General features: G+C 36.9%; 1 protein-coding gene across 2 annotated transcripts; it reads right to left on the bottom strand.

Moving 5' to 3' along the window:
* Positions 1-41,215: 41,215 nt before the first annotated feature.
* LOC124170612 lies at positions 41,216-71,718 on the bottom strand. Of its 2 annotated transcripts, none has more exons than XM_046549439.1 (8): positions 71,294-71,718; positions 69,750-69,997; positions 61,303-61,613; positions 60,476-60,593; positions 53,496-53,630; positions 50,869-51,117; positions 47,648-47,811; positions 41,216-46,550 (listed from the first exon to the last, which is right to left on the bottom strand). In XM_046549439.1, the coding sequence occupies exons 1-8, from the start codon at positions 71,436-71,438 to the stop codon at positions 46,421-46,423; spliced, it is 1,500 nt and encodes a 499-aa protein (XP_046405395.1). In that variant the 5' UTR covers positions 71,439-71,718; the 3' UTR covers positions 41,216-46,420. The 2 variants fall into 2 exon arrangements, with proteins under 2 accessions (XP_046405395.1, XP_046405396.1); XM_046549440.1 differs by having other exon boundaries at positions 71,303-71,718.
* Between the last annotated feature and the right edge of the window lie 371 nt (positions 71,719-72,089).

The following is a 72,089-nucleotide window of genomic DNA, read 5'->3' as shown; positions in this document are numbered from 1 at the left end:
AGTGGTGGCTTGCGAAGTATCTCTTAGATGTGGATTTAACGTACACACATTTTATTGGAGTTTAAACTAAATGACGCATGATTTCTGCACCGTGTAAGGTGTCAATTTAAAAGTATTATAACCTTGCCTAAGTCGAGCTTGTTAAAATTGGTGGGAGTGTTACACGATAGTAAATGTGCAATAATTGCATTTAATATCAATTAACCCTAATCCAGACAAGCGTAGTTTTATTCATCCTGCTATATTACGAATAACACTAGAGCCAGCATGCATAGAAAACTGAAGATTTTCAAAAAGACGCCACCCTGCATCAATGAATTCTCCTGCTCAACATAAAATTGGGAGCTAATACCAATATGTTTAGAAATAATTTTCAGCAAAAAATGTTTAAGCTTCAGATCGATCAAACTGCAACAAGAGAAGACTCCCTACCTCTTATTTGCTCCCGGGTCAGTGGGCGGCAGAGCTAAGCTTTACAACACCGATTCTCCAAAATACTTATATTCACCAACACAGGAAAGAAAAACTGATTTCCAACCGTTTTGAACCTCATTTGAATCTGATCTGAATCGTTAAAATCTGATTTGACTCTGTCTTGACACTGATTTCCACTGGTTTCCAGCGGACAGGAAATGGAAGGAAGTGATTTGAATCTCATTTCCATTGTAACTGGTTTCCAGCTGTCATCCACACGGACTGTATTGACACTGAATTGAATGTCATTTGAAACTCTTTTCCTTATTTATTGGCTTGAAAGTGTTTTCCACAAGTGCTTTCCAACAGAGTTGAATAGGGAACTTGCATACATTTCAGAAACAGTTGTGAGCTCCAAAATCATGTAGAAATACATGTTTGCGTTTCACAGTGAAAAGGTTTTATTACTTTTTGATGTCGTTAGCGATATTTTATTCATTAAAGTTCAAGAGAATTTTCAAATACGAGTGGGACTCGAAAACGCCCGATGATTGGCTAGCGGCAAATTGACGTCATAGTTCAGTACGAGGAAGCAGCATAGGCATTTGGACACAAGCGACGGCTTGGTTGTGAGGCATTTCTTTCCAGTACAGTGAGTCCTCGTTTAAAGTTCCTGAAAAATGTGACGATAAACGAAATGACGTTAATCGAAACATATATCCCATAAGAAACAATGTTAAAAGTGAATATCGGCTTCTATACGCGAAAAAAATTTAGCGTATCATATCTGGGGCATTTTTTACGATGGGAATTCGATATGGTGGTCGCCGGGCAACATCGTCGCAATTAAAGGATCCAACCGATGTGCATCTGAACATTGGCGAAAGCGTATACTCATGTGAAATGTGTATTCTTTTGGCAGTCCGGTAGAGAGTCTTACGGTGAACTTATTTCCACCTCGAAGCTGTCGATGATACTTTCAACTTAAAAATACCTTGCCTGGAGGGCGACAGGAAGCTCTGAGGAAGCCAGACTATTGATGTTTCAATTTAGTAGCTATAATATAGACGAACTTCCAACACAATCTACCATCTTGTAACTCGAAACCACTTCCTATTCTGCAGAAAGAATCGGTCAATCGCATTTCGATTAATATAATAAATACAACGTCTTCAGGTGTTAATAAGTTACTTTTGTAATTAGAAGGCCTTCCTAAAGTAACATTAAAATTTTAATATTTTCCAAACAGAGTCTTTAATACATTTTGGGAGCTTTTCTCACGATATATCTGAAACCTACTCTAAAGGCGAGCTCATCGTCATTGCGATCGGTTGTCACTTAAAAATTCCGTATCGGAAATCCTAGAGGGATGACCTTCGACGATGACCATGATCACCTGCACTCTCACTATCACTGGAACCCGTGGTGAAAATATCATCCCAATCCAATTTCTATTTGGTTTTAACTGGGAAAGAGCAACATAGAACTGCACCTTCTTTGGACAACTTTGGGTTTGACTTTCCCTCAAACATCCCATTTCCCCTGTGGTGCACATCAGTCCTATCTTTATACGTGATAGCCTAACAACCTTATAAATGGATCCTTGGTTTATCCTGACAACCAACTAAATGGAAATTGCTGATCCACACGTCTTCCTCTATCTCCACAGTTTCCAAATCAAGGGCCGCGGAACATTCCTCATTGTGACTCAACTTTTTCTGAAAAGCAAGCCGGCGTAGAATAAAATCAAAGAATGCTGCGATTCATTTTTTGTGACCACCTCTGGATTCCATTCTTTTTCCATCTACAACTTCCTTTATCTTTGGGACAAGACGATGTTTAAATATTTTCATTAATTTATAACAAAATATAAGTTCTAAAGATACCCAAAAGCCATTTTATTAATCCGCTCTGACGAGTGTAAATTAATGTGGAAGATGAATGCTGTAGACGTAGTAGTTTTCCTTAGGTTGAGTTGCAAAGTTCATGAAGTTGCTAATTTTTCGGTGCGCGGAGTCATTTATATTGCACTGGCCGTGTCTATACATTTTTCAATTTTTTTGTAATAAAATAAATCAGAATTTAGGATAAAATTTCCTTTAAAATGACATATAGTTCATTATTATAGCATGCAGTGAAGCCAGGGTATAAATTTGCAAAGTACTGCGGCACATCATTTTGACGCCGACAGTAGAAGAAAACGCTGTCTTCTTGGCTGGCACTCGAATGCATGAGGATCAACGTTGCTCTGTATTTTCATATTTCCTCTCTTGATTTTAAGCATCATGGAATTTTCTATGTCCTTCCGTAACTGAAATTGAACAAGTGCCATAAATAATTTGAGTCCATCGAGAAACACCTATCTCGATTTTTGTTGTGAAGTTGAGTTTTTATTCTACGGCGGCCGAATTATCGAAAAATCTCAGTTTCAAGTTATTCAGTCAATGAAATATGGAAATATTATTTATATTAAAGTTATCTTCGCTCACATAGCGCACGGGTTTATCATTCCGATTATTATACTCTTATTTTTCCGTAACGCTTATCCCGACAGACGGCATGCATCGAGGCTTTTCTTCTAATTTCCTCCGTGGGAATGCAGACGAAAATTTTTTCTGGGGTGTTATTGCACAGAGGAACAATGCACCACTTGTAATTTTTCCTTATTTCAGCCATGTTCTCCTTTAAACGCAACGTGGCTCTTCCAAACCTGCAGTTACTGGGCTTGGATCTTGGACTCGTACTGAACTATGACGTCACGGCCAAAGATTAGTGGGGGCGGTATTTTTTAGCCCGCGAAACTCGGGAGACTTTTGGGAGTCATTTTCTAGGGTAAAAACTGAATTTTAAGCGGAAAAAAGTATATTGCGGTACTAAGTGTTTACTGTAGTATATCAGCATACTGTTTATAAAAAGTATGCAATTTCCCTATTGTGGAATGAATTTGAAATTCTCCTGATATGAGTGTCTTGTAGAAACCCATCTCACACAGGCTTTACTACTGCGTTGATTGGAAAATTACTTTTTCTGAGGTGTCAATGAGTATATTTAATTCAAAATCATGGTCAGAAATAAAATAGTGACATAAAGGAGGAAACATGTACTTTGCCGTCTTGCAAAAATGCACGGGTGATGAAAAAATTTAATGTACATCATCCGCACTTTGTATTGCTCATCATTTCAACTGTTGGAACTCACTACCACCAATATACCAAACGGTACATAACTTCACATAACTTGGGAATGAAAGCACGTAAAAACCTCACTTCGCATTTAAAAAAATATAGCCGGTATAGTGCTGCCACCTAACTACGAAAGATAGCAAGACAACGTAGCAACGCTGACACCCGATTTCGTTTTGAATGTTTACGTGCTTGTGGTTGTCTGTTTTGTGCTAAAGTTATAGGGTGTGGAGAAAAAAATAATCATATCAGTATTATTTAACCAGTGCTAAATTCCCGCAGCGTTGAATTTAGCCATTCGTGCATCTCTTCAGGTTTTAAGCGACATTGAAATTCTTGATGTGATTTGGATCTTTTGTGTTTTCATTGAATAATTTATCTTTTGTTCACAGTTTTTGAGCGATTGCTAATTTTTTTGTATGCAATATGTATAATATGTACGCGCGTTACGTCGCCGACGAGAACCTACCAGGATTTTCAGAGTATTGTGTATCTTGCAGGTTTGTTTGTGCTAAGTGAAACGACCGTGTTCATGTATAAACAGTATGGCAAGTTTCTGTAGTGAAACATACAGATGTGGTTGGCTTAATACTGAATCAGAATTATTTTCATAAGGCATGTAAAGAAGTCTTTCATTCATAAAGGCATCTGAAATATTTTCTAGTGTTGTGGTTTTTCTGTTAATCACGGAAAAATTTGTGTTCTTCGATAATTCAAGATTGTGAAATCTGATGTAAGTTGTTGTTTTGATGCAATGATTGTTCTTTTACTCTTGGCAAACCTTGTGCCTTTCGATGAGTGTTCAAGATTGTTAGAACTGATAAACAGTGTGGAAAAGCACTACTAGTTTGTCAAACTCTCCTTCAAATGAGATTTCATCTGGATGCTACGCTGTTTATTTGAGTTTGAAATTCCAACATTGGTGTTATATCTGAGTTAGGTGGTCTGTAATACGAACATAATAAAATAGTTATGAATTTTGGACATTTAATTAAACACCACACAGATTCAACGCTGGTCTCAGTTACGGTTATCGCTTGGCTGACGATTGAATTCTTTACAGCTATAAAAACTCCGCCCCCCACTCAATTAATTCTATCTTTCCGATAAATAGTCAACAATTATAATGGCAGCGTTAGAACTTACTAATACGTTAGTTTAGTTGTAATCCCACACGGAAAATAGATATCTATAGATATCTATATTTTGTCTATTTTCATCTACGGATAGATGTATATCTAATAGATGCCTATTAGACATCTATTAGATGTGCAGGTGACAATGGCTGGTTTTGGATCCATCTCCGAAAGTGTGTTTTAAAACGCGATTCTTGAGCTATGGAAGCGATTAAACATTTGATTAAGGGACATTTTTTTGGTCCCTTACTCGAGTGATTACGGACTTAAAAAATTTTGCGACGCGTAGAACCATGCCTGGCGACTATGCCAACTGTATCTATATTTTGTCTATTTTTATCTACGGGTAGATGTATATATAATAGTTGCCTATTAGACATCTCCCACACGGAAAATAGATATCTATATATTGTCTATTTTCATCTATGAATAGACGTATATCTAATAGATATCTATTAGACATCTATTAGATGTGCAGGTGACAAGGGGCGATTTTGGATACATCTCCGAAAGTGTGTTTTAAAACGCGATTCATGAGCTATGGAAGCGATATAACATTTGATTTAGGGACAAATTTTTTGGTTCCTTACTGGGGCCTAAGTCCGTAACTTGAATTCTCCTTTCTCCGGAGAAAGTGTACTCTCCCGTAGTTTCCTCCCGACTGTAGTCCGTAACTCGGCGGAGAAAACATCAGTTCCTGGCCGCTACCGGAGAAAACTCTAATTCTCGGTATCGGATAGGAAGAGCAGATAGGTATGAAAAATATTGAATCCGAAGCCGGCGATACCGTGAAGAACCAATAGAAAAGCTTTGTTTCAAATAAAAAAACGAGAGGGAAATCAAACGATTCTCACCTGTAATAAGGGCTACTCGTTCATCATTAAAGTTAAACTTTCAAATAAAAGAAATTGATGCATCGAAATTATAATTGATAGTGGATAAATCGATTTAAATCCATCGCAGATATATTTCTTCATTAGTACACACAAAAGAGTATATTATACCATTGAAAAAGGAGAGACTAATGCGTAACACCAAAGCATTTTTATGTTTTAGATGGAGGTAATCTTGTATACAAACGGCCGCTGTATTCATTGATGATATATATGGCATATTTTTTTGCACTTCGGATGCTTACTTTCATTGGTGAATGCATGATGAGTATGGAAAAACATAACTATCAACGTCAGTATTACATGCATTTATCCTCAAAAAGCTGAAATACACAATGTGGGAGTGGAAAAAGAAAATTGAAAAACTTTACTATGCAGAAAAGAATCGTAAAGAAAATAACGTTAAGATAAATGTGTGAATGGTACATAGTTATTCTTGCAAATACCTACGTGCCAGCAATTAGTAGCATATGTTACAATCTCCCAAAATGTTATAGTTTAGGAAACACAACAACCTGCCTCGCTACTTTTAAAAATTTCAAATACTGACAGCGTAGAATAGCGAAAACATGGGGAAAATGGTTTACTAGAGGTATATATAGAGAAAACAAAGCAAAATTACCCTTACTTGTACATATTTATTGCTCATCATATCACATACAGCACTACAACGCACACATTTCTATCTTTTTAATACTTATAATCATTATATTCGGAATCAACTGTTTCAATAAATATCTTGGCTCACAATAAATATAAAACACTATTATGTAACACTAATAAAACATGATAATCGGTTTTCCAATCACTTTGCACACACTAAAAGAATTTGCACTCCTTGAAGTTCGAAAGGATTCTTTACACCTCACTTCCTACTCATCACTAACGACTTAGAATCAGATTACGTTATTTCACATTAACATTGCGAAGACAATTAAATGAATAGGTTGAAACAAATTGCTAAACCAGTTATTGTGACACCAACAAACTTCGAATTTCACTATCACTCTCACCGTAACATGACCAAAACAAAAACAAACAACAACACAACGAAATGCGTGAAATGTAAACATTGCCAAAACCCAATTGGGTTTTGGCACCTTAAGGTGCGTAATTATACGCACCTTGGCCAAAACCTCACATCTCACAACGGGAATTGGAAATAGATGCAATACGTAATAAAATCAAACAGAACTTAGAAGCGAACAAACGAATAAAAATTAACAGGCGTTCGATGTATCCCTAAAGTAAGACTAGTTCAAATATGAAACATATCCCCTTCGCAATACATAGTTAGATACCTTTCATCGTAATGTATACAGTTGATTCGTAGCCTAAATTATATACGTGCGAAATAATTTCGTCGAAGATGTTACATTCACAACACACTTCACTCTTTACTTCATCGTCTATGTGCAATCAATTCACTAAGGGGTACACTAAGGACACAAATTTTGTTCACTTATACTAGAGGCACAATGAAAGTTCACTGCACGTAGTTTCCTTGCAAATGCAGCCATACAAAAATTTCTATTCTTGTCACAAATTACACTACATAAGTTGCCTGCCTAACTCGAAGAATGCATTTTCGTGTTCTATTTTGTCACAAATACGTAAAAAACCATATTAGAATACAATTAGAACTGCAGTACGATCGCCCACAACGGTCCGCCATTGGTATTTTCCTCGTTTCTCCTATGGAGAAAATGAATCGCCGGGTCCCGGGCGGGTGACTCCCAAGCTCCCGTCCAGGGCGCGTCAGAGTCTCCAAATCGCGTTACGGACTTCAGTCGGGAGAAAGATACTCTCCAGGAGAGTCAGAGTCTCCGTTACTGGGAGAAAGTTTTCTCCGTTACCGTTACAGACTTCAGTTGGATGAAACTGGAGCTTCACGAGTCTCTTTTCTCCCAACTCGGGAGAAAACGAAGTTACAGACTTAGGCCCCTGGGGCCTAAGTCCGTAACTTGAATTCTCCTTTCTCCGGAGACTCTGTACTCTCCCGTAGTTTCCTCCCGACTGTAGTCCGTAACTCGGCGGAGAAAACATCAGTTCCTGGCCGCTACCGGAGAAAACTCTAATTCTCGGTATCGGATAGGAAGAGCAGATAGGTATGAAAAATATTGAATCCGAAGCCGGCGATACCGTGAAGAACCAATAGAAAAGCTTTGTTTCAAATAAAAAAACGAGAGGGAAATCAAACGATTCTCACCTGTAATAAGGGCTACTCGTTCATCATTAAAGTTAAACTTTCAAATAAAAGAAATTGATGCATCGAAATTATAATTGATAGTGGATAAATCGATTTAAATCCATCGCAGATATATTTCTTCATTAGTACACACAAAAGAGTATATTATACCATTGAAAAAGGAGAGACTAATGCGTAACACCAAAGCATTTTTATGTTTTAGATGGAGGTAATCTTGTATACAAACGGCCGCTGTATTCATTGATGATATATATGGCATATTTTTTTGCACTTCGGATGCTTACTTTCATTGGTGAATGCATGATGAGTATGGAAAAACATAACTATCAACGTCAGTATTACATGCATTTATCCTCAAAAAGCTGAAATACACAATGTGGGAGTGGAAAAAGAAAATTGAAAAACTTTACTATGCAGAAAAGAATCGTAAAGAAAATAACGTTAAGATAAATGTGTGAATGGTACATAGTTATTCTTGCAAATACCTACGTGCCAGCAATTAGTAGCATATGTTACAATCTCCCAAAATGTTATAGTTTAGGAAACACAACAACCTGCCTCGCTACTTTTAAAAATTTCAAATACTGACAGCGTAGAATAGCGAAAACATGGGGAAAATGGTTTACTAGAGGTATATATAGAGAAAACAAAGCAAAATTACCCTTACTTGTACATATTTATTGCTCATCATATCACATACAGCACTACAACGCACACATTTCTATCTTTTTAATACTTATAATCATTATATTCGGAATCAACTGTTTCAATAAATATCTTGGCTCACAATAAATATAAAACACTATTATGTAACACTAATAAAACATGATAATCGGTTTTCCAATCACTTTGCACACACTAAAAGAATTTGCACTCCTTGAAGTTCGAAAGGATTCTTTACACCTCACTTCCTACTCATCACTAACGACTTAGAATCAGATTACGTTATTTCACATTAACATTGCGAAGACAATTAAATGAATAGGTTGAAACAAATTGCTAAACCAGTTATTGTGACACCAACAAACTTCGAATTTCACTATCACTCTCACCGTAACATGACCAAAACAAAAACAAACAACAACACAACGAAATGCGTGAAATGTAAACATTGCCAAAACCCAATTGGGTTTTGGCACCTTAAGGTGCGTAATTATACGCACCTTGGCCAAAACCTCACATCTCACAACGGGAATTGGAAATAGATGCAATACGTAATAAAATCAAACAGAACTTAGAAGCGAACAAACGAATAAAAATTAACAGGCGTTCGATGTATCCCTAAAGTAAGACTAGTTCAAATATGAAACATATCCCCTTCGCAATACATAGTTAGATACCTTTCATCGTAATGTATACAGTTGATTCGTAGCCTAAATTATATACGTGCGAAATAATTTCGTCGAAGATGTTACATTCACAACACACTTCACTCTTTACTTCATCGTCTATGTGCAATCAATTCACTAAGGGGTACACTAAGGACACAAATTTTGTTCACTTATACTAGAGGCACAATGAAAGTTCACTGCACGTAGTTTCCTTGCAAATGCAGCCATACAAAAATTTCTATTCTTGTCACAAATTACACTACATAAGTTGCCTGCCTAACTCGAAGAATGCATTTTCGTGTTCTATTTTGTCACAAATACGTAAAAAACCATATTAGAATACAATTAGAACTGCAGTACGATCGCCCACAACGGTCCGCCATTGGTATTTTCCTCGTTTCTCCTATGGAGAAAATGAATCGCCGGGTCCCGGGCGGGTGACTCCCAAGCTCCCGTCCAGGGCGCGTCAGAGTCTCCAAATCGCGTTACGGACTTCAGTCGGGAGAAAGATACTCTCCAGGAGAGTCAGAGTCTCCGTTACTGGGAGAAAGTTTTCTCCGTTACCGTTACAGACTTCAGTTGGATGAAACTGGAGCTTCACGAGTCTCTTTTCTCCCAACTCGGGAGAAAACGAAGTTACAGACTTAGGCCCCTGGGGCCTAAGTCCGTAACTTGAATTCTCCTTTCTCCGGAGACTCTGTACTCTCCCGTAGTTTCCTCCCGACTGTAGTCCGTAACTCGGCGGAGAAAACATCAGTTCCTGGCCGCTACCGGAGAAAACTCTAATTCTCGGTATCGGATAGGAAGAGCAGATAGGTATGAAAAATATTGAATCCGAAGCCGGCGATACCGTGAAGAACCAATAGAAAAGCTTTGTTTCAAATAAAAAAACGAGAGGGAAATCAAACGATTCTCACCTGTAATAAGGGCTACTCGTTCATCATTAAAGTTAAACTTTCAAATAAAAGAAATTGATGCATCGAAATTATAATTGATAGTGGATAAATCGATTTAAATCCATCGCAGATATATTTCTTCATTAGTACACACAAAAGAGTATATTATACCATTGAAAAAGGAGAGACTAATGCGTAACACCAAAGCATTTTTATGTTTTAGATGGAGGTAATCTTGTATACAAACGGCCGCTGTATTCATTGATGATATATATGGCATATTTTTTTGCACTTCGGATGCTTACTTTCATTGGTGAATGCATGATGAGTATGGAAAAACATAACTATCAACGTCAGTATTACATGCATTTATCCTCAAAAAGCTGAAATACACAATGTGGGAGTGGAAAAAGAAAATTGAAAAACTTTACTATGCAGAAAAGAATCGTAAAGAAAATAACGTTAAGATAAATGTGTGAATGGTACATAGTTATTCTTGCAAATACCTACGTGCCAGCAATTAGTAGCATATGTTACAATCTCCCAAAATGTTATAGTTTAGGAAACACAACAACCTGCCTCGCTACTTTTAAAAATTTCAAATACTGACAGCGTAGAATAGCGAAAACATGGGGAAAATGGTTTACTAGAGGTATATATAGAGAAAACAAAGCAAAATTACCCTTACTTGTACATATTTATTGCTCATCATATCACATACAGCACTACAACGCACACATTTCTATCTTTTTAATACTTATAATCATTATATTCGGAATCAACTGTTTCAATAAATATCTTGGCTCACAATAAATATAAAACACTATTATGTAACACTAATAAAACATGATAATCGGTTTTCCAATCACTTTGCACACACTAAAAGAATTTGCACTCCTTGAAGTTCGAAAGGATTCTTTACACCTCACTTCCTACTCATCACTAACGACTTAGAATCAGATTACGTTATTTCACATTAACATTGCGAAGACAATTAAATGAATAGGTTGAAACAAATTGCTAAACCAGTTATTGTGACACCAACAAACTTCGAATTTCACTATCACTCTCACCGTAACATGACCAAAACAAAAACAAACAACAACACAACGAAATGCGTGAAATGTAAACATTGCCAAAACCCAATTGGGTTTTGGCACCTTAAGGTGCGTAATTATACGCACCTTGGCCAAAACCTCACATCTCACAACGGGAATTGGAAATAGATGCAATACGTAATAAAATCAAACAGAACTTAGAAGCGAACAAACGAATAAAAATTAACAGGCGTTCGATGTATCCCTAAAGTAAGACTAGTTCAAATATGAAACATATCCCCTTCGCAATACATAGTTAGATACCTTTCATCGTAATGTATACAGTTGATTCGTAGCCTAAATTATATACGTGCGAAATAATTTCGTCGAAGATGTTACATTCACAACACACTTCACTCTTTACTTCATCGTCTATGTGCAATCAATTCACTAAGGGGTACACTAAGGACACAAATTTTTTTCACTTATACTAGAGGCACAATGAAAGTTCACTGCACGTAGTTTCCTTGCAAATGCAGCCATACAAAAATTTCTATTCTTGTCACAAATTACACTACATAAGTTGCCTGCCTAACTTGAAGAATGCATTTTCGTGTTCTATTTTGTCACAAATACGTAAAAAACCATATTAGAATACAATTAGAACTGCAGTACGATCGCCCACAACGGTCCGCCATTGGTATTTTCCTCGATTCTCCTATGGAGAAAATGAATCGCCGGGTCCCGGGCGGGTGACTCCCAAGCTCCCGTCCAGGGCGCGTCAGAGTCTCCAAATCGCGTTACGGACTTCAGTCGGGAGAATGATACTCTCCAGGAGAGTCAGAGTCTCCGTTACTGGGAGAAAGTTTTCTCCGTTACCGTTACAGACTTCAGTTGGATGAAACTGGAGCTTCACGAGTCTCTTTTCTCCCAACTCGGGAGAAAACGAAGTTACAGACTTAGGCCCCTGGGGCCTAAGTCCGTAACTTGAATTCTCCTTTCTCCGGAGACTCTGTACTCTCCCGTAGTTTCCTCCCGACTGTAGTCCGTAACTCGGCGGAGAAAACATCAGTTCCTGGCCGCTACCGGAGAAAACTCTAATTCTCGGTATCGGATAGGAAGAGCAGATAGGTATGAAAAATATTGAATCCGAAGCCGGCGATACCGTGAAGAACCAATAGAAAAGCTTTGTTTCAAATAAAAAAACGAGAGGGAAATCAAACGATTCTCACCTGTAATAAGGGCTACTCGTTCATCATTAAAGTTAAACTTTCAAATAAAAGAAATTGATGCATCGAAATTATAATTGATAGTGGATAAATCGATTTAAATCCATCGCAGATATATTTCTTCATTAGTACACACAAAATAGTATATTATACCATTGAAAAAGGAGAGACTAATGCGTAACACCAAAGCATTTTTATGTTTTAGATGGAGGTAATCTTGTATACAAACGGCCGCTGTATTCATTGATGATATATATGGCATATTTTTTTGCACTTCGGATGCTTACTTTCATTGGTGAATGCATGATGAGTATGGAAAAACATAACTATCAACGTCAGTATTACATGCATTTATCCTCAAAAAGCTGAAATACACAATGTGGGAGTGGAAAAAGAAAATTGAAAAACTTTACTATGCAGAAAAGAATCGTAAAGAAAATAACGTTAAGATAAATGTGTGAATGGTACATAGTTATTCTTGCAAATACCTACGTGCCAGCAATTAGTAGCATATGTTACAATCTCCCAAAATGTTATAGTTTAGGAAACACAACAACCTGCCTCGCTACTTTTAAAAATTTCAAATACTGACAGCGTAGAATAGCGAAAACATGGGGAAAATGGTTTACTAGAGGTATATATAGAGAAAACAAAGCAAAATTACCCTTACTTGTACATATTTATTGCTCATCATATCACATACAGCACTACAACGCACACATTTCTATCTTTTTAATACTTATAATCATTATATTCGGAATCAACTGTTTCAATAAATATCTTGGCTCACAATAAATATAAAACACTATTATGTAACACTAATAAAACATGATAATCGGTTTTCCAATCACTTTGCACACACTAAAAGAATTTGCACTCCTTGAAGTTCGAAAGGATTCTTTACACCTCACTTCCTACTCATCACTAACGACTTAGAATCAGATTACGTTATTTCACATTAACATTGCGAAGACAATTAAATGAATAGGTTGAAACAAATTGCTAAACCAGTTATTGTGACACCAACAAACTTCGAATTTCACTATCACTCTCACCGTAACATGACCAAAACAAAAACAAACAACAACACAACGAAATGCGTGAAATGTAAACATTGCCAAAACCCAATTGGGTTTTGGCACCTTAAGGTGCGTAATTATACGCACCTTGGCCAAAACCTCACATCTCACAACGGGAATTGGAAATAGATGCAATACGTAATAAAATCAAACAGAACTTAGAAGCGAACAAACGAATAAAAATTAACAGGCGTTCGATGTATCCCTAAAGTAAGACTAGTTCAAATATGAAACATATCCCCTTCGCAATACATAGTTAGATACCTTTCATCGTAATGTATACAGTTGATTCGTAGCCTAAATTATATACGTGCGAAATAATTTCGTCGAAGATGTTACATTCACAACACACTTCACTCTTTACTTCATCGTCTATGTGCAATCAATTCACTAAGGGGTACACTAAGGACACAAATTTTTTTCACTTATACTAGAGGCACAATGAAAGTTCACTGCACGTAGTTTCCTTGCAAATGCAGCCATACAAAAATTTCTATTCTTGTCACAAATTACACTACATAAGTTGCCTGCCTAACTTGAAGAATGCATTTTCGTGTTCTATTTTGTCACAAATACGTAAAAAACCATATTAGAATACAATTAGAACTGCAGTACGATCGCCCACAACGGTCCGCCATTGGTATTTTCCTCGATTCTCCTATGGAGAAAATGAATCGCCGGGTCCCGGGCGGGTGACTCCCAAGCTCCCGTCCAGGGCGCGTCAGAGTCTCCAAATCGCGTTACGGACTTCAGTCGGGAGAATGATACTCTCCAGGAGAGTCAGAGTCTCCGTTACTGGGAGAAAGTTTTCTCCGTTACCGTTACAGACTTCAGTTGGATGAAACTGGAGCTTCACGAGTCTCTTGTCTCCCAACTCGGGAGAAAACGAAGTTACAGACTTAGGCCCCTGGAGTGATGGCGGACTTAAAAAATTTTGCGACGCGTAGAACGATGCGTGGCGACTATGTCAACTGTATCTACCTATATATTGTCTATTTTCATCTATGAATAGATGTATGATTCCATTGAATGGGCCTTAGTTTGGCTGTAATTAATTTATTTCCGAGTGTTATTTTAACAATTGTTATAATATTTCAAAAAAGCACAACTTCCTCAACAAGATCTGCTGGTGTAGTGGTGAGCGTGTTTGGCTGCGGAGTGGGGAATACAAGTTCAATGCCACGTCGCGGTATTTTTTTTGTAGTTTTCATTTTGATCATACGGCGACAATTTTTTCATTAATGTTAATTGCATCAAGCATAGGCATGAGAAATTTTTTTATAGATATAGATAAGTATAAAACAGATAATTAAATATCTAATAGACAACTACAGTAGACATCTAATAGACATCTACAGTAGATGTCTAATAGACATCTACCGTAGATATCTATTAGAACTGCTGCTATTTTGACAATAATATATCTAATAGATATCTATGATAGATGTCTATTAGATAACTATTTATCTATCTGTAGATATCTATTAGATATCTAATAGATGTTTATTTTCTGTGTGGGATGTAGCCTACTAACATATTTATTTTTATGCATGTTTCTGAATTTGTCTAGTATCTCTCACAGTATGTTTTGCGCAATCCAGCTGACTACCTTGAAGAGTAGATGTCAAGTTTTGCCTTTCCAATGATATGGTAGTATAATTACGTAACGTTTTTATGATCGTGTGGTGTTCATGTGGGAATCCTCTTGCATGCTTCATGATATTGAGTAATCACCCTCTGCCAAACACCCAAGAGGTCGCTCGCAGGGTATTATGTAGATATGGATGAAATAGTTGCAGATATGTTATGTTAATTTTACTGTCTTAAGGCAGGGAATTTACAAGTACGAGAATACGTGAATTAAGGAAACAAATCAAGGCATGTTCTATTTTTTGTTTAATCGCCTGCAAAATATAGATGATTTCACGGTGCATTCTCATGGCATGTTCATGCATTTACACATTTCCTTTCACGTGTTTATACTGTTGCCAATCATAATCACCAATGTGGAGTCGTAATACACAAAATTAATATGTGATAATTTTTTTCACGATAAATCCTTATTCAACAATTACGGCCATATTTGAAGGCGCAGCTCAACTCTAAATGACTATGTGATTAACTTGCATCCGAATGTCAATTCACTTTCGTGGCATAAACTACGGTATCCAAAACTGCTAAACTTTAATTATAATTAATAATCAATACATAATATTTAATAACACTGACTACTGTTTATACTTGGGTGGAGTTCGGTGGTATTAAAGTCTTCTGATCCTCTTGAAACCCGACCCCCTCAGGTGTAGATGGCACAGAATAAATGAACACTGTGGCTAATATTTATAAATACCAGAATAAATTAATTTATATACGATATTTTGTATCATCTTTATGACTTTCGTGCTTGGAATTCAAAATCTATACCAGAATATTTTACATTTTTATTATTTTTTGCGAGTGCTTTTCATCATCCGATGAGTCATGAACATGGGAGAAATTTAGAGTTTTAATTTGGGGGTGGGGCAGAAATTCGGCCGGGGATTTAGGTGCTATGGAACATCGTCTACTGTAACGGGGGTATTCCATAGCCCTCAAATATTCCCGACAAATGTGTTTAAATTAGCCTCTAAAGACAACATTTTAAGAACTACCAACGACAAAAATTTACTTAAACTTTTGATACTTTTCATGATGTCCTGTATAGAAGATAAATTGATTGTTTAAATATCATTTAATTGCTAAATGTAAAGTACACTTTCGGTTACTTTTCAATTAGTCGTGTTTCCGGGCATGCCTTACAATAACTATTTCATAGAGCGCTGGAGCGGATAACTTTCAATGAATTTTACCGTTATCCTGAAGCGTCCGTTTGAAAACGCTATCCTTAGAGCCTCATTCTCACTCAAGCGAAAAGGTGGACGTCAAAATCGCCAGTTCAGGATTGCACGGAGGGTGATCGTAAATGTCCCATTGAAACTCCTCAAGGAGCAGTTGGGCTATACCAGCGCCGAGAGGACAAGAGTTGTCATGGATCAAAGCGCTCCCAGAAGTCAGCATGTCTCATCGGATGCTTTGAGTAGCGTAATAGCGCATTCGGCGAAATGGTTAACACTCAGCAGATGCATTTATTTTTGTACCCACAAGCAACACACCCTTTTGATCTCAAAACACGTCCAGCATAACCATTCTATTGTTTAAGGATGGGCTGAATTTTCTTGGTTTTTTAGGTGTCTTTCGGTAAATTCATTTTCGTACCCGCCGATCGCCAGTATGACGATTTAGTTGACCGATCGGAGATTTAAAAAATCATCCCTCTTATATATTTTCTGTTAAAACTCTGTACTCTACATATCAAATATGACTTACTTCCAGTCTGCGACGCCAAAAAAAAATCCTATTTTAAATTTCTTTCGAGTTTTTTTTTAAACATTCACGGCTCAATGTAACCAAAATTATTCATTTCCCATGAAGAAGAGACTGGAAGATGATCACGTAACTTTGCACAGTGGACTGACATTGGAAAACCACGCCACATATTAAAAAAAAAATGTTTTTAGCTACAAAAGTTTACAAAGTTGTAGTCAATGTGCTATATAATAGCCAAAATGGAATTAATTTCGCTAAAAACGCCGGTATGAACTTTTTCTGAGATTCACCATATTCAAGACAATACTATCTATCAATGCTATACCTATTGTGTATCATAGTATTGCAATGAAACAAAAAATATAGTGTTTTTAAAAGGGTACCTATTCTTGATTATTGGGAATTGAAAATTATGATTTAATTGTAAAATTTGTTGCAGATATGAAACATAATGGCGGACCCTGATTTTCTGAGAGGACGGGCGTTGTCATGGATCAGAATACTTCCAGAAGTCAACACCTTTTTTTAATAGCTCCGCGCAATCGGCGCAATGTTTCACACTTATGTGACTTTTGGTGCATTCATTGTTGTGATTGTTGCTATGCTTTATGTGTGTCATATATAAACCGTCTCATTTCTAGCTACATTTGATTTAAAACTTTTCTCTTTCATCGGCGCAAATATCAAGAAATGTCTATGTTCCAGAAAAGTAAAAAGTAGATGAATAGAAAGAAATGATTGAAGAAGTGCCACAAAAGAGATTCGAACCAGGGACGTGGGAGTCGGAAACAGTGACCTAAGGACAACGGCTCAAACGTTATGACTTATATTTATGCGGCAGTACACGTGACCTCTAAATGTTTAAATACGTTTTTTGTTTAAACAATTGTTTATATAGCCTCATGTGGAAGGTTATTCGAGGACACTTCCCGATGTACTATAACACTACTAATTCTAAGTCTCATTGATATCTTTTCAAGTTTCATTGATCTCTGAGGCCCACTTTTCGGACAGTTGCCTTCTGAGCGTGAGGTACGGAAGACGCGCAGTTGCCCTCTGAGCGCGGTACCCGCCTAAGGACGGAAAAATCGATTACGATAAAATCTAAACTAAAATTTTTAATATGACAAATATTGGGGAAATCCAGATCAATCTTTAACCTCGGGAAAAATCTTCAAGTTATAATCATATTGATGCTATGATTAGTACCACCAACATTTTGAAACTATTAATCAGAGGCAATTACTTCATCACTTACTTAGGTTGTTCAAGCCTCGATTTTTCGGCATATCCATTTCTTTACAGTACACGGAAGAAAAGTAGGAGAGAAGGGAATTCTCATGCAAACCTTGTCAAGAAGAAGGAACATCCTTATAGGACATATCTTAAGATACGATGGCAATCGTCGTGGGACAATTACACGGCAAGAACGGAAAACAATGACCTTGAATTAAATAAACGGAACAGGGAAAGAAGGATGTCGAAAAAAAGAAATGCGTAGGTTTGGAAAGATTAACGGATAATAGAATTGGGTGGAGAGCTACGTGAAAACAAACTCAGGATTGTTAGCCACTGATGATGATGCAGGAATAATTTATTGTTCAACTCAAGGGTGAATGGCTTTATTCGGCAAAATGCTGGCTATTTTTAGGAATGACACAGTGAATCCTGTCGAAACCTGGTTCATACCATTGAAAAAAATGTGAATCATTCAACATTGGTGCACCTGTGATTATTTTTACTGATATATTGTTTGCTATTAAGCGTTGAAAAGTAATAATTTATGTTAATTCTATCATATATACCATATGTATTTTGAAACCAACTTCATTTAAGCAGATAAAATGAATGGAATCATTGCAATAATATAATAATGAATAAAAATAAAACATCAACCACAATGAGGAGCAAGAGGTAAGAGGTGAAGATTAAATTACACTATCACTAATAAAATTCATGGCAATTATACGGATTGTCATACCATCCGACGGACGAAGTGCTGTGCTTCAACTGCCCTCCACGAAGTACGCTACCAGGCAGCGGGAACTCTTTGAAAAACCTCAGCCTCTAATGGTATTTTAATCTGGACGCTAAGGGTGAAAAGCCAACACTACAGCCTCTACACCTACCAGATCATAGTGTGTTAACCTAAAAATTAAAATAAATTATAAGCATTCCTTGTGCCCATGCCCAATTTTTCAACTCAACGGATGTCGTATTATTGTTAAAGTACTCAATGTATACGAAAAGAAATTGTTTTCATCCGCGCAGTCGCGTATCTGGTTTCTTCAGGAGGTTTTTATAGTAAATAATGTTGCCTTAGGCTATATTTATCACCACGTCCATAAAGCACTAGGCGCCTTATATGCATTATGAAAGATAATTTTATGCTGGAATTCAACAACCGAATCCCATAAATTCTTTATCTTTATCTTCCTGGATACGTGACTTATTTCTGGTCTTTAACGCTATTTGGAATTTTTTTTTAATTATTGAAGCTTTCGCGGAAAAATATAACGAAAACTATTCATTTCCTATAAGTATTAAGAAGAGGAGAGAGAGAACGCCCAGATGTCCACCCTACCTTTCGCTGCGTAGCCTTCTCTTTTCTCCCCCGATGATTCGGCTCGGAGTCTCACAACGTGCACTGCACCGCACCACTCCGGCCACAAGGCAATACTGAATCACCGCTGCGAGTCAGGTGGACTCCCTCGCTCCTTTCAACAATAGGAACAGTCATAATATCCGTGAGGTCGGACGACACCTAGCGGCATTTCTCTCTATTTACTCAAAAACACCATTTTTAGCATTGCAATGGAACCAAAAATATAATGTTATTGATAAGTTATTCGTTATTATTAATAATTGTTATATCTACGACATAAATTGATTTTTTGCAATATCATTAGCCACATTCATGATCGCCAACACGATATCCAGGTCGAATTAACTTATGAAACAGAAATCCCCGATTCTCGCAGAATTTTTAAGTTTACGTTGGATTATAACGCCGAAATTAAATTCATATTTTACACCATGCGCCCCAGTTGTTGCTTGTGGCTCCTGGCCGCGGTGAATACCGCATTGGTTGCATGTTGGGGAACGAATCTTCCTGCCGACGAGACGAGTCGAAGACTCCGATTTCTCTCGAATTCCGCGGGCCGCATAACCACGCACTTCTTATGATAAAACTTCATGCCACATCCATTACATAGTCTTTCTAACTTATCCGCGAGTGTGTTGAGAAATGGAGGCGGGAAGGAATATTTGGTAAGTTAAACCTTCATAGATAGAATAACCGACGGAATCATAAAACGGTATACTCCAACAGTACCATCTACTTCTTTGCTTGAATATTCTACCAGCGAACTAATGAATCTCTCCACTGCCCCTCAATTTCTACAATGACCACGTTCAATTCAAATTTGCAATGGTGGTAATATACCTGTAGATCCTTAGCTAAAACGGATTTCATGTTCTTATTTAGAAAGTACTACCGATGTGGCTGACCCTTAATTCAACAATTGAACATTATAAACTTTATTGCGTCAAATTCCCTTGCGAGCGCAGTGTCATAGATGTGGAAAGCAATATCTCAGCTGATGATGCTTTCTCAAATCAGTGGCTTCTCTGCTCTTATTGTTAGACCTATCACTAGACCTCTGAAAGTCGTTCTTATGCCTTTCTTTGCTGCTTTACTAAAAAAACTGGAATTAGATAGCAATAGTGATATAAAATCGCCTTGTAGGAAAGTAAAGCCAATGCGAATACGTTAAACAATAGTAGGTTACTACCTGAGCAAGGAGTCTTAAGGAAATTATTATGCATGTCAGCTGGGTATATCCTTCTCTAAACAACATCGACATTTTTTTCAAAAATGTCACTGGTTCTCTTGCATTCGTCCCATTTCTAGAAATACGTATTGAAAAAGTATTTGTTCAGGACAATCTGCATTATTTCATTTGCCTTCTCTTCTTTCTCCAAATTAAACTTATTGAGAAGATATAAGGAACAGCAAATTTAGGTTTTGAGAACAGCGAATTTCCACTTCCATTAACAATAACGTCATGTATTTCTTTTCGTGTTACTACCATGCGCTCAATTTTTTCTCATCCGAAATATCAACAACCTGAATCACCGAAGAAGAAAATCGAAATTAGAAAAAAATTCCCTCCATACTTTTTTATCAATGCGAGATATCCTCCGGTCTTCAACGCTGAAATCTCACGATCTAGGGAAAATGAACCTTGGTTCTTCGCTTCCGTCGCACAAGCACCGAGATCCTTTTACACTCACTAGTAAAAGCTGACTAATTTGCTCGGTAAAATCGTGAGAGGAATGTTTGAGAGGGAAGAAGCATTTGTGGAAATTCCCGTGCAAGCCACCTCGTAGGAATCACCCGTATCGAAGAAAAGCGATGCACAAAATGGCTAAAACCTTTCATATAACGATGCAGTAAAGCAATAAGCGGAATTTCTACAAACGGACAGCTAGGCTTTGAGTGCCTAACTTCTTAAACGCAAGGTAAAAATCGTAAGACTGAGGTAGGGTTTACGGGCACAATAGGGATTAACGCGGTAGGCAGGGTAGTGCCCGCTTCCACTCTGAGCCCTTTCCAGTGTTTGAACCGTTTGAACTGATGGGAGATCAAATGGTACTCATTCATTCATTGTTTTCGATTGAGGATCTGTACAAGAATTTTAATTCAGTACCATCATTCATCAAGAATTTTATTTCCATACTTTCAGTTTTGAGGGGATCGGGTTGGTGTGGTGGCTAGAGTGTTGGCTTCCCACCCAGCGGGCTCGGGTTCAAATCCCGGCAGCGGCAGAGAATTTTCAAAGACTGCCCGATCCCTGCTTGAATGTTGTGTGGACATTTCAAGCGCAACACTCCGTCCGTCGGATGGGACGTAAAGCCGTGGTCCCCTTGGCGCCTTTCGTTAAGAGCAGGCTAATGCCGACGCCGCACAGTGGGCTGAAATCGAAAAAAGCTGGCCAAAAATGATTTTTTTCACTTTTTAATTGGGAAAAAACTATTATATTTTCAAATTATAGAATAATCAGTGACCAAATTACTGAAATAATTTTATTTATAACTAATTTTTTTAAAGCAGGAGACATCTGTCAATTTAATGAAAAATGATCGCAAAATTTTTTCCCCATTTTTTGAAAAGATTGACTGAAGTTTTTTTCTGCTGTTGCGTTATATTTAAAAATGCCTAAATTTAAATCATTACATAATATAAATTGACATTTTTAAAATCCATTGTAGTGAAAGTTTTAATTCTAGCGATAATATTTATAAGTTTTATTTAAACAATTAAAATGTCCTATTTTTCACGTATTTTTAACATAATGTAGAGAAAAACTTGATGTTTTTCACTTTGCTTCACGAAGTGTTTAGCACCACATTATATAATGAAGTGTCAACTTTAGTTATCAACTGAAAAATCCTGCCCCAATCTGCCACCCCGCCTCTCCCATCAAGTTACGTGCATGAATGTCCAACCGCCCGACGCGGTGGTTATTTGCTAACCTTTGATCAGACTTAGCTGTAGTCGACGATAATTCGCCAAAAGTGAGCCGAAATTACACTTGTCTACACTTATAAACTCTGTATACATTTAGCATGCCATATTAGTCTTATTGTACCAATTTTTCCAAGAGCACATTACGATTTCCTTCATAAGTCATATAATGGACTCAACGATTGCGCCGGCAAGTCATATTCTTGTCCCGGGAAGCGGGCGGCTGCAAATAATTATATATTAATTCTTGGAAAGCCCAATTCTTAACACTACACACTCGCATATTCTGCTATCTGTACTCTTCTAGGCCTTTTATACCTAACTCCCATCAGCTCAAACACTGTAAAGGGCACACGTGTGGCGGAGCGCCGCCCGCGCAGTGGCGGCGGGCACTACCCTGCCGACCACGTTAATCCCTATTGTACCCGAAAACCCAACCACCGTGTTATGATTCTTATCTGGCGTTAAAGAAGTTCTGTACTCGTTTCATAACTGTCCCTTTGTAGAAATGCCGCTTATTGCTTTATTGCCTCGATCTATGAAAGGGTTATTGCACTGTTGAGGATCGCTTCCCTTCGCACGGGGTTTTCCACAAATGCTTCTCTCCAATTGGTTGAAAACTATTCTCTTCCACAATTTTACCGAGAAAATTAGTCAGTTTGTGTTCGTAAGTGCGAAAGGATGTGCGTGCTTGTGCTATGGAAGCAAAGAACGAGGATTTTTTTCCCTATATCGTGCAATTTCAGCGTTGAGGCCGAACTACCACTAGTGAAGGATATCTCGGAACGATAAAAAGGTACGTTTTCCAAGTAAAATATCTCTGTGAACGTGTGTATTATTTAGGGAAATATGTTCTAATTTAGCTTTCCTTACGCGGTGATTTAGATTGTTAACATTTCGGACGAGAGAAAATCGAGCGCATGAACGTAACCCGCAAAGAAATACATAACGTTATTGTTAATGAAATGGGATATTCGCTGTCGTCAAAACGTGAATTGGCCCTTCAATATCTTTAAGATAAGTTAAAATTGGGGAAAGACGAGAAGACAAAGGAAATGTTGAAGAATTTCATGGATAAATACGTTTTCAATGGGTATATCAAGATATGGAAAGAATGCAAGAGAACCAGTGTTAGGTTTGCAGTAAAATTTCGATGTTGTTTAGAGAAGGATATACCGCTCCCAACAGATATGCATGAATCTCTGCTTGAGACTCCTTGTTAAAGCATGGTCAAGGCACGACTAATGATGGGAACACTACCCGACGTTTTTTTCTGAACCTAAGCTAACATCAGAAATTACCGGTATGTTTACCACCAAAAAGTCATATTATATAGATTTTTATTTATTAATTCCAAAATTTGTTATGAATATTTAAAATTTTTTGAAAGAAGGATTTGGTGAGGACTTTTTTTCCTTTTTAAATAGGTATTAGCTAGGAACTCATCTCAAGGTTTACCTCTATTTTAAAAGCTCTGACATCTGGACTTGAGATAGATTACGCCAATTTCAGCGAGTACTGCTCAGAAACTGCATCCCTTTTTGTGGATATGTATCCGTGATACTACATGCCTCCCACGGTGCACAAAGTGCAGTTTCATGCAGCATCACTTGCCAAGTCAGCAGTGCTTCCAATTGGCCAATTTTCTTAGGAGGACTTTGGAATCTCTCCACAAAGATATCAGAAGATTCGGAGCGCACCACACGCGAAAAATTTTGCACCTAGAAGAAATGGGAGATCTTTTCCGAAGATTCCTCCTTACTTCGGATTATCTTATATCCAATAGTTATGTATGTACAAATGCTAAAAGAAATGTTTCAAAGGATATACGAAACTTACTTGTATTAGAAGAGCCAACTTCTGATGAGGACAGTGACGGCTGGGAATCCGATGAAAACTGGTAGTGGGCTGGTAAATTTATCCCTTATGTTTTCTTATGTTTTATATATTTATGTTAATATATTATGGTTCATAAATAGTATTATGTGGCATTTTGGTTTATGGTATAAATTTTTTGCTAGGTGATTTTTTATGTGTCCTTTCAAAGTGTTAACGCAAAATTAGTTGACTAAATCATTAATAATGTTTAAAAAAATAATTTGTATTTTATATGAACATTTTTATTTAAATTATTAAATTTCATGTTAAACTACTTACTTTTTTATTCCTAACTATTATTTTCAATTAAAAGTTCCCTCTTAACTGAAGCCGTCCAAATAGTCGATTTTTGTTTTTTTTTTCGTCTCCGCGAATTTGTTCAAAAAATTTCCCAGGGTCAATTTTTCGGCAAAATGTCTTTATATTGATGTTATATAACCCAAATATGAATAGTAGGAAAAATTTCGTCGAGCTAATTATAAAAATATGGAAGATATGATTTTTGGCCAGCTTTTTTCGATTTCAGCCCACTGTGCGCCGGGTTTCTCTCCACACTTCCTTCCATACCCTTCCCTCATGGCGCAAATGACCTAAGCTGTCGATCGCCTCCTCAAAATACCACACCATACTTCAGTTTTGAATTTTTTATTCTTAGCAAGAAAACTTAATCTGAATGAGAATATTACTTATGTAACTTCATTTAGCATTTTTTGTTCAATGTGTGAAAAATTGGATAATGACAAGAATTTTCCATTCCGCACCATCAATCTTCACTTTTTTGATTCCACAGAAAAATTTGCTCCATAGAAGAATTTTCATTTCAGTACCTTCATTTTACAATTTCTTGTTCTCAGCATGAAATAAATTATCTATAAAAGAATTTCCATCCTATGTATAGTTTTTTGTTCTCCGATTGTAGATTGCCATATGTACAAGAATTTTAATTCCGTCCCATGTTTTCCATTAATTTTTTTTTGCATGCAAACTTTGTTATGCGCAAGAATTTGGAATCCGTACCACCTGTTTGATGTTTTTTGTTCTTCGCATGATACTTGTGATCTGTATAGAATTTTAATTCCCACAACATCATTTTGTTTCATTTTTTTCCCTATTGAAGTACTGCTATCAGTGCGAGTATTTTCATTTCCTCAATATCCTTTTGCAATTTTTGTAAACTTGGAAACCTACAATAATTTTCAAATCACCACCATCATTTTGCATTTTTTTGATCTCCACACAAAATCTGTAATCCGTACAAGAATTTTCAGTATGTATTCTACCATCATTTTGCATTTTATTTAATCATCGCTAGAAAAGTTTAATATGTGCAAGAATTTGCACTTCTGCAACATCGTTTTTCATTTTTTGTTCAATGTGTAGAGATCCGTGAAATTCGCGAGACGCAATATCTGGAAATAACGCGAAATAATGCGAAATTTTATTATTATTATTATTATTATTATTATTATTATTATTACATAAATTGTTACAAGTCGACCATAATGTCGGGTGGTAACATAAAATCAGGAAGCACATAATACAGAGAAAAAGAACCAGAATATATATCCATGATAAAAATAACACCCAAATTCTAATCACATACAACTAAGAATTTAACATTATCCCAATAAAACAATTTTAAAACAATCCATTAAATACATTAATTCTAATATAATACAACTAAAAAATAAGCATTGACCCAACTTCAAACTCTCTTTTTGAACCATTATGTACTAAATCAATAGGTCAGTGCTTCACACTTCTTCCTAAAAATTTTGGCATTTGAAGGGAAGATCTTAAAAATCACTTCAGGTAGGTCATTCCACTCTTTAATTCCTCTATGCAGGAAGGATTTTCTCAAAATGTCTGTTTTCTGTTTTTTCAATTGAATTTTAAATTTATGGTCTTTCCTTCCTATGTAGCAGGGTGAGCCCAGCTTTAGACCTAATTCTTTCCAACCCTGCTCTTTTGTGAATGCTTTGTATACCCCGCATAGCCTATTAATGGTTCTTCTCACTTTTAGAGGTTTCCATCCTAAGCTCCCTAGCATTGCTGATACACTTTCCCCTCTTCCATGTTTTCCTAGAGTGTACCTGGCTGCCTTTCGCTGAACTCTTTCAAGCTTAGAAGATTCATTGTTAAAGTGGGGATCCCACACAGAAGTTGCATATTCAAGTACAGGACGAACCATGGTCCTGTAGGCCATTTCTTTAGTTTCTCTTTTGCTCTCTTTTATATTCCGCATGACCCAATGCAGGGTTTTAAATGATCTCCCTACCACCTGATCGATATGCACTCCCCAATCAAGATTAGATGTGAAATTAACCCCCAAGTATTTTAAGTCCCTAACTTTGGAAATATTTTCCCCGAGCAAGCTGTATGACCGATTCTCCGTGTTTCTCCTTCTCGTGAATGTAATTTGCTTGCATTTTCCCGTATTCACATCCATTTTGTTGGAGATTATCCATGAAGATATTTTTTTCAGGTCATTTTGAAGGATACACGGGTCTTCCCTGGCTTTGATACTTCGGTAGATTATGCAATCATCTGCGAAAAGTCGTATATTGGAGTCAACTCCCACATGGATGTCATTAATATAAATTAGAAACAATAGCGGACCTAATACGCTTCCTTGCGGGACCCCTGATGTTACCGCTATCTCCATAGAATAACCTTCACCTACTCTTACCCTCTGAGATCTACCTTTCAAAAATTCCCTAATCCATACTTTAATCCTATCATCTATCTGTAGCCTACTAATTTTCTCTATCAATTGAGCGTGTGGCACTGTATCAAAAGCTTTTTTGAAGTCAATGATCACCGCATCAATTTCACTGCCTTGATCCAGGACTTCAGCAATGTCTTGCGATAACCCAAGTAACTGGGTCTCACAAGAAAAGCCCTTCCTGAACCCATGTTGATACTTGAATAGCCAATCATTTGTGGCCCAAAATTCGCGCAAGTACCTAGCGATGACTTTTTCAATTAATTTACACACTACTGACGTTAGGCTTACTGGTCTATAATTATCTACTTTAGTTTTATCACCCCCCTTAAAAATAGGTATGACGGTTGCCATTTTCCATTCGGAAGGTAAGTCCCCATTATTTAGTGTGACTAAAACAAGTCTTCTAATGTAAGGAACTATTGCTTCATCCCCTAATTTTAATGCATCCATGGACACATTATCAGGACCCATTGATTTATTTCTCTGCTGTTTCCGTATTAGTTTTAAAATTTCATTATCTGTCACGCTTATATAGTCGAATTTATTTTGTCCACGGCTAGATAATAATAATGAGGGTTCACAATCTTCGGTGTTAGAGTTTGAATCAAAATTACCATCCCTATCCTTATAGCTCCTAGCGTACCACTTATTTAGTTCGTTTGCTTTGTCTTTGTCATTTAAAATAACTTTCCCACCTTCACTCACGATCATAGATATGTCGTTATTAATATCTTTTTTCCTTCTAATATATTTGAAAAATTTATTAGTATTCTTCTGGCTTAGCATATTTACCAGATAGCTCTCCCGGGCTTCCCTTTTTTCAATATTAAATCTTTTAATTATATTTTTATAAGTTTCAAGGTTTTTAGGGCTTATATTTCTTTGTTTATACACACGCCTTGCCTTCCTTTTCAGTCTTCTTATATTTACATTATAATACTCTGGATCACTGTTATGTTTAAGCCTTCTCCTAGGAACGAATTTTTCTATACACTCGAGCAAAATATTCTTAAAAGAATCCCAAATTTCATCCAAAGTAGCACCTTGACCCGCCCATTTTGGAAAATATTCTCTTAGCATGTTTTTAAAAGCCGTCACATTTCCTTTCTTATAGTTCCAGATGAATTTTTCAACTTTTTTCTTTGACTTAGTGGGTGACAACTCTAGCTCAATAGAAACCGCCGAGTGATCACTTATACCCGGTATTAACTCAAAGCTTTGCACCCCCTTAAATGGCCTTATAAGGAACACATCTAATATTTTACTTCCTCTCGTTGGTCCCTTCACAAGCTGCTCGAATCCCTCTTCATAAACTAGTCTATTTACAAGTTTTTGAACCTTGCCATTGCCTTTAGCATTACCATCCCAGTTGGCATTTGGCAGATTAAGATCCCCTGCTATGAGGATTTGTTTGTTCGGTTTTTCGGCGCACGCATCCGCCAGAGCCTCTAGTATACTCATATCCTCATCCGGTTTTCTGTAAAGTCCAATTAAATTTAAGGTTTTTCCTTTTTCCTTCGTGTATATATTTACACTCAGCATTTCGAAATCTGCCCTTACCCATTCTAGGCTACTCAATAAGTTAGACTTGACGCAAATGAATACCCCCCCTCCCCTGTCAGTCCTGTCCCTCCTGTATACATTGAACTCATCTGGAAATATTTCTTTCGAGTTGATATCTTCTCTAAGCCACGACTCAGTGCCTACTACACAGTCAGGATTACACAATTCAATTAGCGACTGAAATTCAATAATTTTGTTTCTTATGCTGCGGCAGTTAACCTGAAGAATTTTTAAGATCTTACCTTGGTGCTGTGAAGTATTGGGGATGGTGACATTTCCCGCCGATGTGCTGCACATTAGCGTATTTACATCGCTGTAGAACTCTCCTATTTGTTCAACACCTCCTGTTAACGTCTCTATTATGTCTGTATCACTTGCACTCCTGCACATTAGTGTATTTCCTTTCCCTGTATCCATATAGGGACCCTCACTCCCGTCTGAAACGGACTTACTCATTTCATTACAATATTGTATCCCTGTAACTTCCATTTCACCCTTCACAATAACTTCCCCACTGTGATCAGCATTATGATCATCACCACCAAGTCCCTTCTTTAGTTTCCCGACAAATACATTTCCACAACATCACAAATTAGTTTTCCAAACTTCTGCGATCCGGATCTATTTAAATGCAACCCATCTCTTCCACGGTCAATTGACTTTACCCAACAGTTCGGATCCACAAAGAACATCCCCTTCATTTTGCAAACCCAATCAAAACCTTCGTTTATATAATCTATGATTCTGTCCGGCACATCTCGCCTTCTCAGAATCCCACTTATGATTATTTTTGCCGAACTGAAAGCCGTTCTAGCAAGTGTGCACATATCCCATACCCACCCCACCACATGGTCACTTGTTCTAGCCCTTTTCACGTCATTTGTCCCAACGTGAATGACCACCACTTCGTCATTGCCACCATTAGTCTTCTCTTCGGTCTTCATTCTTCCAATGATCCTCTCCAGACCTTCTGTTCTCACACCAGGGAAACAATCAACCACATACCCTTTAAGCCTCGGTATCTCCGCAGCATGTCTCAGTAGTGAGTCCCCCATAATACGAACCCTTGGGGTGCCCTTCCTTACTGCACTTCCAGGAAGGACTCCACCCATCTGTGGGCCATCAAGCGCTCCCCTCCCCTCCTCCGCCACTTCTTCCGGAGGTCTCCCATTCTCGTCCTTCTTCCCAACTTCGGGTGTTTCTGCTCCCTCAACCGCTTTCTGTGTCGCCCTAACTGCTTGCCTGCATTGACTCCGCTCGGAAGTCACTGCCTCGCGCACATTCGAGGAAACCTCAACACCAATGCTCCTAGAATTGCAACTAATGCAACATTCCTTCTGATGAAGTTTGACTCTCAAAATTTCATTTTCCGCACTTAGCGCTTCCATTTGGGAGGAAAGCCTAGATATCTCCTCCTTCAGACTCTTAATAATCCTTTCCTTCTCCTTCTGTTGCAACATATCTGACACCGAATTACATTGAAAACAGTGCCATTTTTCTTTAATGCAGTCCTCAATCGCACATCTGGAGCACTTAAAATGGAACCATTTCCCGCACTTCCCACATTGCACGCCATTTCTCAGCTTTTTCTTGCACCCGGAACACTTCAAAACTGTAACCTCACTCCCCTCCCTGACCATGGTCAACGGTTCAACTTCCACTTAGGGAGCTACTGCAAGGGACGTCCTCTCTGCTCGAGGACTGGACAGAGACTGATCGAGGACTGGACAGAGACCGTAAATAAAAACGAACTTTGGCCTTTTTCGCGAATTGGATAGTTTCCTTCATCAGAGAAAACTGAAGGCATTGATTGCGATTCGTTACCCACCATTAGTGTATTCACAATATACAAATTATTTGGTTTTAGAAATCCCAGTTAAGATGAATGTTAACGGTCAATTTTATCCTCATTTGAAAAAGGCCAGATTGGCGCCCATGCGATGCCACTCCACGTGACGTCACGGGGACCTAGATTCTATACGAGTAGATAGGAGTTTTACATCGTCTGAGGTTACCAATGCATGCATGAGGCACAGAGCTCAGGGAAAAATCTCTTAATAATCACCTATTAAAACTCCTTAAGGTCGGAAAGTTTCCTTCGCTTGATTGGGTTATAATAATCCTTATTTACGCCAAGCGCTACCAGCTAGCTGGGTACTTTGCTACCTGCTATCAGCCTGCATCGTAGCGGCTCTCAAAGCCTCGCCCAAAGGTCACCTCACACGACGGCAGCGGGAACCAGAATGACGTCACACGGGTTTATCCCAGCATTCATACTTAGCCGTCGCGTTTTCGCGCGCTTGAAAATTTTCACTTTTCATTTAATCGCGAAAATTAGATATCATCATTTACAAATCTGAGAGCGTGAAATGCTTACTCCAGGAGTAATAATCTTTCAATTTTGGCAATAAAAAAATAACAGGAAACCACCCTATTGTAAGAGAATTAGGCAAAAAATCACAAATAATGGATCATAACCTATTAAAGCCTAAGCCTTCATTTTTTAACGTTGCTGACGTTCATTCGATCTCTCTCACTACGATTCCAAGGCCAATTGGCTTGTTTTGTCTCGCGCATATCGCATTCGCGTGATATCGCGCACTGAATAGTGATGTCTCCGCCGGAATTTGCCGTCATATTAGCACAGCCTCCCTCTTCCATTCACATTTATGATTCCTAAAATTCTCCCAAATATTGATAATGATGCGCTTTCTCCCCTAAAGAGTTAGATATTCTGAATCAATAAAGTGATGAAAGATGAAAAGTGTGAATTAAGCGCGGCCGTGAAAGAGTGGAGATAAAGCTCACGCGCCCGGCACGCGTCAAAGCGGAGCAGTAATTCGGGTGACTCACCGCGACGCAGTAGACAGCGTTATTGGATTACTTATTGTAGGAAAACCTTAAGTAAGGGTCTAACTTCACAATTTTGTAGACACGGCCGCTGGCTGGGGACTGAAGGCTGCTTTCAGATGAGACGATTATTACCACCGTTCACGGCGCGGCGCGGGCGTGGCGAGCGAGTTGTTTCGTCTGAAAGCGGCCTCAATGTATAACCTCCCCCTGCATTTCAAGCTGTAGATGTCGCACTGTGGGGCCGCATTGAAATGGGCACCGCAGTGACCACGGCGGCCGTCGACGGCAACGAGCCATCAAGGAACAGAAAGGATTGACGGAGAGGGGAGCTAATTATTAGCGGACGGATCGTCGGATATTCGGCGCTCCACTGAGCTTCGACGCAAAAATAATCAGTTCAACGCACCCCCAGTTCAAGTTTCTTTGTATCCGATTGTGTTTCGTTATGCATGCTTCTTTCACTGCCCTTCTTGACCGATTGGCAACATTTTTAATCAATACTAAGCGAGTTTGTTGAATCTAGCTGCTACCTACCTTACCTCGTCACCTGGGCGAAGGGCAAGGCCGTAGCCAGGGGAGGGATCAAGGGGGATTGACCCCCCCCCCCCCCCCACGAAATGAAAAAAAATAAATAGATACTTTATGCTCGCTTGGTGCTCACACGACGATAATATATAGCGGCGCAGGGACATCTAGTAGTCCAATGCGAAAGTCAATAATTATCTAAACGAATTTGTGGGTGCAGTGTGTGTAGTTGTAGTGCAGTGTGTGAAATAATAGTGCTGTGAATTAGTTGAGAGGTGAGTGACTTATGAGCCTCCTGAGGGACCGCAGAATTGACATCGACACCGAGGAGTTAATTCATTTGGTCGCTGCAAAAAAAAGATAGAAGGCCATTTTCAATTTAGTAATAATATTTTTATATTTTCCATTAAGGGTTTATAATAAATATGTATATTTAATCGTATACGCTATTTTATTTATTTTATAAAAATTATTTTATGTTTGTCTACTATTCCATAAACCCCCCCGAAAATATTTTCTGGCTACGGCCTTGGCGAGGGGTACCAAAAGGGAACCCATGACATGAAAATTTTTTGTCAAAATGTGAGTTAAACATTTCTCATGGTTATACCGTAGCTACCCAGCACTGCCCAAGTAGCAAAAGAATATTGAAAAATGATTTCAAAATTATTTCAAATAATTTTAAAATCAAAATATCATAAGATGGCTAAATTCATGAATTTATCAAGATATGCAAATAATTTCAAAATAATGTATTAGGCGTTGCTTTTTTTAAGTCTTGTACCATTTGATCTCATTTTGTTGATAGTATTTACATGGTTACGTAGGAAGTAATGGCTTATTTTTTGCATAAAATGTTCCTTTTTTAATTTCACAGAAAAATAATTGTGAACATTATTTTAAAACAATTTTATAATTAGTTTACACACATTTTAAAATCATTTTGAAATAATTTGATAATTATTTTCTAATCATTTTAACATAATTTTGAAATCATTTTAACTTGAGTTTGAAATAATTTTAACGTAATTTTTAAATAATTAGGTAATTACTATTTTGAATACATTTACTTAAGTACGTATTTATTTTGAAATCATTTTAAAACAATCATATAAATTTTCAGCGGTACATATAATCTTAGTCATACCAATGTGATAAAATAAACCAGCATAAAAATTATCATTCCTTTGATGTGAATGTGAATAACTAACAAGTAGCTTTACATAAAACAAGTAATACAAATGATCGATTTTGGAGACTTTTTCTACCAAAAATGAATCCCTTTTTTCAAAAGTGAGTTTGAATTTCGCCGTCTTGAAATCCACAAAACGGTATTTTTTGGCAGTTTTCAATAATATTTCTAGATATTTAAAATAATGAATTTACGGGAAAAATATCCCAAAATGAAGGCATATCATCAAATAATGGACGTTGAATAATCCGAGAATGCAATCAAGGAACACCTGAAAACACTCTCAATATGTGCTTTATGGCATACTAAAAAGGGATAAGGCCTGAGTGTAATTCTTATAACCTTCAACAATCACATCCAATTCCTAATCCAAACATGGACATCCGACTTCGAAGTTTTCTAAATGTTCCTGGTAATGGTGAGCATTCAGTGTAAATACGCAGGTGAGGAGATTCTGTGATTCTCACAATGCTTGTACAACTTCCATCGAAACATTCAAGCATGTTGATGCTAGGATAATTGTTAGGTGAGAAAATATTTTTTTACTGTTTCTGGCACAGTTTGTAATTTCAAACGTGTTTACTTATATCATATTAACATAACAATAAATCATATTAATAAGAGGCTGCATTAGTTACAACATATGTATTTTAAAACTATTTTAAATCTATAATTCATAGCTCATACAAGAGTAGGACATATTTTAAACTTATGTTAAAATCATTTTGAAATGATGAAAAAAAGATTTGTAAAGTTGAAACAGAGAAAGCTAATATGTTTTCAAAATGATGTTACAGTCATTTTAAAATGTTCTCGCAATATATTTTAAAATAATTTTTACATAAGATTTTCCCCAACAACACACATTTGGATATACATATGTATATATATTGTATTTTCATGGGTCACATACATATATATTTTTGTTATGTATTACATCTGTAGTACATATGTATTATTGAATGTATTTCCTTTGTATTCATACATATGTAAAAGTGGCACTTGTTACACGATAAATACATGTGTATTTTTGAAATTTGGATACTTATGTAAATGTGGTCAAAAATACACAAAAATAAAAATGTATTTATCGTGTAACACGTACCACTTTTACATATGTATGAATACAGAGGAAATACATATGTAAATGTGGTCAAAAATACACAAAATATACATTATGTATATTTCTTGTAATACTTGGGAGGTAGATTTTCGTGGCGTCTTGCGAAATGTTCATAAACATTTTTTCCAGAAATAATATGTTCACAGCAAACGCCAGATTTCCCTATTTTAATGATCATTCATCCATTCGAATTTATACCCAGAAAGCTTAAAAATAAATCATATACTGGTCGATGTGAGCAAGGGTAGTAAATATGGCGGCTATTTATGTTAATTTGTAAATGCACGTGAAATACAGACGTATTACATATGTAAAATTCAGTTTCTATCCGCGAAATATACACATGGAAAAATGGTTCACAATACATGAAAAATACAAAACATAGTACATACTTGCACAGATCAAAAGTAAAAGCGAAGTTTGATTTTTTAAACAATATTTTAATGTAACTGTTTAGACAAAAAATTAAATTCTCAATTCCGCGGCTCACTGTCGCTAGGGAAGTGAGTGGGAGTGATACAGTTATAATCTCGTTGACAGTAAACCTCGGCATTTCGTTCGAGACTACGAGAACGTGCTGTAGGAGGAACTCCGGCATCTACGCTAATAAACAAAAGGAAATCCGTTATTAACTAGCTACTGATGTATAGTTAATTTTATATTTGTTTGTATTATTATACTTATTGGAAGAATTGACATAGTGTTTTAATCCTCGATAACCGGTGCGTGTGGATGGTGTGCTCAACCCGAAGCTATGTTTTGCTGGAAATGTGCTTCAATCCCACACGTTATTGCGATTCGTGCAAGCCAGCTCCAGCAGTTTCCTGTCACTGGATTATTAAGGTAAGGTATGATTTATCTTTTATTGTATTGTACGCCTACATAGACTACATTAATTATGTTATTTGAGTATATTTGGATACAACTATTGGCGCAATGTGGCCAACACATTGCGCCAATAGAGGTAATTATTTTGTTTATGTTTGGCTATTGTTTTCCTTTTTTGTTGAGTTATGTATCGAGGAGACTAGTGTCCATTGAAGTTATATGGTAAAACATAGTAATGTCAATCTTGTACCTATAAATTAATAGATTATGCGTCGTATGGTAATTCCGTGCTTCGCGGCTGAAGTTACAATTTTTTCTTCTCTTAATTAAGAGCAGAAAAAATTGTTCAAAGGAATGTTTTCGTTCACGTGTAAGTTGTTTTATCGCTGTTTATTACCACAACCTACTGTATTGTAGTTCTTGCATTCCTAGTTACCCTATGCTTTAGTCATAACATCTTTGACCGTAGACTTATCAGCGTAGCCTTGTCACTAATAGATTCCTCGAGGTTCCGAGCGGTTTTGCCCTCTACTTCTAATTATTTAACGAACAAGAAGTATCGGTCGTGTAATATCGGTTCCCTTAAAGCAAAATGTAATATTTCTTTCATCTAGAAATGCAGTCAATCAAGGTGCATTTCGTCATTATTATTAACACAAGATAAATACGTAATTTTCATGCGAAAGTTTGTCATTATATGTAAGAAAAAGGTGCGTACGGGCCAAATTCATTAATTATAATTTTCTTTTCATGCTCTTTCGCGCATACCCAGCAGGCGACGATGTAAATAGCTTGGCCTGGACAAGAGGAGAATGGATTACGGAAAAGACGACGAAGCAAAGCCAGAAGACCAGGTGGAATTGTTAATACCGAGGTAAGCTTTGAGGGAATTTTTTTTTACCATAATGGAGAGGTTTCTTAAAGTTAAGCCTGAAATTATCGGTTATGTATGAAATTTATTTGTTTGAAAATTTGATATCACAAGTTTATATTTTTTTCTGTGTGAGTCATCTGCTACTAAATCATGGTACTAATATATTAGTATCATGTAATAAATAAGCATACCAATGGATTCACGTTTTCCTAGTTAATTTATATTTAAAAGTAGTCATATGAGCTTTTCTCATATTTCTCATTCTTCTTAAGAGAAAGGCTATTAATTTTGTGAAATGAAAGCATATCCCCAAAATATATGATTTCGCAAAGGACAAGGTCAAATCTGTGCTAGTTGGGACCTCGACATAATTGGTAAATGAAAAAATTTAAAACTTATGTCTGGAATCTAGCAGAGAAGCCAAACTTTCATTTGCATTCAGAATACAGAATTAGTACTAAAATTACAGACTTCACAGAATACTGACGGCCTATGTGAATTGAAAAAAAAATAAAATTGAAAGGCCTTGAGCTCCTATTCAGATCTTACAAAAAGATATATTTTTGCATGACTTTTAAACTTGACTTCTTCTTTTCTCCTTTCAGAAAGTGGCTAATTGTGCAGAGTTGGTTTCCTGAATTCAGGTCTCTTCTTGTGCAATGGGTTACAACGCTTGTTCTGTGCTAACATTTTTTTCTATTTTCCAACTCAAACCATTGTTTTTACTTGATTTATCTTTGTGCCATTTTTTTTAGCTAAGTTTCACCTACTGTTTGCTGGCCCTTAATGCTTGTTAGCAATATTCATGGCCACACTTGTTATTTGTGTGTATTATTTTATTTTTCTTTTTGAATAAATGTTTTATTATCTGTATGTTCTGGTTTCCTTATATTTATTCATCTGTTTGATCCATATTGATATTAACACATTCAATGCGGATGATATTTTCACCGAAACCTCCAGTGACGGATGGGTGATTTTGCTTCATAACGGTGGTCTTGGAAGTAATACAACAGAATTTGCAATTTTTTTTGTTTCTATTTCAAGCAATTAGTAAAAAACCCTAATGACATACATGTATGCCACCCGTCACCAGTAATTGACAATTCACGCAACCCGCATTACACACATGCAATTTTCCTTGTATGAAGGAGTGAACTTTTCATATTTCCGTTTATAATACTTCTTCTACCATTGATTCCTTAGGTTAATGGCGGAAATATCTTGGAATTAGTCTTTACGTGTATTTTTTTTGTTTCAACGGCCGTAGATTTAATTTTTTCAAGTCACAGAAGTAGAACACACAATGAACGGCAAGAAAAATATAAATTTATGGGATAAACATTTTTTTAAATCTATGTTACCTCAGAGTTATTGCAAAATTGAAGCATTTCAATAAAAATTCTCACAAATGTTTATGATATATTTGAAAGCAAGGCCTTAGAGCCCTGGTTGACCTTCACATTCTGGGTAAATTGCAGTCACTGTCCTTCGGATGCCTTCACAGTTAGCGGAGAAATGAAGAGCCTGCATCATTCCTAAAAACCTATCACGGCACATTTTCTCCCGAATATCGGTACTCACACTAATTCTGACCTCCAATCGTTAAAAATCGTGTTAACCCTAATTGCGCCCATGTGGAGAAGAAGGCCCAGCCAAGTTTCCAGTTCTCCCTGCCTAACAGCTTCCAATCCATTATGCCCTTAGTGAAGGCCCTTGGTGAAGGATTTTGGAGGAAAATGCTTACAGCATTTTTCTCCGTCTATTAGAGGATTATTTCAAAGAAAATATCATTTGCAAGTTGAAATAATCTCTGGGAGTGCCGCTGGTAGGGAGGGACTCCAACCTTGAGCCTTAAAAATTATCCAGCAAAATAGTACAATTTGTGTAATGGAGTGTTGCATATGTGATTAATACCTTAGTTTTTATGAAAATTAAGACTGTATCTGTACCTAACACTAGAATGTATTAATGACCTACAAAATGAAAACACCATAATGATCAGAGGACAAGTAATTGATGCGGAGCAATGACTGAGAAAATATGCCGTAAAATTAGGAAAAAACCCCAAATTATGTAAAAAAACGTAATTTGCAATAATTATTTTAAAATTATTAATAAAGTACAAAATACGACCTTTTGGACCGCATGGAAACATTTTTGAATAAAATAGTAAGTTTTTAGACGAGAATACACGTTATTAACAAAAACTAAGTCTGTTAATATTTTTTGTGGTTGTACATAAGATATGAATAAATTAAAAAGTAAGATAAAAATACTATTTCAAGGGAATAAATAATGGTAAAATGCCGTAATGCTTAAAATACCTCTGAGTCTATTCTTTTCCGCAATTTCGTTTACAAAGCTAAGGAAACAAATAAACAAGTAAAAAAATACAGACCAATACTGTAGATAATGTAATGCAGTGTTACATACGCCATTAATATGTTATTTTTTTATGAAAAGGAAGAAAATCTGCAACTAACCCAATACGTATGAATAACTCAGAAAATGAAATAAAATAGAAATGAATAGAGGATTGGTAATTGACCTAGGGAAACGAATGAGAAAATATGCAGTAAAAGTAGGAAAAAGACCCAAAAAAATCACCCAGGATAAACGTAATTTGCATTAATAAAAAATGTTCCTAGCAAAAGAAATTCAAATATAACATCATTAACTGAAGCACCGCGCTAAGATCATTTTTTTTATAATGTAGTGAGTATGAAACGGGGATAAATATCTTCAATAAAAAAGTTAGTCTAATCATAATTTTTGTGATAGCACATAAAATATGAAGAAATTAAAAATAAAGGTAAAAAAACAAATTTAAAAGAATAATCCATATGTAAGACATGATTATGATATTTACGATAAGAATAATGAAAAAGAGACGAAGGAAATGAAAAGAAAAATCTCAACCTGCCAAATTGTTCCAAAAACAGCAGTAAAGTAAACAAAAAAACACTAAAAATGAAGGAACACGTAGAACTAGAAACGGACACTTCCGCAATGGTGTAAGGTCAATCCCGAACTGCGGGAGGGTGAAAAAGTAACGCTAGGCGCGCTCGGAGCACCCTAGTGACCAGCGGAAAAACGTACTCCCGAAGACATACATTTATGTCATCCGCCTGAGTGGAAAAGCCCTCATGACATATATATATGTCATCCGCACTGAATGTGTTAAGTGGATGTGGGTCAGAAAATCAATATGTATAATTCGTGTACGAGGGCCTGCAGATACACATGTATATTACACGTAAGGATATTCAGATTTCCAATTTGTAATACGCAGGTATACATACATCCTGAGGGACTTTTGAGCCACTTTTACGTGAAATATACAGACGTAATACGATTGTATTCCATTGTATACATTTGTATAATTCATGTATGGGTATTCAGATTTCCAATTTGTAATACGCACGAATACATACATCCATAGGGACTTTTGAACCACTTCTACGTGAAATATACCAATGTAATACAGAATTTTTTCTTCTCTTAATTAAGAGCAGAAAAAATTGTTTAAAGGAATGTTTTCGTTCACGTGTAAGTTGTTTTATCGCTGTTTATTACCACAACCTACTGTATTGTAGTTCTTGCATTCCTAGTTATCCTATGCTTTAGTCATAACATCTTTGACCGTAGACTTATCAGCGTAGCCTTATAATTCATCTTATACATATGTATTTGGTCACGTATTTTTTGTCTATTATTGATGTAATACAAATGCCGTGTTATCTGGGTTGCTACTTGGTAAAGCACGCAGATAAGGAGATTAATTCTAACGATGCTTGAACTACTTCATTCAAAATATTCACGCATGCTAAAGTATCATGTCGGTAAGATAATTATTAGGTGGGAAAATATTTCTTTACTGTCTCTGGCACAATTCCTAATTTCAAACGTGTTTACTTACACCATATTAACATAACAATTAATCATTTTAAAAGAAGGCTGAATTAGTTACAGTGTATATTAAAACAATTTAAAAAATAATAATTCATAGCTCCTTCAAAGTAACACATATTTTAAATTTATGTTAAAATCTTTTTGAAATAATAAAAAAACATTTGTAACATTGAAGCAGAGAGAGCAAATATGTTTTCAAAATTATGTTAAAGTAATTTCAAAATGTTCTCGCAATATATTTTAAAATAATTTTTACATAAGATTTTGCAACTTAATGGGTTGCAACGTTGCTTTAAAATTCACCAGAAAATAGAAATATTTGCTTTCATAAGTGGGCCACCATATGTTTTATCTATGTGAAGAAGACTGGTGTGTCACAAGTAGGCTGAGGAAGATTTGAACTATGCATTGCAACAGGTCAAAAGTGGCAGAATGCCAATTAGGAAAGCTACAGAGATGTTTGGTGTTCTTCAAACAACAATTCATTGTAGAGTGAAAATTTTGAATTCTCTGAAACATGACAAGCAAACTGCCCTCTCAGAAAGAGAAGAAAGGTGGTTGAGTGGTGATTCTCAACATAGAATCAAACCTTAATGGTTTATATTAGTTGATTAATTGATATTAACTGGTACTTTTATTTTAAACATTGATAAAAATGGTCTACTTTGCCAGACTCTAATGTAAGATGTTCTGGTTAGGCCAGGTAAGAGTCCTTTGAATCTGTGAAATTTTTGGCACCAAAACAACTTTAATTTATTAGTAACAAAAACTATGATTTACAGAAAGTCACATTAAGAAACGCCAATTTGGAACTACTCTGCGCCACCCAGCCAGGGCAGCAAATAAATGCCCAACTCACCACTGGAATGTAGCAATGATTCATGCATTCCACAACAATTTTCATCTTCTTGCTTCCTTTGGATGGCCATAGTCCGTTTTCCCAGACATTTCTACAACTTTCACCCCACTCTTAGGCCACCACCTCACACAATGAGAATCTACATTTACACCCCACTGATCCTGCCATTTCTATTGAAGAAAAAAAACTGCATTAAAGACTGCATTTATGCAATATGAAATGGATAATCAACAAGCAATCGTGCAGAATATATCAGAACAGAGTAAACAGAAAGATGCATAGTGAAAGGCAAAATTTATGACTATACTCACTAACTGTCGTATGGTATAATGGTCTATGTTGACTGACCTATTGTCTCTCTCTCCATGGTAATTCACAGATTGACCCCGAGTAGCAGAATATCAGCCAACATTAACAACTCGCACATGGGGTAATAACTAAATTTCAATATGACTGAGATTTAACATGACAAGATAATATGTCTATTTTAACATTGCATTGAACAAAATTTACTGTATCTCTGTCAAAGAACTCAACAGAACTCAACTAAAATGACCTGTGAAGAAAAGATTATGAAAAATAGAAATGCTAAATGCTTTATTGCTGATAAATGATATTTTCACAATAAATTATTAACAGATTCATTTATCTAGGAACTACATACAAATAAAATACCACAAATCATACATATCAACATAATGCACACAGAACAGTGACCAGATAAACAACTATCATCAAGAAAGTCAGAATGATTTCTATGCAATCATTTCCTCACACTTCATTAGGCCACACAGCAAATAAAATGCTCAATGAAATGCCAAGAAAATTCTTGGAATCAGAACTTTCTTATTGCATTTCTTCAATTCAGTAATTTGATTTTTCAGAGCTGCCATTACATGAATTACACTGACAACAAATACCACTGACTTTGAATTCTAAGACTAGAAATACACAGAAAATGCTCAATAAAAACTTGTATATACATGATCATTTACAATTTTTTCATATCAATCACAATGAAGCCATATTCTCATCACTTGAGTTTATTGTGAGGATTGCAACGCAGTGCTATCACAAACAAACAAAATATACATTTTGTATAGTGTAAAAAACTACCATAGCACTGGCCACAGAGCATATATTTGAACTGGTGATAAGTGAAGCATGATCATTTAACAAGGAATTCATGCACACTAATGAAAACAATCAAGAAATAGTCATTCTACATTTTACCATACTGGGTAAAAGGCATTTAATTCAGCCAAGTACTTGACTTATACAATAAGGTCTTGTAAATGTTTGTCAGGTATAAATTTATTTCACCAGGATTTTCAACAGAGATAAAAAGACTAGTATGTAAGGGTTGCATACATCTCTTACATATCCACAAAAAATAATCTACATGCACATTAAAGTTGAAGTATTTGGACAATGTGAACACCTAATAGATGTATGAAGCTCAGATTTTTACAGAAAATTGGCAAATAAATAGTTTGTATTTCTGATATAGTTAAGTACTTATAGTTACAGAAAATTGATCAATGAAAGAATATATATAGTATATGACAAATATTTTTACCCTTTTCTATAGGACTACTTTGGCCCTCAAAGAGCTGAAAGAGTTCACTCAGCAAGGATTTGAGCAAAAAAATTGCAGTTGCCCCCTAATTGGCAGATTTTACACATCATTATTAATTAGATACTTCAGCCACCCCATTACTCCACATTATAACACATGATGGTCATTAGGAACAGAAAAAATGAAGGATTGAATGAAATGAGTTCGTACAATTTGATGGCATCATGATTGATGAGTGATTCAACAGTCTTTGTAGCAGAAATGACACTCGGTTAAATAACATGCTAATATCCTCCATGATGAATTCGGCATTGGAAAGCGATGAAACTTGAGTAGCAAAACCAATACTGATTTTGGCAATGCATAGACTAATCCAGGCATTGAATGCAGGTTAAAAGGCAGAAGAGAAATGCTGATAGCCCATTCAATGCTTTCTCTGCCCCATAGCCTGAGAGTATCATTTCCATGAAGCAGGGTCACTAATTGTTTTTGGATTATACCTAGCCCTCACTTCATATTCATGAGCTCATCATACACTCATTTTACTCCACTGCAATTAAAATATCATTCCTTGATGAAACTCAAAATTAAATGAAATACAAAATATGTACTTGGATAATTATAACTCCAGTCTCTGAAAGCCTTCTACACTAAACAATTTCTTGGTTCCTCAGGATTACCAGAAACTTAATGAATAACTTCCGCAGTGAATTGAGTTAAACTTGTGACTTGAGAAAATTCTTTATACAAGAATTATAAATGCATTGCATAACATTTAAAAAAAACAGGAAAAGATGAGATCAAAGACTCAAACACAGGTAAGAGTGTATAATGAGAATTCATACCATTGGAGGTGGTAAAGCTAAAAATATAGTTCTCAAAATTACTTTGGGCAGAAATATAAAATGTGAATTATAAATAAGTATAAACTATTCCTGGCAGTCTCTCAGATCATGAAACAAAACATTCAATCCTGTACACTTACCCCTCATTGGTGAAATATTGCTTCCCTAAAATCAGAAAGTAATGATAAAATTAAAGAAGACCATGATCAAGAACAATCATGTCCTATCTTGTGCTTTTCCAATGAATTGACTGAATAAATTTCACTCTCTCGGTTGAGTAAGCAACGAGGACAGTATCAACAAACATTTCAAGTTCTTGCTCATTCTTGACAGTGGGATTAGCCTACCAACAAAGAGTTAGTCACACTTTGAAATGTTATCTATTATGGATCAAAAGGCCCAGATGAAAAACTGAGCAAAATTTATCCAGCCGACACGATATTTCAAGCTGGTCATTTCCCTCACTCATCACCCATGTTACCGGGAGGGATAGATGTACCTGGATCCCTTATCTTCAGAGATTTGAGGAGAAATAAAGGAATGAGACTGTAGTATAGAGCTGACTGGACAGAAGTCAAAAGTGAAAACAAAGACTTCATGAGGCCTATCCTTGAGAGAGAGATATATTATGGTTATAATAAATGTATATAATTTAACATGTACAGAAAATATCTAAACAGATGAGTACTCAATTAGGGATAAGTGTACTTGTTAAAATTAATCAAATGATCTAATGATAAATTGGCAAAAATTTAACAAAATGAGAATGACGTTTGCCAATCAACTGTTTTAAACTCCACTATACTTGGCTATTTTCCTCCATTTACCTTCATGGTAGGACAACACAGCAGATGGATACTCTCCCAGGAAATCATATGAAAATGTTATGAATGCAGTCACATATGTGAGTACATATTTTTATCCAAAAACATAACAATTAATGCTATTGTAATTACATTCTCAAATAAATACACCCAATGGGAATGTAATAGAGCAAAAAAAAATCCAAAAATGGATGAGGTAAAATTCGTTATTCCAATCGAGATATAAAGGATACTTCCATGGCAGAAATAATTGTTTCTTATGTAAGGTACTTCTTCAAAATACATATTTCTGGCAGCCATGGTTTGGTGAATACAGGCATAAGTATCACACTCGCATGCAAATGAACATGGCTAACGATTATAGGGGATTAAGTTTATGAATATGAGTTCTATATAAGAATTCTGCCAATTTAGTCCAACTATGAGGGATTCATACGCTCCTTGTGCTTCAAGTCTATATTCACAGGTAATCAGGCAGAGATTTGAGAAAGATTGGTTATAGAAAGTGAAGATAACAAACAATAAAATTTTCATGTACTTGCGTGTAGAAGAAAGTTTTAAGTACAGTATCATACTCTGAATTGCATGGAATAGTTGCAAGTCCAATGATACTAAGGAGTAAAACTGAAAAAATTCCAAGGTGATGCTTAATAACTGTGTGCTGTGCAAAATACTGCTGGCACAAGTTAAAGCAAAGCCACTGGTGGTATGGGCGACACCAACCATCTTTGCTTCAGTACTATCATCTGTATACTCTGATCACACCACACGACAAACCACAATTTCTCTTCATACCACTTATGAATGCAACAATAACCCCCATCACGTATTGACACTCCATGTTGTCCCTGGTCGGCGCACACACTAAACGTATGCTCACGTCCAGACCCTGGCCAAATGACTACCTAGGCACGCTATCACCTATGTACTTCCAGTAAAGGATTACCCATGGAAGATACCATTCAATGAATTGAAAGTGAGAAAATCAGTATCACATTTTAAATGCAAATACAGTGGAAGCTCAGCCACTGCAACAGTTAATACGACCCTTAAGTGCCAAAACACTCAAAAATCATATGCATAGCTGCACTGAAAAAATTACAAGCCTTTCCATAATACATATCTTGGAAAAAAAATGAAATAAATGGGAGCCTGGACCTTCTACTATGAAATGGTAGAACCATGGGCTTCTTACCAAACCAAGATAAATATATATCTTTCCAACAGTATTATGATACATCTAAAAATTTCCTACCTAGCAGAAAGTTATTCATCCAGAAATAATAGAAAACAACATTTAAGACAAAGAGTTACACTCTATAGTATAGTTTTGACAAACAGAAGTATAGACAAGAGAGAACAGATGCAACATATAATAAAGAAAACCATCAAAGAAGCTTTTCACTTTTCTTGAAAAATACAGTATGCATCGCACATTTACCACATAAAACACCACTACGGGTACATCTATGACAAATTTAAAATAAGGATCTGCTTAATTATGGATAAAAGAGTCTATAGCTCCTACATCAAAAATATAATTTGTGTTTCTTTTCAGAATCATCAAATTTCTTGGAATCATGTCGGGTACAGTTAAAAATGACACTTGAAATCAGAAAAATATAACCCATCTAGACTTAACTGGCTGCCAAGCAGGCTCTATTTCAAGCTAAATAGACTCTTAATAGAAAATATACCACAATATCCTACTGCACTCAACTACATCAACTTAGCTACCCTAACCAATGAATAAGATGTCAATTGGCAGAGCAATCTTTTCATATTTTTCAGAAAATAATGTTACACCTGAAAAATTCAGTTTTTAGTCACCAGGTTAAATGAAGAAACTAAAAAAGCTCATACCCGATCATTCTGATGCAATTAGAAATGCACATTTCAAGGAACTGGTTGCCCTAGCTTAATTTTCAAAAGCTATTTTTCCATACACAATACATATTTTCCTCACTTGTCTCCTGCCATGTCTGAGTAAAGAAATGTTCAACATTCTATCGGAGATGGTAGAGACTGGAATAAAAAAATCAGAGCACCAATTGTGTTGTGACTAACAGATCATGGTCTACAAGAAACCATGTAAAATAAATGATGCCACACTCTCAATTATCCGTTACAAGACAAATATGCAATAACATTATGTGCACACATCCCATGCACATAAAATTAAACATTAACATGCTAAAATGGCAATACCAATAAAACCCTACATCTGCAACAAAATGCAGATTATCACAATTATAATACCTATGAACTTCTTTACACTAAATGTGACTTGAAAATATCAATTCCCATCTGCTGAATGAAACTAGCTATCTTAAATCAAATTTTAACATGTATAAAATTTGAACATTTTAAATAACAATGTGCATTTGTCGGTACATGAATTGCAATCATAATATGCACCTCAAACAACTTTATATACATTTAAAACACACAAAACCGCTCTCTCTATGAATTTGGAATTTCCAGTATAACCGTTGGAGTACGTTGCGGTGGAGTACAAAAATAATGTTGCCCTCAAGAGTTAATAGCATCGTATATTTTCCGTGCCTGCACCCGCACATCCTCACTCAAGTGCTGATTCATCAAGACAAAAACTTTACTCCTAATCTTCTCATAAACATTTACTCCATAAATCGCTGCATACCTGTCAGGGAAAAAATTCATGGCATTAATTTCATAAGGATGAAAGTCAAGCGTAAACATGGAACCACAGGCAGAAGATCTGTCATCACACTGAATGCTGGTGCACACATTAGTTATAAATAACATAGTGAGCATTAAAAAAGATAGGGGAGTTAGCAGAGAGAAAATAGGAGGCTCTGCCTTCCCTTCTCAGATGGTGGGGTTTTTCACACTTGGGAGTCAAGCCTTTCCTTACAGACAGCGGGAGTATCAATGGGCTACAAGGAAAAGCTTCCTGGCTTGCTGCTCACCTCTCAATCTCTCAGACAGCTCTTGAAACTGGTGTGTGAAGTATGTTGTAACCATTTGAGGAAAATATTAATCAAGCATGGAAAATTGCTATTATCATCTCCTAATTACATAGTTAAGATAAATTTCCACAAAGTTAATTTGTAAGCAATTAATCTTCCTAGGAAAAGGAAGCATCAGCATTCTAACTCTATCATGAAGGGCAAGACAATTAAATCCTCTTGATGGGGCAACTAGCAGTATTCAAACTTTAGGAAAGAGATTCCACCTACCTTATCATCTGAGACATGGATGCCAAAAACCAAACATTATCACAGAGATGACAGCTACCTACTTCTACTATCTAAGAAATTGAGCTGTAAAATCTCCTTTTAAGGCCTACAATTAAAACGATATGGATATGGACAACCTAGCAGGCTAAATTATACATGGTTAGAGGATTTTTTCCAAGGACCAGAAACTTAAAGCCAATTGAAGTGCTTGGTTCAAAGTTTCTGTAGTTTAAAAATGGTGGGTTTTCAAACCAAACATCATCAGTAATTTTGGTTTGTACTGGTATCAGCTATCCAGGGTTTAAAGTTTGTGACACAATTTTTCTAAATCTTGTATAATGACTGCCTTTCGTAATTCACACATTATAGGTAAGCATAAAAGCAGACAGCTTTTAAAGAAAAAACACTGAAATATACCAGGCATGTTTACTCAACAAGAGCAATGCACAGTATGCTCTGACGGAATCAGTACAACAATCAGCCTTAAATCAAACATGGATATGAAAACTGAGAAAGTACACAAACACAAGGAACTCACATTGTATCAGGGGATGCAGCCTTATCTTCAGCAGGGAGGTCCACAGTAGGATCTAATTGCTGCTCTTTAGCAGAAATTGTCAAGTTTGCCAGGAGAGTCAGCACCCTCAGCAGGACCTCAGTATTAGTTGATGGATCTAGTAAATATATCAGTCTTCTGGGAGCCTACATTGGTTATCAAAATAGCTTTCATAAAAAAAATGAACACAGCATTCACCCAACTTGAAATTAGCAAAGCACTATCAGCATCAAGCGAGACCATCCTGTACAAGGGTCTACTTTAGACAAATATCCTCAATATTCATAATCAATATTCCAAAGGCTAGGAAGGGCATTAAGGCATAAAGAAATGGTTAACCGAGTTTGGCATATGGTTAGCAAGGCTAATGAAAGATCTCAAGTGGAATGGTATCATTCACTCAGACCTGAAATCAAAACTCAATAACACTACAAGGATGGGATGAGTCATTATAACTCAAAACTAGGGATGGGACGTTCAAATAGTCGAATCACCGAATACTAGAGATGGGTCAAATAGCAGATTTCTCGAACTCAAACATCGAATTTGAATAGTATATCATAGCTTGAATGCTCGAATATCTCAATTTTTTAATGCCTCAAATACTAGAATTGCACAAAGCATATTAAATGTCATTCATCTATTTCACTTGATGAATATATAAATAAATAGGTATATGCCAAATACATTTAAAAAATCAACTTTTTATTTCAAATTTAATGAAATTATTTTAATCAATAAAATCATTAAAAACCGTTATTAAAAATAACATCATTAAAATGAAGAATCATTAAAAAATAGAGATGGGCCGAATACCAGATTTCTCGAACTCGAATATCGAATTCGAATAGTAAATCATAGCTCGAATAATAGCGGTCCTGACCTATAATTTTCTCGCATCCATCCCCCAATGAAAATTTTTTACACAATTCCCATACAGAATGTGTACAACTTACACATTTTGTGTAAATTTGTGCACAGTTGTATAGCCTGTATAAGATTTGTATATAGTGAACACATTTTATGTACACTTCCACAGCCTGTATAGAAATTTATAAATTGTGCACACGGTATACAATTTACATTAGTGAATGCCATGTACACCAGGACAGCAGCCAGTAATCAAGACTAGGGGGGGGGGGTTTAGGCACAACTAACACTGGGGGAGTCTGAGGATGTGGAATACCCACCAGGGTAAGTGAGAGGTGCGAGGGCCCTCCCCTAAAAAAATTTTCAGATAAATGGCTCAAAATGGTGAATTATACTGCTTTCTGAGGGATATTTTATTGATCCTTACACTATTACAGAAGAAATTTTAATCAAATTAAATGAAATGGATTGAACTTAAAAAATTCTCAAACCTCTAAGGGGGGTTTATCCCCCAAAACCCCCCCTTGCTGTGCCACTGATGCACACTAACTAATGCAAAAGGATCAGTTTAAAATCTGTACTAAAAGCAATTACTTCCATGACAAAGATAAAACTGGAAGCCTGGTTATAAGGTGTTACTAATACGTACTTAATCAGCATTTAAATAATACATATATCAATATAAACACATTTAATCAAATCACAGTAAATTGAACAAATTCATTTACGTATCAAAATGTGAAAACGGGGGCAAGCAAATATTTTCACAACTTTTGATAGCTATGGGAAACATGTTTGGCATTCAAAATACCTAAGTTACATATTTTGCCCATTATATTACGTAATTATTTTTTTAAATATAACGGATTAAATATCGTACTTTGAAACTTGCACCATAATGACCTGCGGTTATCTTGCATACCATGTGACCCAACAGCCATCGCAAATATAGCTACTGAAACTGTATTTTGTGACTTTGCAAATTTAACTGTGCTGTAGAATCTTGTTTTACAAGCAAATTTATGTTGAAGTATGCTATGGAAGAGGAAAATAATCCGTGTTTCACACCCTATTTCTTAGTGGGCTCCATTAGTCGCACGTGCCTTTTACTAGATCCCAACTGCTAGCTACGACATCATAGGGCCAGTGTCCGGAGAAGGTCCACAGGAATTTTTCCCCAAGCAATTGATGTGAAATTACTTTTCCTCATTACTGACATCATTAATGGTTAGACTCATTAACTCATTCAAACAATGGTTCATTGAAGGAAGGAAATGCTCACAAGAGCACATAGAACAATAAAATCACACAAAGTTGGTGCGCTAGACACAGGAGTAGCCAAGACATGATGACCCGCTTGGCAGGAACTGGTGACATTATTAACTTATCTGCAAAAGGGTTAGGCCTGTCATGCTTTTACCAAAAACTGCTCAAGACAGGTTGAGATACAAAAAAAAAAAAAAAAATAAAGGTGTCCTTATTTTTCAAACTTGACCAAATTTGAGCACTTTGCTTTCTTGTTCATGGTTGCTACAGAATCTGTATTTTTAAATTTACTGACTTTTCCCTGTCTTTGGCAACTTAAATCCCAATATTTTAAAACATATAGATGGATGACTTGGCATTTCAAGCATATTTTAATAAAGCACCAATATTAGGAGGCAGTAAATTCAAAATTTCATTCAAAATAATAGTATACACTCCTACAATACCAGAAAGTGTAATGATCTACATGTCACACAAAAAAATTTTACCCATACCACCAAAGGACCCCGTGCAATGTGCACGAAACTATATAATAAGTTGCCTGCCTATATAAAATGTGAAAATAGAATACTTGTATTTAAAAAAATTGTTTTTACTTATCTTCTTGAAAAATGCTTCTATAGCATTAATGAATATTTGAGTACATAGCATGTAAGGTTTCACAGTGTAAAATTTTATATTCGATGTGTATATTGTACTTTAAACTAATATTTGATATTTTGACGTGTCCTATATACCTGCCTAGTGTGTAACTAGTGTATTGTATCACTGTGGACAAACAAAAAATTCTAATTCTAATAACCTTCAGGCAACAAGATTTTTTATACAAGATATACGTCACAGTTGCTTTATGCTAGAATAAGATCGAGCTCCTGTGTGAAGGTCACCCAAATGGTTGCCCTAAGCCCGCAAGGCCACAGAATTGGTGAATGAGCCCATTCCCAAGTCGCCATTGAAATACATAGTTCCTTTCACAAAAGAAAGCAAGACAATAATGAAAAAGAGTTCGGATTTTGAGCTCCAAGCCTGGAGTCAATACATAAAATAAATGGAATGGATTACATTACCTGGGCAGCTAAGAGGCTGGGAACCATATCTTCATTGCAAGAGAGGTTGACCAGTAATTTCAATGACTGGATTTTCACCTGAGGATTTCCATTGTCAACCAGATTGTATAATGTATGAAGCACGGGATAAAATTCATCGTGCCAGTCTGGAAGGACTGCTATGTTACTTAAAGTCAAGAGGGCACTAAGGGTGAGCTTATCAGACTGAAGATTCTTGGTAACAAAAGACATTAAAATTGGTATGGCACCCTGAAAGAAAGAGGAAGTCATAAGAACAGCATGAAAAAGAAATAATGACACAAGTAATCAATTACTTACTGACAGCAAAATTGCATGTTAATGCAGATAGTGTATTGACTATGATTCATCAGTGTTTTCCAACTAGCCCTTTTCTCAATAAAAAAAAAGAAGAGAACCCAGTCATCAACATGACCCTGCTGTTAGTAAAACATGAAAAGATTATCAGGGCTCTGATACTAGAGCAAAGATGTGGCTCTGCACAAAAAGTTTGAATGGAAGACTTAATTGAACACCAAATCATTCAAGTGAAAGGTTTCATGAAAATGGTTAGGTAACTAATGCATGAAAGAAAACAGACAGGTAGCAGGTTTTCACCTAAAACAAGCAAGAAGAAGATACACTAGACTGTCATTATTACGAAGTTCACGGGACCCAAAAACCAGAGGATTGTAATAACAAAGTTCATATGAACATTTCTTTTAGGAATCACCAAAAAAAACATTATATTAGAAACACGATTAAAGTGAGCGCAAATATATATAAACAGGAAAATTTGTTTCAGTTTCTCAATAGAAGAATGCGGGATGACACGACCGAGGATTGATATCTTCCCAAACACACTAAGTCCTCGATATAAGAACTAGATACATTCCAAGACCTTGTTCGTAAGTTGATCAACCCACAGTCCAGCAGCCGAGAGTTGTCTGATGACAGGCAGAATGGTCAAGGTCGCGGTAGGGGGCAACGTTGCCAGGTAAGAAAAGGAAACGCCTACTTCACTTGTACACAAAAGGAGCCCTAGAACTTGTCCCTTGAAGAAAGGAGCCGGAAGGAACGATGAGTGTGAAGGACCCGAAAGAAAAATCAATTGTTTCGGTGATTCCAAGAAAGGGCTTGTTTTGGTGGATCAGGCTTATTTCAGTGCTCTTTATGCATATGACAACATTGTATGATTAGGTGATAGTGTGAGGTCTGTTTGGGGGACAGCGATTGGCTGCAAACCGTGCTTGCACAGGGTTTTTCGCCCCTCCTATTGTGCTGTCATCCAACAGCTCTCGCCGGCCTAACTGTATGCAAGGAATAGAGGAGTACTGATATCCTGCATAATGCAACACTGCATCATAATTGTGCGATAACTCACGATTGTGAGGAACAGAACTAGCTGGGCGTGCGATGCATCTGGAGCCGAAAAAAATAGCTCTCCATAGTAAGGAAGAACAGGCGAAATGCTGATCATTTCCTAAATTCACACCGGATTCAATGATACTTTGTTCAGATTATGCCCTAAGTGCGAGTTACTCTACACCACACCATCGACCATAGCATCGGCCAAATCGAAGGGCACCAAATACAAAATTTTAGAATGTTCGCATCTCTGAAAGTTCGAAAATCGAATGTGCATAGGAAGAAGACTAACTGTACGTCCAATTTACGAGCGGTTATGAGTGGGTCACCATGATTCCACAGGAATGAAGCTTATTACATGATGTTGCATGTATGCTGAAGAAAGAACCATAATTGATGCTCTTGGGCACAGTGCACATGAAGAACTTAATCATGGCGCGATTATTAAAACTTAATGTATTGAATATCCACCTAAATGCCATTGCTTATTCGCGGAACTTAGTAATAAAATTCATTTTGTAACCACCAGGACCGGGACTGAGGTTCCTAATTTCGTAAAAACGAAAATTTCGTAATAATGTTTCCTTTGCTATAGATTGGATAGGCCTTTTTGTCAGAACCAACGATTTGCTTCATAATAACGAGAACTTAGTAATTACGTTGTTCGTATTAAAGAAAGTCAACTGTAGTACTAATGGGAATTTCTGCACCAAAATTCCTATTTGTTGTCCCAAGATGGCTCGGAGGGCTGCCACCTAATTTTTACATTGGGACCAGTTGGGAAAAATAGTAAATGTTGAGATAATTTCACAGGAAAAATCATTTGCCATTATCAGAATTCGAACTTGGATTTTCAAATTTGCCTCAAGTGTTCTACCACTTCAACTACCAAGAGTTTATGAAGTTCACGTTTTCCCCAGTAGAGTTCATAAATAGTGCACAGAGGAATAAGATGCCTTGGTAGTTCCAAGTGGTAGATGGAGGTGAATGAAAAGGACCTGAGGAAAAATTTAAGATTCTACACAAGGGCTACACTGTGATTTTTTAGTTACTGCAAAAATTGATAGAAAACAAGCACTTGATTGGGAGTATAATTTTCACTTGTTTACATAGGGGAATAGTTACATATTTGCTTTCCCTAGATATACCTTTCATCACAGAGCATAAATATATTCTACTTTGTGCCAGATGTAGAATTAGTGACAGTGAGAAAAGATGGATAAATTTTGAAAATATTAAAGCAAAGGGAACATCAAATTTACCTTAAGCTCTTTCTGATTCTCTGCATTCAGAGCAAGGTTTCCCAGAGTTTTGACAGCAGCTAATTGAACAGCAGGGTTTCGGTAGACTAGAAGATTCTGAAGGGTAAATAAACAGCCAGCCTCTCTCAGAGTGTCCTGCAAATCAAATTAAAGTGTGTAAGAACTCAATAACAATGGAAAAAAGAGGGATACTAGCATAAAGAAGAAATGTTTAGGCTTCCTGAGTACTTATTGGAGGCAAACTTCTGGCAAAAACATCAAAGAAACACTTGCAAGAGCAGACACTGCAGCACATATAAGAATGACCAGTAGGCCGGCACTTAATTTTTAGAATTTGGAAAAGTTATATTTTCTTAGTCACAAAATGACCAAAATGTAGTAAACATTGCAAAATATGGCTTTTGTAAAACACCAATATAAGATGGCAACAAGATTTTTTATCTCAAATACTACTTTCCAACGCAGATATACGAGGCATGTTTTTAAAGTAAGTACTGTTTTGACATAAAAAAACAACAAGTAAATTTTTTTAAAAATAATTTATTCACTTGAAAGGCCATACTTTGCTCTACTTTTCTACATAATTCCCATTACTATTGAGGCATTTATCGTATCTAGGGACCAGCTTTTGTATGCCACCGTCAAAGAAGCTTGCCGCCTGATTAGACAACCACTGCTTCACCGTCGTTTTCACTTCGTCATCATGGGAATGGCGCTGACCCGCCAGATGCTTCTTCAAGTGCATTAACAATTTAATTGTTTAATTGTTCCCAGCCAAGAGAAGTGATAAGGTCTTGTGTTCGATTTGCTGTGTGTGGACGGGCATTATCATGGAGCAAAACGACACCTGCACTCAGCATGCCACGCCTTTTGTTTTGAATAGCGCGGCGCAGTTTTTGTAAAGTCGCACAGTACGCTGTTGCATTGATTGTGTCGCCGCAAGTCAAAAAATCGACCAGCAACACACACTTAATGGTGGGACAGCACCATTCCGATGATGACGAAGTGAAAACGACCGTGGTTGTCTAATCAGGCGGCAAGCTTCATTGACAATGGCATACAAAAGCTGGTCCCAAGATACGATAAATGCCTCAATAGTAATGGAAATTATGTAGAAAAGTAAAGTATGGCCTTTCAAGTGAATAAATTATTTTTGAAAAAATTTACTTGTTTTTTTATGTCAAAACGGTACTTACTTTAAAAACATGCCTCATACATATGTTACAGTTACTTTCTGCTAGATGTGAAGGCACCCTATTGGTTGCCCTAAGACTATGCATGGCCATGAAATTGGTGAATGAGCCCATTACTAAGTCACCACTGAAATGGCACCTTTCACAAAAGAAAGTGAGACAATAATGAACAAGGGAAGAGAGTTTGGACTGTAAGCCTAATATATTTTGTTGCCATCAAATTATGGGAACCCCAAGGGCTCCAAGTACTAAACACCCAAAATTGGATTTTTTAGGTCCCAATAAATAGGTGAAAGAGAAGTCCATTGGGCCTGAAATTTTAATTTCCTTGACATATCTCTTAGAATTTAGAAAATATAGTCCCTCACAATCTGTTCCACCCCTCAGTGCTACCCTGCACTGCACCGCTATCGAAATACAGCTCACATTACTTCCACTACTAGCATGAGCGTACCCAGTGGGGGGCAGGAGGGAGCAGCTGCCCCCCCCAGAAGCAAAAGTAAATTTTGTTTAAAATGAAAGTGTTATTATTTTAAAACATGTTATTTGGATAAAAATATTTTTCCAAGCCAATAATTTTAAAAAACTAATGAAGCACTGTTACAATATTCTTGAACTTTTAATTACCATAACCTTTTCTGTGTTACAACAAATGACTGCAGCTGTCCCCCCTCTAGGTTTGCCCTTTGGGTACGCCCTTGACTTCCCCTCAAACCTCTCCCCTCCCCTGGCAGAGTAATTGTTCCTGGCGTAAAAGATCAAGCCTTGTGCTTACTTTAAAAGGGTTTAAATTGGCTCTACAACAGTTCCAATCAAGTAATATTCACATATTTATTTTCACAACCCCATGCAGAACCTGATGGCTCTCACCATGATAGGAACTCAAGTCACTTTACCTTCCAACCATTATACAAATCATGTCTTTTTGACACAAGTACATGCAAAATGGACAAATTAAATGCTTCAAATATAGAAACAGTGTTCGTTGATAGTCAATGACTAAACTCTCCAGTGTGTTACATCCAAGTGGAGTGAAGAGAAAACAATTTAATCTAGGTTATGCATTAAATGTCCTGCAAGTGAAGATGAGAAATTTCAGAAGCATGAGACATTTTGGCTCTGAAATTCTTGGTCTCCAACTAATTAACTATGCACCTTATTTGCTATAATTTAAAGCACTGTCTGTACAAAGGCTAGCCCAAGTTGCACCAAAAATATAATATCTTCACAAGGTACTGTGATAGCATGTGATTTTTACTCCAGCCTTTAAGAATTTTCTCCGTATGAATCATGCAATATACATCATTTTCCCATCATATCTTGTATAAGTGATACGTATGTAGATGAGAAGCAGATGTATAGTAACTGATTTCACTGGCCTTAATGACTTAGCAAAGAATACATAGACTGCACACCACAAAACACATGTTAGATTCTTACTTGTGATGATAATTTTTAACATCAATGTTTTAACTCACAAGTGGCCATAATATTCATGATATATATTGTAATTGGATGTTTTGAGAACATATTATACCCAAAACTGTCTTCTCCGATTCACATCATAACAAATTTGTATAAATACAATGTATGTGGCTATTATATGGAACATAGAGTGCCTCTGGTATTACTGATAAGAGTTGCAATTCTTGTAGTAGGCTAATTTCCATTCAGTAATACCAAACTACTTCGTACAAACAAATTCTTCAATAGTTTGTGAGTTTGCAAGAGGATAATTTAAGTTCATAATTGCATTGATGACATAAATAATTGACTAGTAAAATTTTTGAATAACATAAGGAAGTTGTTCGGCTCCACAGGTTTCAACAAAAACTTTCAAGGATCCTTATTAATAAAACCCTCATTGTATTGTCTTGATGGAAAATTTTGAAAAAACCTGAAGGAAAAATTTACCAAAAATCTAATAAAATCTATAGAAAGAAGAATTTAAACAGCCAACTTGCCAACACCTTCCTGTGACTTAGATAACCAAAAAATCAACCGAAAGGATAGAATTAACAATTAATGCTATTGCTTTCACTCAATTTTCTCTTTTTCAGCACTTTTTCTTTTCATTATGATAGCACTTCAATTATTGATGTTTAAGAGTGTATACATAGTTCCCAAAAAAACTTTGGATAGGAAAAGTTTGTCAAAACCTTCATTTTTTAATTTCTTTCCTCAACTTTGCCCTCCCTTGCCCTTCCCCTGCGCATGCCTCCCATAGACTGAGTTGGAGCACACCATGGCAATCTAAAGAAGCCTAACTAATCCTTACCCTTCCCTGCTGTGGAGGGAGAGTCTTAACAAGTGACTTATACTTAATTTTTTTATAGAATGCTGTGGCCAGGAGTGATGGTACAAGGAGGCTTGCTGGAATAGCATTGCTCAATGGGTGGATCAACCCAAACCAATCAGTAAGAAACAATAAAATACAGGACCACTGAGACCGATGGCCTCTCCCGACTTGAACTTGTAGGGAATTTATTCTGCTTAAAGGCCGTTTCACACGGGGCACGGAATTGCGCAGGTTAGAGCTGCATTTATTTCTAAAATGGCATGGAATTGCGCGAATGCATGAACGAAATTAGAACAGGGGCTATTTTGCCATCTCGCATCCACGCATGTGTTCTAGCAATTCACCGCTTTACACGACGCAATTTTGATTGCGCCTTCACATGTACGTCAGATTGCACAATTCCGTGTACCTTGTAAAACGGCCTTAAGGGAGCATAGGGATGAATACTTGGCACATGCACTAAAAGTTACAAATAAAAATTTTATTTATGAAAGAATACTAATAATTTGTCACGAGAAATTGCCAATTGCAGACATTATTTCATAAATATTCTGGAAAATGTTACAATTGACAAGTTTAAGAGAGAGATCGCCCAACAGGTATTTACCATTTTAGAGACAAGAAAAACAAAGAGTTGCGAGAAAAATGCTGTTTTTCTTGCTGGAATTTGCATCTGTGCCAGAGGAAAATTAACAGACATCTATGATGCAAAGCCATTCCAAACTGTTACCACGATCAAAAGATTTTTAATCATAAGCCTACCTTGATGGGACAGGGATTTGAATATTTGATCAAGTTTTATCAAATCCATGGATTCGGACCTTGGCCATAACTAAATATACCAATTATTTGATGAATTGCAAACATATAAATCATGATCAAAATGTTTGCTACTGCCTTCACTGCAAATTAATGGCTCTCAACACCATTACAATAATAACCACCACTTACAAATGAATATGACTTTTCTTTCATAGCAAAGGTATCAACTGAAAGAAATATGGATCACATTCAGCACAAAGTTCTCAGTACCACCAGTTCTCAGACCCTGAGGTAAGTTTCAAGAACTGATGGTACGTATTGTCAGTACTGAGGGCCAATACCTCACATAAACTTCAAATTAAATTAGGCTTTGTAATCATAAAATACTATCATCTTCATCTGAGAGGATGATTCTCTTATAATATGAGTAGATTGTTCGATTATATAATAGAAAATATATTGAAGGGACCCAGACAGTTAATTTTTAGAACCCTTCATCCTTTGGCTCTTGATATTTATATAATAATCAAGTTCATCGCTTCAGTGAAAAAATTATGGCAGAGGAGTTAAATCTAACACATGGCATTAAGTCAATGCTCCTCATTTGGAGAGACTTTAGAGGAGCATAAAACCATAAAAAACTGAATAAATAGCCTTTTATTTTGAAATGCAATACTAGGGAATCAATCTTGCAAATTTATACTTAAGAAAGGCAAATTCAGACATTTAATACAGCATATATGAATGAATTCTGCTTTACAATGAAAAGGGAAGACCACGTACCTCGCTTGTTCAATGCCGTATTTTTTATGGCATTCTAAACGATGAACACATCTCTGAACTGGTAGTGGTTCCATTGTATGAGTCTTAGTTTGTCTGTAATTAATTAATTTTCATGCAGTATTTTTAACAAGCCCTATATAAATCCAAAATTTTGCCACTCTCCACAGACGGGTCAGTTGGTGCAGTGGCAGGGTGCACAAATCTCTCCTGGGGGGCCAGGGATCACAGCTTCGTCACGGCTATTTATTTTCTAGTTCATTTTGATGATATGGCGTCAAGTTTTTCAGTAATTTTAATTGCAGTGTGAGAGTGAGAGTCGTTCACGCTGCCACTGCACCAACTGACCCGTCTGTGGAGAGTGGCAAAATTTTGGATTTATATAGGGCTTGTTAAAAATAGCGCATGAAAATTAATTACTTACAGCCAAACTAAGGCCCATTCAATGGAACCACTACCAGTTCATAGATGTGTTCACCATTCCGAATGTTGTAAAAAATACAGCATTGAAAAAGGCCGAGCTAGGTACGTGGTCTCCCCTTGTGAGTGTATTAGAATTCATCCATGCCAAACCGACGATACACTTGAAGGTAGTCTTTGACTTGAGGCCATTTACAGTTTTGACCAATCTAATTTTTAAAAATAAATTTTGAAGTAGTTTTCAAATTTTGAATAAAGACCACAGACTGTATTCCAGGACCTGACTCAATGTTGAGCCCTCACTCTACCTAGGTGGTTCCGATCTCAAACTGTGACAGACTTCGAGGTTCTATTTTGGAAGCTAACTTAAAATAAAATCACATGAGCCAGAGCAATATTGGTAACGTTCAATCATACCAAATCATACATTTACCTAAACTCTCGTCACTCATGGCCTCTTGCTCATCAAAAACCAGTAATACTGAAGTACAATGTCACGCAAGGAAGTTTTTTATAAAAAATGTTTCATTACCAAAATATGATACAACAGCGGCAGACGTCTTGGAATTTGGCAACTCAATTTGAGTTTGGACTCCACTAATCAACTAAGGGGTATAGTCTGAGTGAGTTCTGGGACTAGTGAGTTCACATAATACTGATGAGGCAACCAAGTTGAGTTTCAGTCAGGATTAAGACTTGAGTTAACCATCTAAAACAGAGCCCCAAGAAATATTCAGCTCATAATTCAGTGATTATGTGGTTTAACTTTCACTTTATTATTCCAGGGAGAATGCAAGAAATTTTGAATGAACCTTCATACTCCTAAGATTACACAAATCCTGAATCGTCTTTAACTCTTTTTCGCTTACTTGTATAAAAATATTTTATAATGTAACCCCACATTCACACTGATTGCCATCGGTAAAAATTTAGTTTGGGGCTTCTCATGCAAGTGAGCAGATGACCATGTAATCCACGTTCAGTGGGATTGAAATTGTCACATTTACTGTCAAGCACAGCTTTAGAACTGGTATGTATGTAGAAGCTTCTTTGAAGGCCATGCTCCCTTGTGCTGCCATCCTAGATGGAACTTATGGGTTTCACATCAAGCAACCATGAACCCCTGAAAATTGATTGGAATGAAGTAACTTAAATAGCACACGGTCTGTACGGTAGTCAGACAGCTAAAGGTGAGTAGTATGATAGTAGGCAATTAATGCAAAATTTACTGCCATTTTCACATCAGAATCAATATGTATTTCATTTCCCTCATACAGAAAGCACACATCAAATTCCATGATATTGCACTACTATTTTTTCCAGAATAAAATTTGTAGCCTGTGAAAATAGAGGTTCTTGAGGAATGTTTTTAAAAACATAAATTTAAAAAAAATTGCAGGGGAGCAATAGATACGGTTCACCAATAATAAGAATGTCACACAGTAGGAAAATAAAGGTTCAAAGTATAGGAATGCAAAACAAAAAGAAGGAGATACAATTTTAGCTAATAAATTTGAATGAAATACCTGATTAGCAGCAAATGTTCCACAGTTGCCAATAGTAGTCAATGTTTTCTCAAGGAGAGTGGCATCATTGCTATGAAGTAGAGCTACCAAACTTTTAGCTTCATGTGCAGATATGACCCTAGAAAGTGTAAAGTCAAATTAATCACCTACTCCATGAAAGAATCAGGAAATTTTGCTAAAAAAAAATCAACATTTGCAAGAGACAGTTTAGATTTTTGGACAAAAGGAAAATATGAACCACAATCACTCGTGGAGGTGGAAGATCAGAATGAATCATTGAGTGTTGTGATCAAATCAGACACCTGTGATACCATTTGTTTGTTCAGTTTACTTTAAGACCTTTGATACATTTGTTAGTCCCCTGCATACAGCCAATTCCTAAAATTGTGACTGAGAGATTTATAAAACTTGTTAAGGGGACAGTCAGTATTTACACATAAATAACCTTAAAAAGGTGAGTGACTTCATTTAATGTTTAGAACATAGGAAGGTCAGCTTGAATATATGTATTAGTAGTTCTAATTTAGAGCCCAAGACTCTAGGATCTTTCATTCCACCTAACCTAGGATCAATTTTCTCCTCACATGTAAGATGCATAACTATTCATGAGACTACGGGACAATTAATAGAGCAGGAACTAAGGTCCACATATGGCTGAAATGTGGTTGTTTACTACAACCCAACTTAGCGATAATTTTTGCAAAATGTAGATGTCTCATTTTCAGTGTCAGTGATAAGTTAAACAAGCTATGAGGCAAGACATTTACCATCCCAGTGAAAGAGCATGATGAGCATGAGCTTCCATGACATGTCAAGGTCATGCATACCTTTGGTTGTGGCCAAGAGCCTCTAGATGGTGTCGCAGCTCCTCCTCCTCCTCTTGAAGCAATCTCTCTGCTTCCTCTTCCTGCCTCCTTGCTGCCGGAGACATCATGCCTCTCCCTTCTGACTCTGGACTCATGTGCTGCTGAATGCGATTGTGCCGAAGAGACCGCCTTGTCCAACGGCGCCTCACCGGTGAGCCACTGAGAACCATACTGCTTGCACTTGGACATGAGAGATTCTCTGTGGAATGGCTGCCCAATATATGGCGGACATCAACGGGGCTGAGGATACGAGGCGAACTCCAGGGAGAACACTGCGGTTAAGAAAGAATAATTGGGTATAAAACTATGTATGGCATACTCACTGCATATGAAATAAGACATCAAGGGCGAGTACAATAGGAGAAACGCAGGGATTGAGAGGTGAAAAAATACAAGACAATACAATACACAGGACAATTCTGTCAGTTGTACTGTGCTCAAACTAAGAGGAGTTCTGGGAGGAGCAAGACTAAATTTTTTTCCACGTCTCAATATATTTTGAACAAAATGAAGCCACATGTCTGGATATCAAGTAGGTTGGTTAGACCAGGGAAGGAGATTGTGGGAGAGGAACCTTTGGAGAGTCTGCACTCAATAGCAAAGCATCTGGTCATCCCTGGATTGACAATTGACTAAATCAAAGTGAATATTAAAGGATAGGTCAGAAAAATGATTTTAAGTAAGGATACAACAGAATTATTCAGTTTTTTGCTGAACAAAGACATAAAAGGATCAAAAACAATTCATAGGTTTACTAGTATAGGAGAATCTCTATTGGTGGTATTTCTGCTCCCTGCACCCACCCTTGCCTATCCCCTCCAATAAAGATAGGTGTGGAATTTAGGTAAGCTAGTCATCACTGAGCCTAGCAAGCCAGCAAGTCTCTGTTCATTCATCTTCTCTCAGTCAGGCTTGGCAGCTCTAGTTATGATAAGGGAACAAAGCTTGACCGCACAGTGCTGGATAGACAGTTCAACACTTGCCACCAAATAGAGAGGCAAGCCCAAGAATACCATCAGCTGCGCACAGCACAGCTGGACAAGGACAGATGTGAGGGAACGAGGGTAGTTCGGACCTCTTAAGTACTGTGCCACAGCTCATCAGTATATTCGCACTCCACTTGGCTGCCCTAAGGCTTTGCATGGAGACTTCTTTTATTCTTTCAAACTTTTGGTTGAACCTTGGGTCAACATCCCGCAGGTCAGAAGATGCTGTCTCCACATCCACCCTCCTCAGGTTGACCAAATGGTGTCGTATCAAAGTTATGTAATGAAAGGAGATACTCATTTCGTGAGTTTCCTTTGGAACATTATCTGCTAAGCAGTGAAACTTCTAATAACTAAGCGTGAGACAGTCATGACTAAGAGAGCAAGCGTGTTCTATATCCTTTACCAAGAGTGTCAATTCTGCTGTGTCTCAGTATCGAATATTTTTTCTTAAGCACCACTTGCTTTATCCTGCTGTCATTTGCTCCTTACTTATGCTGATCTCTACAAAGGCTTAGGATGATCGAAATTAACAATAATTATTAAAAACTATGGATGGTCGGATCGGATACCTTGGATCCAAATATCTGTGGATATTGCCCTTCATCAGATACATCGGATCCAAAGTTGCAGAAGGCATCGGATCTGAATCCAACATTTTAAATTATAGCTTCAGTGAATGCAACGCCCCGGTTTAAAGCAATAAGGTTTGAAAGAGTTCCGATTCTCTCTTCGAATGCGCCGTCGCATGCGATTCTTGTCCTACTCATGAACCATTTTGTTTTAAAGCTCTTGCAGAGGTTGCGTAGCAGAATTTCAGCCTTGGAAAATAAAAAAGGCAAAATACAACTGGCAATTAGTGTGACTCCTCCCAAGAGATTGAACAATCATCAGGGGAATCTCAGCGTCATAGGATAATACCTACGTTAAAAGTAACTACTTCGCAGATTTCAGGAAACCACCCTCAGCCCGTGCCTCTGTTGTTTTTTTCCTAAATCACACAGACCATAAATCATTGTCTTCTAAGGAAAATATCAAATTTCATGAGAACAATCGAAGCGTGTTTCATCCCTACCCTGTCACACCAACTGACCTTTTTTGGCCTACCTGCTTCGATTCTCCATTTCTAGATGACAAATGATAGGTGAGAGACTTTCTTGGCCCGAAGATGTCTCGATAGCTTCGACAATTAGATGACATGCAACAAGATTTATTAAGAATTAGACCAAATGCGACGCATTCCTGATGATATTTCTGCTTATTTTCAGCTCTAATTAATTGCCAATAAGTTTTCTATTTACGACTAGACTATACTAATATGCAACATTGTCCAAACAGCACAATTTTCAAAGAAAGAAGCGCAGCATCAACCCCTCAAACTAGTAGAGATGGATTGGAAACGCCGACTGCACATATCACGTAGCATGTCTGGCTTCACTTTGAAGGCAACGATGTCACTGAAGCAAGATCTGACTTGTTTGCCCTTGACTTCCTCATTTGTAGCCTTGTTGCTTGAAATACGGAGGGAGCACGCTCCTTCCCCTCCACCTCTCCTTTACGCACTTCTGCTGCCCACCCCTCATGCTGAGCAGTCAAGCGCCTTGCCGTACGTAACATTAATGCTGTTTTTAATATTGTTAATTGTGTTGCTGATTGCACAGTTGCAATTTAATTTAACGATATACAGATAAAAATGTCTTTCATTGTGTAGAAATATTTCTATTGAGATAAAAAGAACCAATGTATGCCATGTGCGTGCACTGTGGAGTGAAATTACCTCGAGGAAGTGCTAAATCCACCTCACCATACTGAAGCATTTTCGGGTGAAACACAAGCAGTGGTGCCGACTCCATGGGGCCCGAGTCCCCTCAAAAATTCGTTATGGGTGTGAGGAAAAAATGTGTCAGGCTTGTCGATTTTCCCCGGAGTGCCCAGATATTGAGATTTGAGTTATCAGGGTTCTAATGATGATCATATGACTCTTCTATAATGCTTAAAAAACTTAAAGCTCACTACTTATAAAATTTCCCGGGGCAAGATCCCTGGTTTGGGCCCCCCAATATTTTTTGTAAGTTGGCATACCTGACACAAGTTGCTATGCGATGAGAAAGTGACAAAATTCGGGGGAAACGTGCGTGAGGAAAATTTGAATTCAGTAGATGGCAGTGGGGTAGCCAGGAATTTTCTAAGGGGGGTCCAAAACCAGGGGGGAAAATATTTAGACAACAGGGTAAAAAGTACAGCAGACTCCCAATTATCCGGCTGCGGTTTATTCGGGTTGCCAATTATCCGTGCATGATTTTCACTCTCGCTCAATTTTTTCCGCAATCTTTATAAAAAAAATCGGATGCCAATTTATTGGAATTATGGCACTAATGCTAGGATACTCCAGGCTTATTATTTCTGTTAGAATCCGCTTCATAAAACGGAAGCTAACATGTGCTTGCAGCATTCATGGGAGCACCGTGTTCCTGTTTTCCAAGCCCGCAGTGCACGACCACACTGCTTGATAACGGATACACGGTGCGCAGCAGTTGCGACCGGGGCAACTTGTTCGAGACGCGACAACGTGCTGTGGTGCCTGACAGTGTAGTTTCCAACGTCGAGCGGTGGTTTTGAAGCATTTGTGCTAACCACTTTTCTGTATTCGTGATCACACAGCCACGGATGTGTGGTTTTTCAAACTAGGCTTTACATGGAGTATTAATCATACAAGTACAACCATGTTATCGCCGCTAAAAAGATCGCGAACTGGCAAAGAAAGCTCTCATTGAGTCCGGGAAGCACTCTTAAATAGACAGAATAACAGCATAAATAACAATATATTGTTTGTTTTATGTAAATTATGAACATTACAAGACATTTAACCTTTTTGCGCCGAGCTCCTTCGCGGGAAGTTTCTTTTGGCTCTACGAAGGGTTTTAGATTTTCTTTTTCGCCCCGTACGGAGTTTTTTTTCGGCTTGGGACTGACCAGGTAGTCGCTTCCTCCCCTTAATGACCTTTCCTAGCGGGTTCCTTGGCAACTGGGCAAATATAATCCTCGACCCTTTTCCCCGTAGGCAGCCCATCACGGCGTACTTTTGCGGTCAGTTTGTTGTTGCCAGTGCAATTTTAATTTTTTAAATTGTTATTGTTGCACTAAATGTCAGTTCATCAATGTATTCCTTTCATTTTGCAATGCCTGTAGAACTTTTAAACGAAGTTCTACGGTTATTTTTAGGGTTTTCAGTAAAATGGCACTATATCATAGCCAAATGAGCTTTTCCGAGAAGAGTGAGGTTATCATCTTCCACGTGCATATTTCAGTAGGAGAATACTTACACCAATGAGAGTACTTACAATATGAGAGTAATTACCTGGGTAGAGCAGTTCTTATTCCTGCAATGGTATGGAATGCTTCTCACAACATGTGTCTACGTAAAACATTCCCTATTGGTACATTAAATTTACGAATTTTTAGGATATGCATTTATCAGTATTTATAGCGAAATTCCTTTAAACCTAAGGAGCTCCTATAAACTTGCTAGTAAGTTATAAAAATAACAATTATACATCTAACCATAGCGTCTCCAAAAATTGTTCTAGGTGATGATCAACTCCATTAATATGAACGCTAGAATTCCGTTTAAAATTTGGAACCAATCAGCAGAACATACAGAATGTAATAACTCCCATTGATTTTCAAAAAATGCAACATTTACGTTTTTAGTTATTCCACCTTATAAACAAATAAGTGACCATGGGCACCTTCCTTGAGTGGGACACTGAGAGCCGGAATGGGCCGAGGTAATCCCCACACGGACAATAGGAAAGGGTCGGACCTCTCGCGCTGAGGGACCCTAATGGCGGTTGGGACCCACTTGGCATGCTTGACCGCGAAACCGTGAAAACACGGCCTTTGCCCTTTTGCTTCGAAAAATTCAAGCCGTGAAAAGCCGGCCTTCCTTCTTTAGCATCAGAAAATTCAGGCCGTGAAATCACGCCCTGCATAGGGAAGAGGTTAAGTGAAAGTTTGGATTATCAGTGTTATCCGATTATTCGTGCCGTTTCTCCCCATCATTAGCCTGGGTAATCGGGAGTGTACCATATGTACATTCAAACTGCTGAGATTGAGATCTTTCACTTATTTCTCAGTGAAGGATTACTTGAATTAATTTTGAACTATTCAAATTAGTACACTAAGGAGAAAAATAACCATATGTTTAATCTTAACATAGGAGATCTAATAAAACTCATTGGGATCCTAATATTGTTGGGGTACCATATATTACCGCGCACTAAGTTGAACTGGACAAACAAAGAGGATATGTCTGTCCCAATTGTGAGGCTACGTATGACGTGGAAGATATTTGATGAGATTAAAAAATACCTATGCCTCTCCTATATTTGTCAGCTAGACAAAAGGGATAAATTTTAAAAATTCAGGCCCTTTTTCAACAGACTAAACCAAAATTTCATTCACTTTGGATTTATTTCACACAAATTGTCCATTGATGAGCAAATGGTTCCATATCTCAGGCAACACTCAGCTAAAATGTTCATCCATGGGAAAACAATTAGATTTGGTTATAAATTGTAGTTTCTAGCCTCATGTACAGGCTACCTCTATCAGTTTTTGCCATATGGAGGGGCCGAGCCAGGAAGTGATAGTTTATTACCACTTGGAGAAAGGGTTGCTCTAAATTTTTAACATTTTTTTAAGTGTCCAAAACATCATGCCATGTATTTTGATAATTTCTTCACCAGTTTCAGTCTATTAGCCACTCAAAATAGCAATGGCTTTTTTGCAATGGGAACAGATAAAGAAAATTGAACCGGACACTGCACATTCATGTCTCCGAGGGATTTGACAAAATAACATAAAGAGGATTTTGACTATTCGTTTTACAAGTCAAAAAATATTCTATTAGTACGATGGTATGATCATTCTGTAGTCACCGTAGCTTCAAACTATGAGAATATTGAACCCATAGTAAGGATGAAAAGATACAAATGGAGGCTGAAGAAAAGTGTTCTGATTCCGCATTCAAATGTCATCAATGATTACATTTAGGGAAAATGGTGGTGGACTCTATTCATGAATGGGCTTGATAGAGCAATGGTGAATGCAAGGCAATTTTACACATTAGTCACGGTTAAAGCAATTCCTCCGACTTCCAGTCTGAGATCGTAAGAATTTTACAGAGGCAGAAAGAGGTTTCCAAAATAAAGACTGATGAAGTTTGGCATAAAAATTGATGCACACATGCAGGATGCCCTAGAAAAAAGGACATACCCCAGCATGTCCGTCAAGACAGAATAATGCATTTTATCCAAAGGAATACTGATAACTCCCAGCGAAGATATCGAGTATGCAAAGCATGATGAAAAACAAAAGTTACAACCTAAATACGAAAAAAGCAAAGTTAAAACCCCTGCATACAGTCTAGGGAATAACGGGTCAATGACACAATACCATTTTTCCGAACTGACGGCGGCTGGGTGGAAAATACAAACTAGCCAATGAGAGGCATCGCCCCTTCCATCTCTCCATTTCCCTCCATTCCCTTCCCTTTTCCCCTACGCTCCCCTCCATCCAGCCGACCGGCATTGCCAGCCTTGGGAATAATGGTACTTTCGGGGGCGGCAGAACGAGCGCTGTGCGATCTCCAAAGATTCGGCTTGGCAACACTGCTTGCTGGAGAGTGATGTGCACTGCACGGAGTTCAGAGAGAGACTGCAGGCTCTTCTACACTTTCTCTCTTCTGTGATTGGCTCGAAGAGTGGGTGGGTTTCGAGCACGCTCAAGGTCAGCCGCCGTCAGTTCAGAAAAATGGTATAGACAAGAGTGATGACTACAAGACAGATAAAGTACGAAGATTTAAGGGAAAAACATTAGGACAGGAATAAACATGTAGGAAACTTTATAACACACACCAATTCTACCATTTGCCTAACCCCAACACCATGCTTAATAAGGGTACGAAATAAGGACAGAGAGAAACTTAGCTCTGGCATCAGTTGTATTTCAAAAAAATTTTTACATAGGGTTTTCAATTTAACATTTAGCCCTCAAATAAAACTACATGCATAACAAACTAATGCAGTTCAGGCCTCTGGAAAGTCAACATTGGCGTTGGCGTAGCTAGGAATATTCTTTGAGAGTATGCAGGGGTATCCCCCCAGGCAACAAGAGGACTGGGAAACTTTTTGACACATGACATGCCTGGAAACACATTTTAAATCAGTTAGGCTCTCAACATTTAACTATAAGTGGATGCTGTAATTATACATCAAAACTAGGTAACAGTTTAAATAATTTTGCTTTGGGAGGATCTATGCCCTCATCGAAGGGTGAACCCAGGATGAAAACCACGGTTGTTCAAGTTGTAGGTAAGATTTAAGCATGGCAAAGGTGAATGAAATCAACATTTTTAAGGAAACTGTACAGCTCTTTATTGGTTTTTAAAATTATTTGCTTGAAAAAACATTATTTTCCTTTAAGATATTTGTGATAGTTGCATGCCCTCACCATGATCTATCCCTTATGTATGACGGGGAATAGATTTGATGAGATTAAAAAAATATCTACACCTCTCCGATAATTGTCAACTAGACAAATGAGTATCAAATCCTTGACTAAAGGATAGGAAGCTGGCACTCTGGAGACCAAACAAGCAAAACCCTTTTATCGATCATTTTGCAAAAGTCAACAAAGGTTTGTGAGTTACATGTATGAAATAATTAGCCATGCATGGAAACTGCCGCTAACCCCTGAGGAGATTAATCATGCAGATAACTTAGCCCACGTATTTATAAGGTGAGCAGCAAAATTGCTCTAAACACCATCAATGAGATTTTCCAAACACCAAGTATGAGATTTTTTCGCAGCCAGTGACAGATTCAGGATCAAATCTTGAGAGGGGAGTCCCTGATAACATAGAGTATTTTCCCCCACTAAGATGAAAAACCAGAGGTCATCCCCCTTAAGACTTGAGCCAAAACTAATCCAATTTAAAGCAAATTGTTATTGTTACAATTATACATTTTTGGGTGACTTGCAGTCTATAAACTACTTCAAATGTGGATAGATACCCATGTTTTTTTTAAACAGGGGGCCAGAGACTTGATGAAACTTCATACCAAAACACTATTTTTTAGAGTTGTGAATGAAACATGAATAATTCTGCATACACTCAAAGATGCCGAAGAAGAACTAAAATATCTCAAGAAAGTTAAATTGATATCAGGAAATTTGCCTTTGTTTGATACTTTGAAAATATACATACAAAATTGCATTCAATTCCGGTAAAATACCTAATCAATGCATATTTTAATGCATTTGGAATCAGAATGCCCCCATCCTGTTGATCTGATATTTCTAGCTGCTAAATTATTAATAAATTTGAATACACACAATCTTCCTTCGCATGAAACTTACTTGCAAACTTCTTGGCCCAGGGAGGGGACTGTAACGAGGAGATGGTCCATTTCCCTGAATTGCTAACATGGTGTCCGTAAAATGGCGTGCACGAAGGTTCAGCTCACGAATTCTTTCCTGGACTGACAATGACCTCAATAGCACCTTTCCAGAGCCAGTTGTGTCCAAATTACCCAGAAGGACATCAGTCTGTGTAGTTTGTGATAGACGGCGGAAGTATAAACGAGGTTCGTCATCCAGATAGTTTACTAAAAAAGAAATGCTATGAGTTAATTTCTATGATTCTTAACATTGAATATACAATCATGATGAAGATAGTTAATCTACCCTTGACGAGAATTGTATCTTGATAAGCATGGACATATGATGATTTTTATGTAGGATATAGATAAAAGAACAATTAATGTTTGGGGAGCAATTTCATAGGAATCCATGGAAAAGATGTAAAAAAGAGATTAAAAATAACATTCAAGTAATTCAAAACGCTTCAAATACAAATAAAACAGCAAGGGTTTCACTAAGCTGGGTATGCATGTTATCAGGCATGTAAATTGATTCACGATGTACAGACTGTGATTTGCCATTTAAGGTATGAAAAGAAGCTACAAATAAGGATCAAACATGACAAGAATGGTAACTAAGTTTTCTAAAGCATTCATCATGCTGCTGAGTGTTGAATATCTTATCTGTTGGCATCACCTTAACTTTTCCCATTTATTTGTGAATTACTTATCTTGTAGATCCAAAAAACAGCATGCAAGTGATTCCCTAGGCAGACTAAGAAACTCAAGGTTTGAAAGTGAACTAAATATGCGTAGATTCGCTAATTTACGAGGTATTTGCAAAAAAGTATTTCGTACATAATCATGAACACATTCATATATTTCTCTGGCCACCGACAACAATAACGGTAAGTTCCATGATTTCAGTAAAAGAGTTGAGGCACATGAGTAGCCATTCAAGGGAGCAAGCAGCAATCAATAGTGTGCTCCAGCAGAAGCATTAATTGATGCTTTTATGCATTTGGTTGTTCTTCCACTATAATGAAAAATGACCATCATTCACATAAATATAACCACATCCCTGCCTTGAAATAATGACTCTTATTGAACAAACATTTAGTTCACCGCAAAACTTTTCCCTCGACACCGGCTACAATAAATCTTCAAAAATAATTACACACAAGTTCTAGAACAACTTTCCAGTCGGCGGTAATGCATTTTCAAAAAATGTTTTAACTTGGTACCTATATCGGATTTGTTGACACAAATTAGCAATGACAAGATCAACAGCACCCTTGCACTTTAGAAGATTCAGTGCGCAATATAAAAGCGATTTCCATTCATTTCCTCAAAGGAAAACTTGGGTTTTAAAACGCCAGATGCACAATGTAATAGACGACATGATTAACATCATCTCTCCTTCGTCAGAAACATCTCGGTGACATAAATTAGTCATGCCAAGTAATTGATGGTCGAACAATTAACCAAAAGAGATTCACCAATAATGAATAGACAAAAGATCTCAAATATCTTCATACATACTATGCTTACCCTCTCCATCTCTTCTTGCCAATCTTCTACAAAAAGCAGTGCGTACTAAGGAGTAGCCGACATACGCAAATCCTGCAAAGATCGCCGAGCAAAGGGCTACTTTGTTCATCGTTTTATCACTAGCATAGTTTGCCATGTTGTACCGCTGTGCTCGCGATGTATTTCTCAAAAATTGAACACTGACAGAGCAAAAAATTATAAACAAGTAAGGTGCAAAGTTGCACCACTTTTTACTTCCCAATCAGACACTTCTAAGCAGATATTTACTCGTAAACCTGTAAAATAAACTTCTGAAATAAAACCCATTATTAAATTAGAAAAGCATTTCTACTTGGAATCCACATGTTGGCCTAATTTCACCCTCATCCCTAAGGTTAATGTTTACTGGCACCATTGGATGAACTCCTTCTGCTTTGATTTTGTGGATCAGAAAGTACGACATCTTGTGGTCCTTTTCGTAGTTAATACCGGGGATTTTGAATGCATTTAAAGGGCATAGACATAGGGCATAAATTTACGATCTGATGGGTAGTCTTCTATGCAATCAGTGAGATGGTTAAATATTTAAAGCAATAATACATGCCTTATAAAATATAAATAGGTGTGCCTATTTTCCCTGTCAAAACTCTCAGGACATTTCCAACCGAATATACAATTTTTAGCTCCTTCAATAGTTTCCTTTAGCCTCCTCTCTAAGTGCTACCTAAATTCTCAACCAAATTATTTTCAGCATAAAAGAGTCTTCCTTTTAAGAGCCTTTTAATTTTTCCGATGAAGTTTTCAGCCC

This window comes from Ischnura elegans, chromosome X, assembly GCF_921293095.1.
Source record: "Ischnura elegans chromosome X, ioIscEleg1.1, whole genome shotgun sequence".
NCBI classification, from domain to species: Eukaryota; Metazoa; Arthropoda; class Insecta; order Odonata; family Coenagrionidae; genus Ischnura; species Ischnura elegans.
The sequence above is the reverse complement of the archived record's forward strand: the minus strand, read 5'-3'. Positions and strand labels throughout refer to the sequence as shown.

Coding starts and splice junctions, on each gene's coding strand:
- LOC124170612 (XM_046549439.1), bottom strand. CDS start 71,438: ATGGCAAACTATGCTAGTGATAAAACGATGAACAAAGTAGCCCTTTGC. Junction 69,998..71,293: donor AGATGGAGAGGGTAAGCATA/GTATGTATGAAG, acceptor TTTCTTTTTTAG/TAAACTATCTGGATGACGAA. Junction 53,631..60,475: donor GAACATTTGCTGCTAATCAG/GTATTTCATTCA, acceptor TTTGATTTGCAG/GACACTCTGAGAGAGGCTGG.